This window comes from Lactuca sativa, chromosome 4 (genome assembly GCF_002870075.4).
Source record: "Lactuca sativa cultivar Salinas chromosome 4, Lsat_Salinas_v11, whole genome shotgun sequence".
In the NCBI taxonomy this organism is placed as follows: domain Eukaryota; kingdom Viridiplantae; phylum Streptophyta; class Magnoliopsida; order Asterales; family Asteraceae; genus Lactuca; species Lactuca sativa.
The window spans coordinates 268,155,536-268,227,624 of NC_056626.2; the positions used below are offsets into that span (position 1 = coordinate 268,155,536).

The 72,089-nt window shown below is 39.3% G+C and overlaps 1 pseudogene; it reads left to right on the top strand.

Moving 5' to 3' along the window:
- The first annotated feature begins 16,819 nt into the window (after window positions 1–16,819).
- Window positions 16,820–16,937, top strand: LOC111911759 (5S ribosomal RNA; annotated as a pseudogene).
- Window positions 16,938–72,089: the final 55,152 nt, after the last annotated feature.

A 72,089-nucleotide genomic window follows, 5' to 3' on the forward strand; every position in this document is an offset into this window, starting at 1 on the left:
CTTGACCAAAGTGTTTTCCTCGCATTAGGATGTTTATACATGTTTAATTAGTGTTATAATCACTAATTGTTTATATACATATGCCTTCATATGTAATTAGGATCATTGTGTGTGTCTAAGTCTTCACTTGACACCAACCACTTGTCCGACACTTCCTTCCAATCCGCTCACTGTAGCTGAGTTCATACCCCTTGAATTAACCTTTTAAATGTTTCTAAATGTTTTTAAATGCTTGATGGGGTGGGGGGAATACAAGTTGAAACATTCTAGTTATTATATCAATCACATGTGATTAATAACTAACATGCAAATGGATTTACTATACGTTAACTGTTTTACCAAACCGATTGCTTCAAATGTTTTTCTTAAAAAATTTTATATGTTTAAAACTCTTTATTAAACTGTTTATTATATGTTGTATGTTTCCTTTCAAACTCTTTGACAATTGTGTTTCAAACAAAGGTTTCTTTATACTTAAATTGTTCTATCAAACAAATCCTTTCAAACCGTTTTATAAACTGACAGCAAGTCGATCTTTTCTTAGATATTAATCTTTTTCAAAGGTTTTACAAAACTTCTTTTATGATTTTATATTATCAAATTCATGCCCATATATGTATAGTTATATAAGTAATGTTTAAAGGACTTAGGAAGGCCAACTCACTCTGTTTCCTTTTCCTCATTGGGATGTGGCTATGGGGTATCTGTTATCCATCCGAATGTTGTCTAAATATTAGTTATATATCATGTATACATATGTAGACATAAGAGTTTTCCTTTCAGTCAGTTCAGTACCTTTGGGTAGCAAAGGTATACTTCAGGTTATACACGTACATTATTAGTAACTATTATAGCTATAGTTAGGAGATACTACTTACCATTCGATGTACAAGGAATCATCACAAGAGTCAGTTCATTCATGAGTCTATACTAATATATTACATGTTACATGAGTACGTTTACATAGATTCGCTTACATGAGTACATTTAGATAGATACGTTTACATGAGCACGTTTACATAGATACGCTTACATGAGTTCGTTTAAATAAATACGCTTACATAGATACCTTGTTAGAAGCATGCATGTATATGTATAGTTACATAAGTAATGTTTAAAGGACTTAGGAAGGCTAACCCGCTTTATTTCCTTTTGCTCGTTGGGATGTGGTTTGGTAGGGTATCGGGTATCCATCCGAAGGTCGTCTAAATATTAGTTATATATCATGTGTACATATATGGACATAATAGTTCTGGTTAGTCAGTCCAGTACCTTTGGGTAGCAAAGGTATACGTTCATATATCCCTAGTAAGCTATTATAGGTATAGTTTAGGCTTATATATGATTTGGTAATAAATATGGATTTCGACCTAGCGATTCATTGTAGAAGTCACCTTTAGTTCCAGATGTAGAATATGGACTACCAATCATATTATTACTTACTTACAGCGGCACTCGTGAGAAGACTACTTACTTACTAAGACGGGACTAACAATTCTGGCACCCAACTGTTAGCAAAAGAGGTAATGAACATCTACAGATGTCTACGATTGATACCATTATAGGTATACTTTAAGGGACTAACTATTCCTACACCCAGCTGTTAGCTATAGAGGTAAATGTACATCTACAGATGTCTTCAATTAACACTGTTAGTTATCCTAGTACAAAAGGATAATACTTAAGTTATTTATATTATTATTACCTTTATCTTGTGAGTCATTCACATAACCTATGAGGTGAATTATATTTGAGTATCCTAGTACCTAAGGATACAATGTCTTATATTAATAATAGTAGTAGTACGTTCGGGTCTTGGTAGAAGACTACTTTCAAAACCATCGAGTCTTGGTAGAAGACTACTTTCAAAACAGTCGATTTTTGGTAAAAGGCTACTTTCAAAACAGTTAGGTCTTGGTAGAAGATTTCATCTATACTAATAGGAATCATAGGGATTTCTAGGGTTTTTTAAACGCTTTCAATTACTTACAAACATTTCCACACTTATACGAACTTTCTTTCAAAACAATGTCAAGTCTTTCATTACAAGTTTTACAAATCAAAGACACATTAATACTTATGAATTCACCAGCTTTTTGGCTGATACTCACTTTCAAAATAACTTGTATTCTCAGGTCATAAATAGACACGTACGACAACTACGTGTTGTGAAGACGGAGCAGTCCAGACTCGTCTTATATTCTGATTATTCATTTTGTTGTTGTATATTATGAAAGAACACACTTGTAATTAAAAATTACTATTAATGCAATGGATGATGTTGTTGCTTGTTTACTACTTTGCATTGTTGTGATACTTTACATTACGTCCTCCGCCCCAGAACGTTTCTGCCGTTCTTGGTTTTGGGGTGTGACAGATTGGTATCAGAGCGTTGTTTATAGTGAATTAAGTATATCAACCCATAAAAGATATACTAACTATAAATACAATGGGATTAAAAAAAATACTCTGACCAAGAGTTTATACTTTTAAATAATAAAATATTTAACAAAGTATACGTGCCTGCATTCATACTAAAATCTGTGTCACAACGACAAGAACAAAAGTATTACGATTGTTGAATATCCCAGGTAAGCTCAGGGATGTATGGTCGGTCTTGGGAGTGGCATAGCCTGATCAACTATGCTGTTCTGAGGAGTGATTAGCACATGCCCAATAATGGTTGTGATGTGTCAACAAGTCTCAAAACTTACCAACACTACTACAATGAGAGCATTATAACAGAACCTAGGTCTATAATACCATAGGGGTGTTTTGTGTTACCATAATTACTTACTTGAGAACTAAAAAGGATCTTCATTACTAAGTTGATAGTTGCTAAGTGGATACACTAAGGTTATATGTAACTAGGATGTTATAGACTTAGAATCTGTGAAATTTTTGCTTTACCCCGGTTCCTTGTGAATTTGGAGTTAAGTTCACTTATTCGAAGGCCTATCCTGTTTTAATTGCATATAACTGGTATGCACTTTACAAATAGTGATGTAACTAATGAAGATTTTCTAATAATTATCTAGATAGTCGTCTAATAATTATTTTCCTACCCCAATTCTCGCGTAGATAACATGGCTCGACTCCATCCCCACGGCAACCTGTATCTGCCGAACGAAGTCATTGCTGGATGGTTTGGAGAAGAACCAGAGAATGATCATCTGATCCCTTTGAATGATCACCATGATGAAGACCTTTCAGATGGTGCTAACTCCGAACCTGAAGTTGACGACCTGCCCCAAGTAGCTCCCATTCCAAATCGTAGCCCTCGTCCGACTTTTCATGGTCCGACACCTCCCTGGGTAGAATGCTTGGAAACATGGAGCCAAGGACAGTATCATCCCATGCCATTTTGTCACACCCCAAAACCACGAACGGCGGAAACGTTCAGGGGTGGAGGACGTCATGTACAGTATCACAACAGTGTAATATAATAAACAAGCAACAACATCATCCATTGCATTATAAGTAAAGTTTTAATACATGTGTGTTCTTTAATTGTAGTAAGACACCAAAAATATACAATCAAAATAAAAGACGAGACTTGTCAGCTCCGTCTTCTCAAAACCTGGCCTCCGTACCTGTCTACTGGTGACCTGAAAATACAAGTTATTTTGAAAGCGAGTATCAGCTTTAAAGCTGGTGAATTCATAAGTATATAAGTGTCATTGCCTTGTTTGTGAAAATTCGTTATGAAGGCAATGTAAATCGTTAAATGAAAATGTTGATGTAAGTATGAAATCCCTAGAAAAACCCTTATTTTCTATAAGTATGAAATGAAGTCTTCTACCAAGACCCAAATGTTCTGTACGTAAAATGATAGTTTTTCCTTCGTGTAGACTAGTACTAAAAGTGCTTAGTCTATCTCATCGTTTATGTGAATGTGTCACAAAATAATGTAAACAGGAAAAATATAATATTGTAAGTGTTGTCACTGCGTACTAGGACCAACACAACATCGCATTAAGCGAAATGTACAACCTAATGAACATCCGAAGATTGTCCAATTGTCCTCTGTAGCAGCAGCAGGTGGATGGAAGGGTTAATCCCAAATCGATTTCCTAATATAAGTAGTAACCTTAGACCTCCGGAGATGGTCATCGACCACTGGTGCTAAACAGTGGGGTTCGAAATGGTAAGTCCCGTCTAGTTATTCCCATTGAACCGGCTAAGAAAGACAATTTACACAGTAAGTACTACTAAATCATCCTCATAGTTCTAAGTACAAGTATCCAAGTAAGTGAATACAGGATAATGCACCTATGTAAAAGTGTTACTGTATGGTGTTCAGGTACGTGTGTCCATGTAACAGGTAAGTATATGTAAACATACTCATGTATCAAGTAAACATCTGTTAGTACTCATGTATCAGGTAATGTACTAGTATAGACTCATGAATGAACTGACTCTTGTGTGACTCCTTGTAATAGAAGTAATGTTTGATATCTTCCCATTATCCCTATGATAATCTACTATAATATAACTAGTTGATCATGTAAGTTTACCCACTCTTACTACTCAAGGGTGTGAGAAACTGAATGAAAGATGCAAACTATAACATCAATACATATATAAGAATATAAGTGTATATGCATAGTTTAGTTCAAGAGTGAAAAATGATTTTGTAAGACATCATATGAGTTTTGAACAATAAATAACAATGACTTGATGTCATTTGATTAAACATTTCAAAAGTAAAACATTTGATAACAATGTGCTTTTAGGATGTAAAACCATTTCATGCATCACATTTTGTAGCATGTGAAATCTGTTAAATAACAAACACAGTTATAAAATACATATCAATGATTTAATAACATGTTTGTTTCTACTTGTATTCCCCCCCCCCCATTAAAGCATTTAAAATCATTTAAAACATTGATTAGGGGTATGAACTCACCTGTAGTTAGTGATTGGGATGAATTGGATGGTATCAGATTGCTAGGTGTCAAGCGAGGACTTGTGCACACACTATGATCCTAATTAACATATAATCACACATATATGCACTCAATTAGACACAAAAGACTAATTGATAATGTTTAAGACATTCTAGACATAGTTAACACTCTATATAAGTGTTTTAAGCCGTAAGGACTTCATGTAAGCTATTGTGGGATAGGGTACTTGTGTTTAGGGTTTCCAAAGGACCCTATATGAGAGCTTACTCTCCATAAACCATCACACATGGAGTTTACGGTTGTAAACTCTTGATTTTACGGCCGTAAACTCCCAAACATGTGTGTTTGGTGTGTTTTGAAGTCCCAATTGCTTTCTAGAATTATTCTAACCTAGTGGCTATGTTCTTGGAAGGGTTTAAGGCCTAGAAGTACTCCAAATAGGAGTTTATGGCCTCAAGGCCATTTCCCCTTGGAGTTTACGATCGTAAACTCCCTTGGGGTGTTTCCTTTGTTGCTTTCAAGCCTCATGCACTTGTGGGATGTGTTCTAGACTCTTATTCCTAGTATATGAAGGCATTAGGCACACCTTAGTGCCCTTTATAGGATTTTACGGCTCAAGAACCAAGTCTTGGCCGTAAACTCACTTGGTTAAATGATTTTGGTGTGGTTTGGTCCTTCCATTTAGTGGGTACAATTTCTTGTAAAGGTCTAGGGCCTTAGGTGTCATGAAAACACCCTTTGTGATCATTTACATGGAGTTTACGGCCTAGGAGAGTTCTGGGCCGTAAACTCACTTTCATTTGTATCATTTTATGTGTTTAAGACCTTAAGCTACTTGGGAAAATAACCTAGATGCAAGCCTTAAAGTCCTTAAGTCCTCAAATCACCATTTAGGGCTAGGAAATGGAGTTTACGGCCTAAGAGAGTTCTAGGCCGTAAACTCCCAATATTGGGTGGTTTTGTGTGTGTTTTCATGTCCCTAACATGTATACCTAATGTTCTAAGGCCTTATCCTAGCACCAATGTCAGTTTTGGCTTTGTTTCGGGAGTTTACCGCCCAAGAACACCTTGGGGAGTAAACTCCTAGATCTCATGATTTAGCCATCTAAATCATGTTTTAAGCATCTAATATGTATTCTAACACTACTAGAAAGAGTTACTCATAATCTGGGATAAAAACCCGAAGATCTGTCAGAGAGAAAATGGCTTTTCTCTAGCTGTAATTGTGAATAATGAATTAATTTAATTCAGAAAACTATTTATAGTCCTGAAATATTTTGACAGAAAATATTTTTATTCTCGAACTTGGACTGTAACATTATGAAACTTGAAATGTTCAAATTTCACAAACCCAGGAGCATCCACTCTCCTGATATCTCCTAAAGTGTAAACCCTAATGTACACTAACTTGTTCGGAAAAATCTGAAAATTACTGAAATTGGACTGACTTCTATTGAATAGATATTGTTCGTACAAATGGAAATTTCGGGTTGTCACATCATCCCCCCATTAGAAGGAATTTCTTCCCAAAATTAGAATGTAAGCAAATAAGAAATTACAAATAACTAAGCAAAAAGGTGAGGGTATTTCAGTTTCATCTGATCCTAACATTCCCAAGTGAATTCCGGTCCACGCTTTGCATTCCAGCGCACCTTCACTATCGGGATACGGCTCTGCTTTGTTTGCTTGACCTCTCGGTCCATGATCTCTACTGGTTCCTCCACGAAGTTGAGGCTCTCGTTGATCTCGATCTCGTCGAGTGGAATAACAAGAGTCTCATCAGATAGGCACTTTTTCAAGTTTGACACGTGGAAGGTAGGATGTACGTTACTGAGTTCTTTCGGTAGATTGAGCTTGTAAGCCACAGGGCCGATTCTTGAGAGAATAACGAAAGGCCCTATGTATCTTGGATTGAGCTTCCCACGCTTTCCGAAGCGTATCAAGCCCTTCCAGGGTGAGACTTTCAGTAGGACTCGATCGCCCACCTGGAACTCCAATGGTTTCCTACGCTTGTCGGCGTAGCTTTTCTGTCGGTCTCTAGAGGCTTTTAATCGTTCACGAATTTGAACGATCTTCTCTGTCGTTTCCCGAATGATCTCCGGACCTGTGAGAGTGCTTTCGGGAACTCGTCCCTTAGCTAACTGGGTATCACCCACTTCAGCCCAGCACAGAGGGGATCTGCACTTCCGGCCATAGAGGGCCTCGAATGGAGCTGCTTTTATGCCCGTGTGATAACTGTTGTTGTAGGAGAATTCGACAAGGGGTAAATGAGTATCCCAAGCTTTTCCAAAGTCAATCACACAGGCACGCAACATATCTTCTAGGGTTTGGATAGTTCTCTCACTTTGCCCATCGGTCTGTGGATGGTAGGCTGTACTCATGTCCAGCCTAGTTCCTAGGGAACTTTGTAATGACTGCCAGAACCTCGAAGTGAATCTACTATCTCGGTCTGAGATGATAGATAAAGGAATACCGTGCAGTCTTACAATCTCCCTAATGTAAGTTCTAGTAAGTTTCTCCATCTTGTCTGTTTCTTTGATCGGTAGGAAGTGTGCAGACTTGGTCAGTCTATCGACGATGACCCATATGGAATCAAGTCCACCCGTCGTCTTGGGCAACTTGGTTATGAAGTCCATAGTGATCCGCTCCCACTTCCATTCCGGTATCTCCAGTTGTTGTAGGAGACCGGAGGGTTTCTGGTATTCGACCTTGACCTTTGCGCAAGTAAGGCACTTACTCACAAAGGTAGCAATATCTGCTTTCATGTTAGGCCACCAGTATAACTTTTTAAGATCCAGATACATCTTATCTGAACCCGGGTGGACGGAATAACGAGTGCTGTGAGCTTCAGTCATGACCAAGTCTCTGAAGCCACCGTGGTTCGGTGTCCAGATCCGATCCATGAGGTATAAGGCTCCGCCACCCTTGACTTCCAAGTTCTTATCCATTCCTCTAAGGGATTCACCCGCCACGTTTTCAGGTTTCAAAGCGTCGAGCTGAGCCGCCTTTATTTGCGTGGACAAGTGTGAATGGATTGTTAGAGTCAAAGATTTGACCCTACGACCAATATATTCTTTCCGACTTAGGGCGTCGGCTACTACATTGGCTTTACCCAGATGATAACGAATTTTGCATTCGTAATCACTAAGTAGCTCAACCTACCGTCGTTGTCTCATGTTGAGCTCTTTCTGGTCGTAAATGGGCTGTAGACTCTTATGGTCTGTAAAGATCGTGCTTTTGGTACCGTATAGGTAATGTCGCCAGATCTTCAGAGCAAACACAACTGCTCCTAGTTCAAGATCGTGGGTTGTGTAGTTAACCTCATGTGTCTTCAGCTGTCTCGAGGCATAGGCGATGACCTTACCTCGCCGCATCAGAACACATCCGAGTCCTTGATTGGATGCATCGCAATAGACAATGAAGTCTTCTATTCCTTCGGGAAGGGATAGTACCGGGGCAGTGCACAAGGCTCGTTTGAGCGTTTGGAACGCTCTCTCCTGTTTCTCCTCCCAGTCGAAGGCCACGCCTTTCTGGGTCAGGGTTGTAAGAGGTTTCGCTATGCTGGAGAAGTTCTGAATGAACCTGCGATAGTAGCCAGCTAGACCTAGAAATTGACGAATTTCAGTAGGTGTCTTTGGTGCTGACCAGTTCTCGATGGCCTTAATTTTGGAAGGGTCCACGTGGATACCTTCTTCGCTAACCACATGGCCCAAAAATTCCACTCGTCGAATCCAAAATTCGCACTTCGAGAACTTTGCGTAGAGCTTCTTCGTTCGCAATGTTTCTAAGATTTTATGGAGATGTTGACCATGCTCCTCCTTACTTCGAGAGTAGATGAGTATGTCATCAATGAAGACGATGACGAACTGATCCAAGTAAGGACGACACACCCTATTCATCAGATCCATGAATACCGCGGGCGCGTTAGTTAATCCGAATGGCATCACTACAAACTCGTAGTGCCCATAACGAGTTCGGAAGGCTGTCTTGGGAACATCTTCCTCTAACACTCGTAGTTGGTGATATCCGGATCGCAGATCTATCTTCGAGAAGTAGTTGGCTCCTTGAAGTTGATCAAACAAATCGTCAATGCGGGGCAAGGGATAACGATTTTTAATGGTAAGTTTGTTGAGTTCTCTATAGTCGATGCACATGCGAAACGATCCATCTTTCTTCTTGACGAACAAGACCGGTGCTCCCCATGGTGAGAAGCTTGATCAAATGAATCCCTTCTTGAGAAGTTCGTTAAGTTGACTGGAAAGTTCCTGCATTTCAGCCGGTGCCAGACGATAAGGAGATTTGGCTACGAGGGTAGCCCCTGGTACTAAGTCGATTCTGAACTCGACTTGGTGTTGTGGTGGTAAACCGGGAAGTTCTTCTGGGAATATGTCGGGAAAGTCGCGTACTTCTGGGATTTTCTGGATGTCCTTCAGTTCTTGACTGGTATCGACGACGTGGGCTAGGAATGCATGATACTTCGTTCGCAAGAACTTCTGGGCTTGAATGCACGAAATGATGTGAAGGCTCGCACTAGGTTTGTCGCCGTAGATAGTTAAAGTTTCGTTGTTAGGAAGGTTAAGACGAACTGCTTTTTTGAAGCACATAATGTCGGCACGCAGAAGACTCAACCAATCCATACCGATGATAACGTCGAAACATTTAATGGTAACTGGCATAAGATCTATCTTGAAAGTATGGCTATCTAAAGTTAAGGTACAACCTACGTATATGCAGTTTGTACTCTCTGTTTTCCCGTTAGCCATTTCTACCGTGAACGAACTATCTAATGCACATGGTTTTTGTTTAAGCAGGTGTGCAAATTTGTGACTTACAAAACTTTTCTCGGTTCCACTATCGAAAAGTATGCAAGCATAAGAGTTATCGAGGAGGAACATACCAGTAACTATCGTAGGATCAGCTACTGCTTCCTCGTGGCCTAGGGCCATAACTCTTCCCACTCCTCCAGCCATCCCTGCTTTAGGGCAGTTCCTTTTGTAGTGGCCCACCTCGCCACATCCATAGCAGGCTTGGCCCATACCGGCGTTAGGAATCTGGGCAGCTTGAGCTGTTGGAGCTTTACAGAAGCGGACTGTGTGTCCCTTCTTGTTGCAGTTAGAGCACTGCATCTCCCTGCAAGGTCCGTGGTGATGGAAGTTGCACTTGGTGCACTTCGGGAGGGTCCCAGCATATGTTTTTGCTGGTAAGAGGTTGGCAGGGGCAACGGGAGTAACTGTGGCAGCATTTATCGCCACAAGTTGTTGCTTATTTGAGGATCCTTGCGGAGCCCCTCTTTTCCTTTTATTCCACCCCTTCTTGTGGTAGTCGAGGTTGGTCTTCTATGGTACAGGTGTAGGGATTGTTATGTTCTGAGGTTTTCGGTGATCGATGAGGGATTGTGCTAGTTCCTTGGCGCTATCAAAGGTAATAGGCCTGGAAGCGATCACACTTGACTGGATCTGGGGCGACAGTCCCCAGATATACCTCTCGATCTTTTTGCTCTGGAGAGCAACCATGTCGGGGGATAAGTTTGCCAAATCACAAAACCTATTTGTGTAGGTAGTGATTTCGGATCCAACCATTTGTAGACCCCAGAACTCTTGCTCGAGCTTTTGTATTTCGCCTCGAGGACAGTATTCCTTCATCAGCATTTCTTTCAACTTCTCCCAGCCGATGGAATACGCTACCACCAAAGTTAGATAATTAACATGGCTGTTCCACCATGTTAGTGCTCGGTCAGAGAAGGTACAAGCTGCGAACTTGACCTTGCTGCCCTCCTGGCAAGCACAGATCTCAAAGACAGATTCCATCTTTTCAATCCATTGTCTCAACACCATTACACCCCAGTTCCGTTGAAGCTACGGGGTTTGGCGTTAGTAAAGTCCTTGTAGGTGCATTCCCGAGGGTGTCCATGGCTTTCGCCGTGGTTCGAGGGTGGTGCACCTGTTCCTGATCCACTAGGGGCAGGAGCGTTGATTGCTGACACAGCAGCGGCAACTGCTGCTGTGAAAGCTGCCTGGAACATAGTGGCATCAAAATGATTTGGTGTTTGAAGAGGTACAGGTGGTGGTGGAGGTGGTGGTATTGGTGCTTCGTTGTTTGGGTTCCTCCTTGGATTCCTGCGTGGCGGCATATTTAACTATACGTTTAAAAGATGACGACATGGATAAGAATAAATGATAAATGAATGTGTCTCATGGACTAAATCACCATAGTCCAACAACAGAAAGAATAGCATGACTAGATGAAGAGGATAGCATTTGGATAATAATTTCCATAAGATTCGATATCTGTCAATAATACTGGAATTACAGATGTAACAAGTTCGGGAAAAATGGCCTAGGAGTAGGCCTTACATCAACCAAGATGGAAAATTTTGACAGAATTAAGATTAGATAAAGACCTAACAGGTCTAAGATTTATATAGACAGGAAAATTTGACCAAAGTTTTACATAAACTAGGTTATATCCAAAAGATGAGATGACGATATTCTATCGGCGACGAGAACTACTAGCATGAGTCCTCAATCCCGACAATAGACGTTCGATGTCCCTTATACGCCTGTCCGACATTGCTTGTTGAGCTTGAAGTTCTCTAACTTCAGTTCGGGTTTCAGCAAGTTCCCTTTGCAGATTTGCATTACGGACTAGAGTCCTTTCATGAGCAGACTCTAGTTGGCGAATGTGGACAGTGTTAACACCAGAGTTGGCGTCAACTTCCAAGACTTGATTGATAGTCACCTGAGCCATTATCGTGTTCCGAGAAATCCTACGCACCATGATTGGTAGGACTCTATCAGCAGAACCTCCTTCAGTGAGGTTGTAGAAACTTCGGTCGCCATTGTAGGGAATGGGCTGACCTTGTTCCTGACTCCATTCAGTCAAGTTAATGGCCCACAAGGGTGTGGGTCCTTGAAACACAGGGCGAGGGTTCAGGTTTGGGTTTTGAGCGGCTGGGGGTAGGTTGTTGACTTCTGGCTCCGAGTCAGAACTATCGGAAAAGCCCTCAGCATGGTGATCATCCAAAGGGATTGGGTGATCATCTTCTGGCTCTGCCTCTAGCCAACCCGCATTGCCTTGGTTCGGGAAGTACGGATCGCCATGGTGAAATCCAGCCATCTTAATCTACGCGAGAAAAGGGATATAAGAAATAGCTAAAATAGACGAACTAACTAAGATAATTACAGTAAGATCAAACACCCATATGGTATTTCATTATGGTTGTGTTGGTAAGTTTTTAGACTTGTTGCCACATCACAACCATTCTTGGGCATATGCTAATCACTCCTTGGGCCAGCATAGTTGATTAGGCTATGCTATTCCCAAGACTGACTATACATCCCCAGGCTCACTTGTGATGTTCAACAATCGTAATACTTTTGTTCTTGTCATTGTGACACTGGTTTTAGTATGAATGCAGGCACGTATACTTTGTTAAATATTTTATTATTTAAAAGTATGACTCTTAGATAGAGTGTTTTAATCCCATGTATTTATAGTTAGTATATCTTTTATGGGTTTATATACTAGATTCACTATAAACAATGCTCTGATACCAATCTGTCACACCCCAAAACCACGAACGGCGGAAACGTTCAGGGGTGGAGGACGTCATGTACAATATCACAACAGTGTAATATAATAAACAAGCAACAACATCATCCATTGCATTATAAGTAAAGTTTTAATACATGTGTGTTCTTTAATTGTAGTAAGACACCAAAAATATACAATCAAAATAAAAGACGAGACTTGTCTGCTCCGTCTTCTCAAAACCTGGCCTCCGTACCTGTCTACTGGTGACCTGAGAATACAAGTTATTTTGAAAGCGAGTATCAGCTTTAAAGCTGGTGAATTCATAAGTATATAAGTGTCATTGCCTTGTTTGTGAAAATCTGTTATGAAGGCAATGTAAATCGTTAAATGAAAATGTTGATGTAAGTATGAAATCCCTAGAAAAACCCTTATTTTCTATAAGTATGAAATGAAGTCTTCTACCAAGACCCAAATGTTATGTACGTAAAATGATAGTTTTTCCTTCGTGTAGACTAGTACTAAAAGTGCTTATTCTATCTCATCGTTTATGTGAATGTGTCACAAAATAATGTAAACAGGAAAAATATAATATTGTAAGTGTTGTCACTAGGTACTAGGACCAACACAACATCGCATTAAGCGAAATGTACAACCAAATGAACATCTGAAGATTGTCCAATTGTCATCTGTAGCAGCAGCAGGTGGGTGGAAGGGTTAGTCCCAAATCGATTTCCTAATATAAGTAGTAACCTTAGACCTCCGGAGATGGTCATCGACCACTGGTGCTAAACAGTGGGGTTCGGAATGGTAAGTCCCGTCTAGTTATTCCCATTGAACCGGGATAAGAAAGACAATTTACACAGTAAGTACTACTAAATCATCCTCATAGTTCTAAGTACAAGTATCCAGGTAAGTGAATACAGGATAATGCACCTATGTAAAAGTGTTACTGTATGGTGTTCAGGTACGTGTGTCCATGTAACAAGTAAGTATATGTAAACATATTCATGTATCAAGTAAACATCTGTTAGTACTCATGTATCAGGTAATGTACTAGTATAGACTCATGAATGAACTGACTCTTGTGTGACTCCTTGTAATAGAAGTAATGTTTGATGTCTTCCCATTATCCCTATGATAATCTACTGTAATATAACTAGTTGATCATGTAAGTTTACCCACTCTTACTACTCAAGGGTGTGAGAAACTGAATGAAAGATGCAAACTATAACATCAATACATATATAAGAATATAAGTGTATATGCATAGTTTAGTTCAAGAGTGAAAAATGATTTTGTAAGACATCGTATGGGTTTTGAACAATAAATAACAATGACTTGATGTCATTTGATTAAACATTTCAAAAGTAAAACATTTGATAACAATGTGCTTTTAGGATGTAAAACCATTTCATGCATCACATTTTGTAGCATGTGAAATCTGTTAACTGACAAACACAGTTATAAAATACATATCAATGATTTAATAACATGTTTGTTTCTACTTGTATTCCCCCCCCCCCCATTAAAGCATTTAAAATCATTTAAAACATTGATTAGGGGTATGAACTCACCTGTAGTTGGTGATTGGGATGAATTGGACGGTATCGGATTGCTAGGTGTCAAGCGAGGACTTGTGCACACACTATGATCCTAATGAACATATAATCACACATATATGCACTCAATTAGACACAAAAGACTAATTGATAATGTTTAAGACATTCTAGACATAGTTAACACTCAATATAAGGACTTCATGTAAGCTATTGTGGGACAGGGTACTTGTGTTTAGGGTTTCCAAAGGACCCTATATGAGAGCTTACTCTCCATAAACCATCACACATGGAGTTTACGGTTGTAAACTCTTGAGTTTACGGTCGTAAACTCCCAAACATGTGTGTTTGGTGTGTTTTGAAGTCCTAATTGCTTTCTAGAATTATTCTAACCTAGTGGCTATGTTCTTGGAAGGGTTTAAGGCGTAGAAGTACTCCAAATAGGAGTTTACGGCCTCAAGGCCATTTCCCCTTGGAGTTTATGGTCGTAAACTCCCTTGGGGTGTTTCCTTTGTTGCTTTCAAGCCTCATGCACTTGTGGGATGTGTTCTAGACTCTTATTCCTAGTATATGAATGCATTAGGCACACCTTAGTGCCCTTTATAGGAGTTTACGGCCCAAGAACCAAGTCTTGGCCGTAAACTCACTTGGTTAAGTGATTTTGGTGTGGTTTGGTCCTTCCATTTAGTGGGTACAATTTCTTGTAAAGGTCTAGGGCCTTAGGTGTCATGAAAACACCCTTTGTGATCATTTACATGGAGTTTACGGCCTAGGAGAGTTCTGGGCCGTAAACTCACTTTCATTTGTGTCATTTGATGTGTTTAAGACCTTAAGCTACTTGGGAAAATAACCTAGATGCAAGCCTTAAAGTCCTTAAGTCCTCAAATCACCATTTAGGGCTAGGAAATGGAGTTTACGGCCTAAGAGAGTTCTGGGCCGTAAACTCCCAATATTGGGTGATTTTGTGTGTGTTTTCATGTCCCTAACATGTATACCTAATGTTCTAAGGCCTTATCCTAGCACCAATGTCAGTTTTGGCTTTGTTTCGGGAGTTTACCGCCCAAGAACACCTTGGGGAGTAAACTCCTAGATCTCATGATTTAGCCATCTAAATCATGTTTTAAACATCTAATATGTATTCTAACACTACTAGAAAGAGTTACTCACAATCTGGGATAAAAACCCGAAGATCTGTCAGAGAGAAAATGGCTTTTCTCTAGCTGTAATTGTGAATAATGAATTAATTTAATTCAGAAAACTATTTATAGTCCTGAAATATTTTGACAGAAAATATTTTTATTCTCGAACTTGGACTGTAACATTATGAAACTTGAAATGTTCAAATTTCACAAACCCATGAGCATCCACTCTCCTGATATCTCCTAAAGTGTAAACCCTAATGTACACTAACTTGTTCGGAAAAATCTGAAAATTACTGAAATTGGACTGACTTCTATTGAATAGATATTGTTCGTACAAATGGAAATCTTGGGTTGTCACACATTTAATGGAGACCGAAGATTTTATGACCTGAGCAATGGGGACTCAGCAGACAGAGTCTTGCCAATCCTGGTCCGCAGAGTGGCCCGAAATGAGGTTCAAGGCAGGATAGCCCTACATCAAATCACAGAAGTTGTCGCCAATGCAAGAATGCATACCCTCCACACCATTCGTCTATAAGATGCTCGTGAGAGATCTGAGAGAGACCATGAAACCCTGCTTCAATCACTGGCTAAATCACGAGCCTAAGTCATAGAACTCCGAATACACCAGAGGGTGTACGAAAGACACTTACTTGATGTGGAACGTCAACTGGCTGACTTAAGGGTTCACCAGAGGGATGACTGTCACCAGTAGTAGATGCCCTACTTTCTTTCCCTATTGAAAGGAATCGTTTTTCCTATCTATGTCCTATGTGGCATTTTTCTATGAAACAGCCTTGTACTGTAGGTACTTTTAGTTAGGCCTTTATGCGGCCAAATCTTTGCTACTCCGGATATGATGTAAGACCTTCTACAAGGTCAAATTTTTTCCCAAACTTGTTACATCTTAAACATCGATGATATTGGCAGTCGGCTAACTTTCGTGTCAGTTGTTGTTCAATTACCCTTCATCGTACCTTCATTGGAGTCGGTCAGAAACTTGATATAGTCAAGTCATTGGACTATAGTAATTTATGTCCGGAGACATTTCCATGTCTCTTTCAGTGGTTGGATCATATTATCCACCAACCTATAGTACCTCGGCGCGAACGAAAAACGTCTTGAGGCCATTCTACAAACTAACTTCTACTCCTTACTAAGGACTGAATCATAGGGATGTAGGTCAGACCTTCGTAAACATACTTCCATTCCGTACTAGGACTGCATCATAGGGATGTAGGTCAAACCTTCGAGATCATACTCTTACATTTTCACTGAACGATCGACGTACATCCAGGGTCAATAGTAGCCTTTACTAGGAAATCTTAGTTCATCGAAAAAGATTTGTAAGAAGATTATTATTATGACTTTCCTCGCGTTATATATAACGAAGACCCGGTAGACAATAGAATGTGGGATTTCTAACTTAGTTTCTTTTCCTCGTTGGGATGTGGGACTAGAGTAGAATCACACATTTTATTATCCGCCCCGTCTTGGTTATATCATAACGTGTATAAGCTAAGTTTTCATGTATAATAACTCCTCTCTTGGCCTGAATCAAAATGATACAAGAACCATCCGGACAGTTTAACGACTACTCAGCAACAAAATGAAAAGACCAAGCTTCTCACATTGGGGAGCTCTGGTCTTATTCTTCAAGAAGACAGAATTCAGGGGGTGCGATCATACCTGCACTAATGCACCGGATCCCATCAGAACTCCGCAGTTAAGCGTGCATGGGCAAGAGTAGTACTAGTATGGGTAACATTTGGGAAGTCCTCGTGGTGCAGACCTCAACAGGACTTCCAATGAAAATCATCACTCTCTGTCTCGCATAGATGAATCAGGTGACCAACCGCAAGGAACGATGTACCTTTCAGAAATGAACCTAAGATCTGAATATCACCAGTTACAAGTGTTAGTGAAGGGTGTCCTAAGGACAATCTTCCAAACTCGATGCGGACACTGCGAGTCCGTAATGATACCCCTCAGATACGACGAATACGCCCATAGTATTCATGAACGTAATGAATAGGGTACGCCATTCTTGCTTGGATCAGTTCGTCATTGTCCTTGTAAATGACTTATTTATCTACTCTCGTAGTAAGAAAGGGCAAGGAAACATCTGCAACTTAACCTACCCCGCGAACTTAGTAACGTACATTTCTCCCTTCACGTCTCAAACTTAAAAATGTACCTTTCCATCAGGACTCTCGTAATCCCACTTGACGAGATCGAGATCAACGAGAGCCTCGCCTTCATGGAAGAACCGTAGTGACCATCGACCAAGAGGTCAAACGGATGAAGCAACGCCGCCTCCCATTGGTGAGGGTTCGTTGGGATACCAACCGAGGACCCGAATTCACTTATGAGCACGAGAACCAATCGATTAGGAAGTTTCCCCACCTCTTTGCTCGATTATTCATGCCTACTCTTTTACCTAAATTCTAATTTCAGGACGAAATTCCCTCTAACAGGGGGATGATGTGACAACCCGAAATTTCCCATCCAGTACAGTCAAACACTTCAATAAAAGTCAAACTCAGTGCTATGATCTTTAGCACAATTAGGGGTTTATTTGCGCGTTCTGAGCCTTGTACACTTAAGGAATAAGTGTCGGGGTTTGTCTGCTAAATCGATAGCTCAAAGATCAAGTCTGGAACACCTTGACCAGGAGTTCACGACCACCACATAGGAGTTTACGGACGTAAACTCCATGTGGGCCGTAAACTCCTCCTATAAGGTCATGTTCTGGCCACTTTGTTCATTCCTTTCCTCCTCTTGGCCCAAATCCTCTCAACTAGCATCCCGATCTTCGTCCCCGATCTTCAAAACTCGTAAGCATATATTCTCTTAACTAGTTGTTATCTTGCTTAAGCTAGTAATCTTACATGATTTCATCCATGAAATCATTCCATTTTGTAGATCTTCGAGTTCCACCAAAAACACCAAGAACACACACTTGTGTTCTTGGCCAAAACCGACCATTCAAGCTCCTAGATCGTAAGTACTATTGATCCATCTCATTGTACACTAGGTTTATCATACTTAGAGATTAGAAAACATAAGAAATCATGGGATTCAAGGAGTTTATGGCCAAGGCATGTTCTTGGGCCATAAACCCCTTTTAAGGGTGCAAATGACACCCTAACACTTTAGTGAGCCTTGGATATTAGCATAGGACCTTACACCATTGAGTTAAGGACTTCATTTCATGAAATGGTACTCTTTACCATGAGTTTACGGCCGTAAACTCATGGGGGAGTTGTCCCAGGGCCGTAAACACCATACAAGGTCATTTTAAGACCTTAAACCCACCCAAAAACTTGTTTAAAGCTTTGGAGCACTTAACCACTTAAGCCCTTAGAGTTTTAAGCCCCTTTTGGTGACCAATTGAGAGTTTACGGCCAGGAGTAAACTCCCCTGGGCCGTAAACTCCAACAAACATGGTCATAGGATCATAAACTCCCGTATGAGGATTTTCACTCCTTTGTTGCAACCCGATAGCCTCCTAACACTTGACCAAAGTGTTTTCCTCGCATTAGGATGTTTATACATGTTTAATTAGTGTTATAATCACTAATTGTTTATATACATATGCCTTCATATGTAATTAGGATCATTGTGTGTGTCTAAGTCTTCACTTGACACCAAGCACTTGTCCGACACTTCCTTCCGATCCGCTCACTGCAGGTGAGTTCATACCCCTTGAATTAACCTTTTAAATGTTTCTAAATGTTTTTAAATGCTTTATGGGGGGGATACAAGTTGAAACATGCTAGTTATTATATTAATCACATGTGATTAATAACTAACATGCAAATGGATTTACTATACGTTAACTGTTTTACCAAACCGATTGCTTCAAATGTTTTTCTTAAACATTTTTATATGTTTAAAACTCTTTATTAAACTATTTATTATACGTTGTATGTTTCCTTTCAAACTCTTTTACAATTGTGTTTCAAACAAAGGTTTCTTTATACTTAAACTATTCTATCAAACAAATACTTTCAAACACTTTTATAAACTGACAGCAAGTCGATCTTTTCTTAGATATTAATCTTTTTCAAAGGTTTTACAAAACTTCTTTTATGATTTTATATTATCAAATGCATGCCCATATACGTATAGTTATATAAGTAATGTTTAAAGGACTTAGGAAGGGTAACTCACTCTGTTTCCTTTTCCTCGTTGGGATGTGGCTACGGGGTATCGGTTATCCGTCCGAATGTCGTCTAAATATTTGATATATATCATGTATTCATATGTAGACATAAAAGTTTTCCTTTCAGTCAGTTCAGTACCTTTGGGTAGCAAAGGTATACTTCAGGTTATACACATACATTATTAGTAACTATTATAGCTATAGTTAGGAGATACTACTTACCATTCCAAGTACAAGGAATCATCACAAGAGTCAGTTCATTCATGAGTCTATACTAATATATTACATGTTACATGAGTACGTTTACAAAGATTCGCTTACATGAGTACGTTTACATAGATACGTTTACATGAGCACGTTTACATAGATACACTTACATGAGTTCGTTTACATAAATACGCTTACATAGATACCTTGTTAAAAGCATGCCTATATATATAGTTACATATGTAATGTTTAAAGGACTTAGAAAGGTTAGTCCGCTTTATTTCCTTTTCCTTGTTGGGATGTGTTCTGGTAGGATATCGGGTGTCCGTCCGAAGGTCATCTAAATATTAGTTATATATCATGTGTATATATACGGACATAATAGTTTTGATCATTCAGTCCAGTACCCTTGTGTAGCAAAGGTATATGTACATAGATCCCTAGTAAGCTATAATAGGTATAGTTTGTGCTTATTGTAACATACACATTTTGAAATTGTGTATTGTTATTATTAAAAGTGAATAAAACTGAGTGTTGAGTTCTAACAGATAGTTTTTACTAGAAATGAAGTAAAACTATGTTTAGAATCACTCATAAAATGTTGGAAGTCTTATGAGATTCCAATTAAAAGTCAAATAGTGAAATTTAGCGAAATATAAAATTTGAAATAAGTGAAATTTTATTATTTAATGTTGCAGAGAATCTCGTTAGAAACATTTAGGCGAAAACCTCGTCGAAATCCGGGTTATAACGAATAAGTTATGACCAAACGAAGATTCGTGATAAATCCGGAAAATACTTTGTCACGTAAAAATTTAGTTTTCGATAAACTAATTTTTAGCCTTAGTGATGTAAATGAAAATTGTAGAACTCATGAAAATAATCAACTTTCATATAAAGAACGCCAAAATCTGACTTCGTATAACGAAGTTATGATTTTTCGAAGTTTCAGCTTAGCAGTAGACAACTTAAAACTCGAATTTTAGATCGAGTGATTTTTAGCCGACACAACCTAAACGAGAATTGAAGGTCTCGTCATTTGTAGTACAACGGTAAAAAGCCTGACGAAAACGGATGTCGGATGAAGAAGTTATGAATTTTTAACGCATTATCCTGTCCCGGTCTGTTAAAAATAATAATATAAAAATTAAGTTCAAAATTAGCCAACGAAGTCTAAACGAAAGTTGTAGAGCGTAATTTTAGCTACGCGTGCATATAAAGAATGTCAAAAACGGAGTCCGTATGAGAAAGTTATGGATTTTAGAATATTTGGGTGCATTTCTCGAGAAATTTGCATGGATAAGAAGCGGCCACGTCACCTCGCACGAAGCAGGTGCGTCACCGAAGTTGTGGCAGAGTCCGGATCCGACGCGTGTACTCCAGCTGTCTCAGTCTCGCATGGCTAGCCTCGTGGTCTCGCCTCGCAGCACCACCTGCCCCTTCGCATGTCCGAGTTTCGGAGGAGCCACGTCCGAGCCACACAGCAGCCTCGTGTCCCTTGCTGCTGATGCCACCGAGCTGCTTCGCTGCCTGGTTCCGTCTCAGTCGACCTTCGGACCTCGCCTATAAATAAGGAGGCTGCGAGATCTTCCGGCTAGAATCCCAAATTTGGCATTTTTGGCCCTTTTTTCAATATTTTCACTATTTTAAATTGCCCCGAAGCCCCGGTAACATTTTTAAAGCCCGGTATACGCCCCGAAGTGCCCGGAGAGCCCGAGAAATTATTCTTTTCGGTTTGAAGCTCTACCCTCGCAAGGCCTATTTTTCAATATATTTCCCGGTTTTCAACAACGAAAACTATTTATCGAGTTGAAGTGCTATTCAAATTACTATTTTAACCCCCGATTATTTTAAGGTGAGTTCAATATATAGGAACAATTGTATGTTATGTGTTATAAGTGCTATGTGCTTTTCAGTGTTATTATTATGAGTTATTTTCCCGTGTTATTTTTATTCGCTATTTTTAATAGCAAAGTTATACCTTTGACCATGTGATCAGTGAAAGGACTTAGATCCACGGTGGTAGTGGTATGTAGCCTCTGGCCATGTAGAACATGTCTCGTAAGAGAATGACTTCTATTCTATGGCATTGGCAGAAGGTTAGATAGGAATGGTATGTAGCCTCTGACCATGTAGAGCATGACTCCGTAAGAGAATGAACTCTATTCTATGGTATTGGCAAATTGTTAGAGAGGGCTATAAGCCTGAAATCTACCAAAATGTTAATTAGAAATTATATGTCTTCTGTGCCATTTGGGCCAAAGCTTTATTGATGCATATCAAGTATTGAAATCATTATGTCTCATTGATTGTAAATCATTGAATCGAATCTTGAGTTGATATTGAAAGCCTGACATATGATACGCATATGCTATTGTTGTTCTTGTTCCCTATTGCTTCTGTCATATTGGTATATATAAGGCATAAGATTATATTGTATCTATTTATTGAATTCACTAAGCGTTATCTCTTATCCCTCTCAATGTTTAACAATTGCATGTGATGAGTATCCAATTTAGTTTTATACTGTTGAAAGATTTAGAATAGTTAATACTATTTCTCTGTATTCTAATGTTCTAGTATGTATATGAATAATAGATTCCTAGGTAGATATGAAATGTAATAAAACTTAGTTGGTTTGTATCTAATCCTTTGTAATCACTTTACCAATATAAAATATTGTTTTATAAATATGTATGTAGCATGTTTTGAGGAAGTAACTTAAGAATAATGTTGGAATAGTATGAAAGTTTGGGTCTTTCATAAATACAAAAGTTGGGGTCTTTCAATCATGGTATCAGAGCAATGGTTTAAGTGAACTAAATATCACGGATTGGTATTTAGACTTAAACTGTTGGAAGCTCAATATATGAGCTGATTCATAATAAGCATATGGATACAAACCATAGGAAATATTTAAGTGGGGGATTGGGTAGTGATAAACCCTAATATTCTAAGATATTAAGTTACTTTAGAATTTTAAGAAAATTAGTTTAAGTGAACTAGGAGTTTTGAGAATTTCTAAGCTTAAACAAGAATTGTTAAGTGAAGATGATACGATATGTATCTGGTATATTTTAGGTTCAATACCTAATGGAGTCAAGCACTAGAATATTAAGAGGAGATATGCCTTATATTCTAATACGTGCTAAATGATAAATGAATATAGCATGCCTTAAGGTGCTTATCTATAATTGCTATTATTTGAGAAAGCTTAAGGTCTGTTACTGACCTTGGTTTAGAAACTTTTATGTTCAGAATTCTAAGAATTTTCGTAATAGAATTTTTCGAAGTGATAAAGAGACTTATGATAGTTGACATCGATAAGTTTATAAATAAACGATCGCGAGATATCGTAAAATAATAAATATGAATTGTTATCGTAATAAGTGTATTAATTCCAATAGAGTGGTAATATACCTTTAAAGTATGTTTGATATATAATAACATCTTTGGAAGAAAGATGTGCGTTTGAAACACGTTTGGGCGAGACAAATGTGTTGGTGCAAATCCACGAAGTTGTTCCCACCGCTGTTTAGATTGAAGCAGTGATTGTTTAGAGAGTCAGAAGAATCGAAGATGGCGGTCAATACTTCGATAGTATCTTAATCAATGTTGTACAAGATTTAGAAGAATTAAAGGAAGGACTAATGAAGTTTTCAGACTCAATAGGCCAAGACTTCGTCAAAAACATTGTAATGTAGTATGAAGTTCGAGTAGTAACCCTATACAAGATGTTCAGACTTAGTATTTAATAATACTAAATGATGATTGACTTCTATCCCATCCTTATATAAGTTCCATTGTGTGTTAAGCCGACTTTAACGTTCAAGATTGGGATGGTGAATTGAATCATTTAGTGGTAAGTGGTTAAGCAACTTACTGTTTAAGTAAGGTAGAATGCTTAATTAAAGAAGACATACACCCATAGTATCGTATGAGAAGAGATGTTGTAGTCAGGAATGACAGAGAACCAAGTTAAAGCTAGTAGAGCTTGCTGAGATGCAGCTAAGATGCAGACTTCTTAGGATAGACTCCTATGAAGTAGAATTAGACTTACTCAGATACAAGAATAACGATGTCAAGGAAGAATAATGAAATGAACAAATGTGCATGATGGATTGCATGAGTTAGAAGATGATGCAGGTAGTAGAAGACTGTTTGTCTCCATGCTTCTAGAGTTAATTTTGGAATAGTGTGTCTTGTAGAGTAGACACTGCTTGAGAAATAATTTTATATGAAGAAATGGAAGTAAAATTTTTATCGACCTATGGAAAAGTATTAGGATATATTAAAACGAGCATATGCATGAGAAGAATCCTAGAAGGCGAGTATAGGTAATCCAATATATGTTTGATAGAAATGTGAAAACCCTAGTTGAGTCTAGGAGAAAGTGTTGTATGTATTTGTTTAAACACATTCATGTGTGATAAGTTGCTTTATGAAAACTTTTGAATGGTGACTTGGGAACTGCGAGACAATACTTGGGACGAGTATGAGTAGGTGTGAATAATAGTAGAGGCCTATACTATTGGAAGCACAGGACTCACACTTGGATCAGGAAAAAGTCACAAGGTTACCAAGAAGCTAGTAAATGATTTCGTTTTATTCATGTGTGTCGTTACCTTCATTTCGGTAATGACTAAGAAGATAATTATCGTTCAAATCTTAATGTCATAAAGAATCGAGTCCGATTAGTATAAATCCGCGAAAGGAGTTGATTGGTTCAGAGAACCATGTCTTATATAGTGATAAAACTTCAGTAGGAATACTGAAGAAGTAAATGGTCGAGGTAGTCGATAGAAATATAACGATCTTCATTAAAGAATTGAGCAATCATTAGCCAGGGATGTGACTTGCTATGTGGTGTTACTGGCCACAAGAAATGTTTCTGCCCTACTCTTACTAGTCAAATGGCGAGGAGTCAAGTTTCCGTTCAACAATCAAAGAGTACTCCAACTAAAAAGGAGGATGTGCCAAAAGCTAAAAGATATGTAGGTCCGAAAACACGAATTAGAGATGCGTGGTGCTATTCTTTCTGTTCCAAAGCATCTACGTGTTGATCAAACTCTTTTCATTTTCTTTATTCCATCAGCTTAATTTATTTGATCTGATTCTAATACAAGAGTTTGGTTCGTTATGTGTCTTGTGTGTTATAAATACAAATGTCATTAGAATAAAACCATTCGAGTTGCTGTTATAGCAAAAGTAAAGACCTTATCGTGGGTTTAGTTTATAAACCAAGAAGGATCAGGAGTCTGCAATGAGAATTGAGTTTTAACTCAAAGATTAGGATCGAAAGCCCAATAGAGAATGATGAGCGGGTGCAGGTTTGAGCACCGTTAGTAATTAATAAGTTTGAAGAGTTTGACAATCATTTGGCAAACTAAAAGTTAAAATATCGTACATTTTAGATTACCACAAAGGAAGTAAGCTAAAACTGAAATGTTGTGACTACTAATTTTCTCGTAAACTCTAGATTTACTCACATCTTATTTGATTTCAATGCCTCAGATTCTTTCGTGCCTTATAAATTCGCATATTCTTTTCGAATTTCTTATTACGCAATTGTCCAATCATTTCATATAAATAACATAGGAAATATATGATTACTTGCTGATAAAGCCTATAGAGTTAGTGTTATAGGAATTGAAAGTTATAATCTTCTTGCTAACCTAATTCCTATCTTTGATATTATTCTCGACATGGATTGGTCGTTAAAGAACCACGCAGAGCTCTGGTGCTACAAAGAGATGATATGCATCCCTATCGAAAGGGAAGATTCTATTTATGTCTACGGTGAAAATAATAAATTTCTTTCTTAAAAACTCATAAATTATGTCGAAGGGATATTCTACTTATCCGGCTTATATAGTTAATACCTTGAAAGAAGAGAAGAAAACTGTGAATGATAACCTTTGGATAGTTATCGACCGGATGATGAAGAGTGCATATATTCTTGCCACACGTGAAGCGACTCCATTGGAGAAATACGCGTGAGTTACTTAGACGAAATCATCGCGAGACATGGTGCGCCACTAAAGATTATTTCCGATTGTGATACTCGTTTCACTTCTCACTTTTGGGTGAGAATGAAGCATGAATTACAATTTCGAGTTGCTCTTAGTACAACTTATCATCCTCAGATAAATAGTCAGAAGAAGAGAGCAATCCAAACAGTTGAAAATATACTGAAGGTATATAAAGTACTGTATAAGCGTAAATGTCATACTCAAATATGTTGGTGTGACATATGACAAAAGATATTTGGAGGATCTGAAATGATTCAAGACATCACTGACAAGATACAAATTTTCCGAGAAAGAATGAAAGCGGAACAGGATCGACAAATGTCCTATGCAGAAAAGAGGAGATGACCCGTAGAATTACGGGTGGATGATTTAGTAATATTGAAGGTATTTCATGACAAGGCGTTATACTACTTTGGAAGAAAGAACGGTTGGTAAGCAAGCATACTGTTTGGAATTGCCTAAATATTTGACAGATATTCATGAAGTGTTTCATGTGAGCTATCTGTGTAAAGGTTTAAGCATATATGATGAAATGGTTCTATTATCAGAGGTGAAACTGGATAATAAGTTAAGTAGAAGAGATCGTAAATGAAAGAACGACTAATCTACATAATAAAGATGTAGAGTTGGTGATTTTCATGTAGAAACACCGTCGAGGCTCAAATTATACTTCGGAAAAATAAGAATGAAATAAGAGTGAAGTAACCCTAATTGTTTTAATCGTTATGATTTCGGGGATGAAATCCTCAAATGGAGGAGGTATTTGTAACATACACATTTTGAAAATGTGTATTGTTATTATTAAAAGTGAATAAAATTGAGTGTTGAGTTCTAACAGATAGTTTTTACTAGAAATGAAGTAAAACTATGTTTAGAATTACTCATAAAATGTTGGAAGTCTTATGAGATTCCAATTAAAAGCCAAATAGTGAAATTTAGCGAAAATATAAAATTTGAAATAAGTGAAATTTTATTATTTAATGTTGCAGAGAATCTCGTTAGAAACATTTAGGCGAAAACCTCGTCGAAATCCGGGATATAACGAAAAAGTTATGACCAAACGAAGATCAGTGATAAATCCGGAAAATACTTTGTCGCGTAAAAATTTAGTTTTCGATAAACTAATTTTTAGCCTTAGTGATGTAAATGAAAATTGTAGAACTCGTGAAAATAATCAACTTTCATATAAAGAAAGCCAAAATCTGACTTCGTACGAAGTTATGATTTTTCGAAGTTTCAGCTTAGCAGTAGACAACTTAAAACTCGAATTTTAGATCGAGTGATTTTTAGCCGACACAACCTAAACGAGAATTGAAGGTCTCGTCATTTATAGTACAACGGTAAAAAGTCTGACGAAAACGGATGTCGGATGAAGAAGTTATGAATTTTTAACGCATTATCTTGTCCCGGTCTGTTAAAAATAATAATATAAAAATTAAGTTCAAAATTAGCCAACGAAGTCTAAACGAAAGTTGTAGAGCGTAATTTTAGCTACGTGTGCATATAAAGAACGTCAAAAACGGAGTCCGTATGAGAAAGTTATGGATTTTAGAAGATTTGGGTGCATTTCTCGAGAAATTTGCATGGATAAGAAGCGGCCACGTCACCTCACACGAAGCAGGTGTGTCACCGAAGTCGTGGCAGAGTCCGGATCCGATGCGTGTTCTCCAGCTTTCTCGGTATCGCATGGCTAGCCTCGTGGCCTCGCCTCGCAGCGCCACCTGCCCCTTCGTGTGTCCGAGTTTCGCAGGAGCCACGTCCGAGCCACGCAGCAGCCTCGTGTCCCTCGCTGCTGATGCCACCGAGCTGCTTCGCTGCCTAGTTCCTTCTCAGCCGACCTTCGGACCTCGCCTATAAATAAGGAGGCTGCGAGATCTTCCGACTAGAAGCCTAAATTTGGCATTTTTTGCCCTATTTTCAATATTTTCACTATTTTAAATTGCCCCGAAGCCCCGGTAACATTTTTAAAGCCCGGAATTCGCCCCGAAGTGCCCGGAGAGCCCGAGAAATTATTCTTTTCGGTTTGAAGCTCTACCCTCGCAAGGCCTATTTTTCAATATATTTCCCGGTTTTAAAGGACGAAAACTATTTATTGAGTTGAAGTGTTACTCAAATTACTATTTTAACCCCCGATTATTTTAAGGTGAGTTTAATATATAGGAACAATTGTATGTTATGTGTTATTTGTGCTATGTGCTTTTCTGTGTTATTATTATGAGTTATTTTCCCGTGTTATTTTTATTTGCTATTTTTAATAGCAAAGTTATACCTTTGACGATGTGATCAGTGAAAGGACTTAGATTCACGGTGGTACTGGTATGTAGCCTCTGGCCATGTAGAACTTGTTTCGTAAGAGAATGACTTCTATTCTATGGCATTGGCAGAAGGTTAGATAGGAATGGTATGTAGCCTCTGACCATGTAGAGCATGACTCTGTAAGAGAATGAACTCTATTCTATGGTATGGCAAATGGTTAGACAGGGCTATAAGCCTGAAATCTACCAAAATGTTAATCAGAAATTATATGTCTTCTGTGCCATTTGGGCCAAAGCTTTATTGATGCATATCAAGTATTGAAATCATTGTGTCTCATTGATCGTAAATCATTTAATCGAATCTTGAGTTGATATTGAAAGCCTGACATATGATACGCATATGCTATTGTTGTTTTTGTTCCCTTTTGCTTCTGTCATATTGGTATATATAAGGCATAAGATTATATTGTATTTAGTTATTGAATTCACTAAGCATTATTGCTTATCCCTCTTAATGTTTAACGATTGCAGGTGATGAATATCCAATTTAGTTTTATACTGCTGAAAGATTTAGAATAGTTAATACTATTTCTCTGTATTCTAAAGTTCAAGTATGTATATGAATAACAGATTCCTGGGTAGATATGAAATGTAATAAAACTTAGTCGGTTTGTATCTAATCCTTTGTAATCACTTTATCAATATAAAATATTATTTTATAAATATGCATGTAGCATGTTTTGAGGAAGTAACTTAAGAATAATGTTAGGATAGTATGAAAGTTTGGGTCTTTCATAAATACGAAGGTTGGGGTCTTTCACTTATATATGATTTGGTAATAAATATGGATTTCGACCTAGCGATTCGTTGCGGAAGTCACCTTTAGTTCCAAATGTAGAATAGGGACTACCAATCATATTATTACTTACTTACAGCGGGTCTCGTGAGAAGACTACTTACTTACTAAGACGGGACAAACCATTCCGGCACCCAACTGTTAGCTACAGAGGTAATGAACATCTACGGACGTCTACGGTTGATACCATTATAGGTATACTTTAAGGGACTAACTATTACTACACCCAGCTGTTAGCTACAGAGGTAAATGTACATCTACGGATGTCTTCAGTTAACACTGTTAGTTATCGTAGTACGATCGGGTCTTGGTAGAAGACTACTTTCAAAACAGTCGAGTCTTGGTAGAAGACTACTTTCAAAACAGTCGAGTCTTGGTAGAAGGCTACTTTCAAAACAGTTAGGTCTTGGAAGAAGATTTCATCTATACTAATAGGAATCATAGGGATTTCTAGGGTTTTTCAAACGCTTTCAATCACTTACAAACATTTCCACACTTATACGAACTTTCTTTCAAAACAATGTCAAGTCTTTCATTACAAGTTTTACAAATCAAAGACACAGTAATACTTATGAATTCACCAGCTTTTTGGCTGATACTCGCTTTCAAAATAACTTGTATTCTCAGGTCACAAACAGACAGATACGACGACCAGGTTTTGGGAAGACGGAGCAGTCCAGACTTGTCTTATATTCTGATTAATCATTTTATTGTTGTATATTATGAAGGAACACACTTGTAATTAAAAATTACTATTAATGCAATGGATGATGTTGTTGCTTGTTTACTACTTTGCATTGTTGTGATACTTTACATGACGTCCTCTGCCCCAGAACGTTTCCGCCGTTCTTGGTTTTGGGGTGTGACACAGCACCACCCCTTTCTCGGTTCATCTTCTCTATCTGTGGCTCGATTTTCACTGTCACCGAAAAACCCACCCCAACCACACCCTCCAGTACCACGGTAAATCTTCAACATATTGTCTATAGACCACAATCAACCACCAAACGCAATCAACGACCACCACATCTGGTACTACTGTTGAAGTTCGCTTAGGGCACGCTGTTACAAGAGCATGCCGATTCTTGGACTCAAGATAACAAACCACTGATTGCCAATGCCGAAGTTGTGAAATCCCTAATTTATTTTGTAAAAATTGCGACTGTTAATCGGAGCTATTCATACAATGGAATTTCAGATCGAAGCTCCCGCAACAAAAACCTAACCCTAAAGTTTCAGGCGGCGACACATAGATCGAAGCTAGGGTTTAAGATTAATTGAAAAAGATGTGCAACGTATTTCATTTTGATTTTGGAGATTTTGCTTCAATTGAATGTGGACTCATGGATTTGGTTTAATCCTTTTTCACTTCTATCACCGACCCTTTCATTTTTTGTGTATCATCTGGTTTAGATGTCGATAAATGGAACAATCTTGGAATTTGGTGCCTGAACAAGACGAGTGTGAGGATTGAAAGCAAAGTTTCACCGGGGGAACTAGGTAGCCTAAATGATAACAGCCTTTGAGGTAGAGTTTTTGGAGTTATAGTCTCAACAGGTAGTGATGGTGATTGCAGTGTTGGGGCAGCGGTGGTGCCATTGAAATGGTGAAGACGTCTATTGTGGTGGGGCTCTCCTCATGGTCGAAATGGCTGCTTTGGAGCAGAGATTTTCATGGAGGTAGAGGTATTCACGATTGTGCGTGGTGGTAGTTGTAGGTTTGAAGGGTTCTTGAGAGCCATGAAGAACAAATGAGAGAGAGAGAGAGAGAGAGAGAGATTTATTTTTTATTTTTTTAAATCTGAAAATCAGAAAAAACAGTTAAGAAAAAAAAATCATATTAACAGGGGAAAATCCATCATTTTGAAAAAAATCAAAAAAGATTGAATTAAACAAGCAACAAAAATAAAATAAAAAAAATAAAAATTTTAGACCTCTGATGCTAGTCCAAATCTTTTTGAATCAAAATGACAATTTTGAACAAACCACATTGATATTTTTATAGTTTATTCTATAAAAAAATATGTGAAGGACGGCAAGACATATATAGTTGAATAAAAGCCCATGTTTTGACCCAAATTGTAAGTAACTTCCAAATTCCCAAATTACAAAAACATAGAGCCAAACAAAGGGACAAATGACTACGAAAGTAGATCGATCTCGACATCTCGTTTATAAAAAGACGTATCCAAATATAAGAAAAATGATAATGGAATAAACAATCATTGAAGATGGAAGAATGAATTAGATGTATATGATAATAAAACAATCGAGATAATGAAATAATTGTTAGAATATCTCCAAGTTACTACTTTTTTTACACCAAATTTAATGTTGGGTCTATTTAGACCAACACAATTTGACGTATACAAAATATGTTTCTTGCTTTAATAATTTTATTGGTTGGAAATGAATGGTTATTTATATTAAATCTTCATCTTCATATTTTAATAAAAAAATAGATTTATTTTTTTTGTTGTCATGTGTAACCCTATCAGATCTCTTACTTAATATCATGTTACTTGTCAATCTATTGATTTTTTATTTTAAATTTTGAATTTTGAATTCTCCATTCTAATTACATTAAGTTAATAATATTAAAATAAAAATTAAAATATAGTTAATACAAATTATAAGGAGGTATAATTTTATGTATTTATTAAAAGCAATAATTATAATTTTATATAACTAAAAAAATATCTTTTAATTAATAATTTATTTAAAATAATTGATTAACAATTTTGAGTTTTAAATATAAAAGTTTAATTAATTTTGTAACCGTGGTTCTCACGGGTTATATAACTAGTATGTCATTATATATAATATTAATAGTCGTGAGGCTTATTAAGAGTAATGTTCATAAGCTGGCTAAACTTCGTTGGCTTCGGTTTCAGCTTCGGCTTCATGACACCGGCTATGAGTAAAACTATAAGTCATTGGACTCCTACTCCACAAAGTTGCTCCATTTCCTGCTATGAGAAAAGGGTAAGGTCTTTCTTACATGCATAATTGATACAATAAACAAATGAAAAAACAATCCTATGTCATCACCTAGTAAATTTTGGCCATGATGGCAAGTATACAAAAAAATGTCTCTTTTACTTTACCAATAAATAACTAGTTAGAAGTTAACTAAATTGTTACTCTAAGTGCCCAAAAAAAGTTGTTGGAAACTATTATTTTCATAAAATAATGTTTTCCAATAAAATACAATTGTTGATATTTCTTAATAATCAAAATTATCTAATAAATAATCAATTACTAGTAACTTTCTATAAGGTGTGACCCTATAGGATCATATGTTATTAGCAATACAATTCTATAATGACTCTTGGACATACACGATATTTCATAACATTGAACTAATTTTTGTTCATTCACATGAAAAAATAGTCGATGTTTTACCAAAGCACTTGATTCTACAAAACTTAAATAGATTTTTAGAGATGTTAGATATGATGAATCTAGAACCTCGATTCTTCTTGAACAGATAACTGCGGTGATGATTTTCAAAAAGTCATCGCAACTAACATATATATATATATATATATATATATATATATATATATATATATATATATATATATATATATATTGTAACATCCTGAATTTCCAGGTATATTAATTTATTTATTATTTTGGAATTTGTGGAGGAACTCGGCGAGTTGGAGCCTAGACTCGCCGAGTAGAGTCGCGGATGTTCATCCGGGTTCGCGTCCGGACTCGGCGAGTCCATTAGTGGACTCGACGATTTCACGCTGTTTAATAAAACCCTAATTCCCCGGGTTTGGAGCCTATTTAAGGGCACTTATAGCGTCCCATTGCGGCTACCAGTCCCTTGAGAGAACCCTAAGAGAGCTAAACCGATGTGAGAGAGAAGAAGTTACTTTTTGATCCTTGTATCCTTGGTTTAGCAAGAAGAAGGTGACAAGAGCAAGGAGGAGGTGCGATTCAAGCAGATCCAGAGTTCATAGACTTCATTTTGAGGTAATAGTTCTAACCTCCTTCAGTTTTAGTGTTGATCTTTAGAGTTAGGATTTTCTAACCCCTTTGGTGAGTGATTATGTGGAGCAAATGGTCCCTCTTCGATTTTGTGCCTTGGATCTGGACTCAAAGAGGTCCAGAGACCTTAACCCTTGGAGCTTTATGGGTTAGTATGGGGTTATTGGACTTAGGTTGTCATTTTGGGACCAAATCTCCTTTTGATGCCATGTTGTGGTTATACAAGCATCAAGTTTCGAACTTTACGTGACATTCATGCTTGGGGAGGCCAGATCTATGGTTTGGGGAAACAGATCTGACCTCAGGAGGTCAATAGAGTTTGTGCATGGCATGACCTCGCCGACTTGTTCTTGAGACTCGGCGAGTAGGGTTAGGGTTTCACGTAAATTGTTCAGCGAGTAGACTCCCCGGGTTGCAGGATTACTCAGTGAGTCAGGAGGGAGTTAGAGGACTGGAGTTCAAGACGGTACTCGCCGAGTTGTTCTTGAGACTCGGCGAGTTGAGTCGGGATGGCCCCGCGATTCATGGCTCGTTTGGCTCGTCGAGTATAGGGAGGGACTCGGCGTGTCAAGTGGGACAAAGGGTTAAAGGACATATGAGAACTCGCCAATTCACCGGGGTGCACTCGGCGAGTAGGGTCAAAGTGGGACCGTTGACTTTTGTTGACTTTTAGGGTTTGGTTGTCAATAGAGTCCTTCTGACAAGAGGGGAGGGTAAAATAGTCTTTTACCTTTCTAAGGGTGCCAATGGCAGGTTGAGTCTAGTCTCGAGAATTATATTTATAAGAGTATTTATTTTGTGAATAGGCGGAGGCTAGGCAATATTTTCCATCGAGTTAGAGATTTACCGAGACGCCTGAGGTGATTCTTCTCATTATACTTTACCTAGTGTGGTAACAGAGTTATGTGACAGAGTACTATAGAGATATATGCCAGTGTATTTGCATGTTGTTTATGTGTTGTGATTTATTGTGATATGTGTTATGCATGATTCAAAGTTACAGAGTTGGGACTTTCGGGTCCCTAGAGTTAGGGCCAGAGGGCCCACAGAGAGTTGGGGCTGGAGGGCCCCACTGAGACACATTGACCAGAGGGTCAACAGAGTTATAGCCTCGAGTGGCTATTATGTATTAGAGTGGTATTTTGGGGAACTCACTAAGCTTATGCTTACAGTGTTTAGTGTTATGTGTTTCAGGTACCAGTGATGACCGCGAGAAGGCGCCGACTTGATTCGTACACACACATGGGATTTATGTATTTTGATCTTGGGGAATATTTTGTGAAACAAAGACATGATGTTATGGCATTATATGAATAAAGGAGTTTGTAAAAATGTGTTTGAAAATGCGAAAAATTGTTTAATTTTTACGGTGTTACAATTTGGTATTAGAGCCTTGGTTTGAGGGATTCGAGTGCACCTTCGGGCGTATCTGAACCCAAACCAAGGATTTGAGGAAATTTTTATAATAAAACATGTTTTCAAAAGAAGAACTTACGAGACAAAAAGAGCAGAGTCGTGTGTACGAACAGCCAGCGCCTGAACGGTGATTTCCCAAATTACCATTACTATAAGTGTTATAAGATATGATGTGATATACTATATGATGAGCCATGTTATGCATGCTAGAGTAGAATAGGTATTCTTATTAGGAATAGAGTGGCCTGATATGTGATGCCTGAGTCTAGGAGTCTTGCTGCTAGGAATATTTCAGAGTGTTCAGGTAGCGGCGAGGAGGTTGTGAGAGATCTGCTTGCGAGTATAATATGATTAGAGAGAGTAGAGTGCTTGGGACTTGGGACTCTGGGAGGAGGACTTCGGGTGAATACTGATGCGGTGTGGACGGTAGTATTGGGCCCGTACTACTGAAGACACCGGGTCAGTGCACAGCCCAAGTAAGAATCCTCGGAGTACAAAGGGACAAGTAGGATGGAGTATTCGAGTGTAAGTATACTCCAGTGAGTCCCTGATATTTATTCTTATGTTGTATTTTCAGAGAGAGAGATCATGGTTGGGACTCACCACACACCAGGGACCAGCGATACGAGGGATGAGGAGATCCGTAGGATCATCCAGGAGGAGGTGGCTGCGGCCATCAGGGCAGAGATACCAGAGATGTTCGGGTCTATCAAGACCATGTTGATAGAGACATTAGATGAGAAGTACGCCGCTCTTTCTGCGGCTGCTGTTGCTGCGGCCACTGCAGCTATAGCTGCGACGAGGCCGCAGGGTGGTGATGCGTTGCTGTTCTGAGAGTTCAGCAACATAAAACCACCGGAGTTTGACGGGACCCAGGACCCGATTGCGGCGATGAGATGGATTTCAGACATAGATGGGTATTTCTTTACTTGCTCATCTCCTGAGCATTTGAGAGTCCGGTTCGCGCTGAACCAACTTTGCTTGGGAGCGAAGGACTGGTGGAAGTTTGTGACGACGCACTATACGCCTACTGAGCTTGCGGAAGTGACCTGGGAGAGGTTCACTGCCATGTTCCGAGATGAGTACGTTCCCCGGGTGGAGAGGGAGCATTTGGCACATGAGTTTTTGACCCTCAAGCAGGGTACTGAGTTTGTTACGGTGATTACGAGGATGTTTCATGAGCACGCGATATTCTGCCCAGAGCACGTGTCCTCCGAGCAGGCACGTATGAGTCGATATTTGACCATTCTGAGGAGGGATATACGTAAGTTCATGGTGAAATCGACGTACTGGACATTTTCCGAGCTTCAGGCGAATTCCCGGAAAAGGGAGATAGAGCTGGAGACTCAGGCTAGGGAAGAGGCTGAGTCTCAGGGTAGGGATCGGTGACCAGTGCAGTCTCAGCCGGTAGCCAAGCGGGCCAAGCCCGCCGATTCGAGATTAGGGAGCCAGAGGGGCCGCACTTGTGGCAAGTGCGGAAAGAGCCACGGCGGGGTGTGCAGAGCAGGGTCTTGCTACAAATGTGGCAAGGAGGGGCATATGGCCAAGGACTGCCCCAAGGGGTTTGCAGTATGTTTTCACTGCAACCAGATCGGGCACCAGAAGGCAGAGTGTCCGCAGTTGCGGGTATCAGCACAGGGAGCACCTCAGGGATCTGCCCATGTCGCCATCAGAGCTACCGAGAGTCGGCCAGTGAAGGCCGAGGCACCGAGGGCACGAGGGGAGCCTTCCAGTTGACCGCGAAGGAGGTCCGTGCAGCACCCGATGTCGTGGCTGGTATGTATTCTTTCATATATTTATTTTGATGTTGAGATTTTGTGCTTATATTATGTTATGCGTAGGTACTTTTCCTGTGATTTCTGTACCTGCCTTGGTGTTATTTGACTCGGGTGCGAGTCGGTCTTTTGTATCTTTGGCTTTTAGTCAGCATATCAGTGTTAGTCGTGAGGTGTTGAGTCGACCTCTGAGGGTTTCCATAGCTAACGAGAGGGTGATATATGCCACAGAGGTGATCCGAGGGTGCGTGTTCGAGATTTTCGGTGTTGAGTTCCCGATTGATTTGATTCCTATTGCGATGGGTGATGTCTGTGTCATTGTGGGCATGGACTGGTTGAGCAGATTCAGAGCGGTTATTGACTGCGAGCGACATTTGCTGACCATACGCGATCCTAGTGGGGGAGTCCTTACGGTGTACGGCGAGGGTACACGTTCTGGGTCAGCATTTTGTTCGGCCGCTAGAGTGAGGCAGTGACCACAGCAGGGCTGTAAGGGCTTTGTGGCATATGTGATGGATACGCGAGTTGATTCAAAGAGACCGAAGTCAGTTGAGAAGGTCCCGATAGTGCGTGAGTTCCCGGACATATTTCCAGAGGAGTTGCCGGGTGTGCCTCCCGTGAGGCAAGTGGAGTTCAGTATCGATTTGGTTCCGGGGGCCGCGCCTATCGCCAAGTTGCCCTATCGCCTTGCACCTCCAGAGATGCAAGAGTTATCCTTCCAGCTTCAGGAGCTGCTGGGAAAGGGGTTTATTCGGCCGAGTAGCTCGCCGTGGGGAGCGCCTATCATTTTTGTCAAGAAGAAGAATGGTTCACACCGGATGTGCATTGATTACCTGGAGTTGAACAAGCTGACGGTCAAGAACCGTTACACGTTGCCGAGGATCGACTATTTGTTCAATCACTTGCAGGGAGCATCTTGGTTCTCCAAGATCGATTTGAGCTCTGGATATCATCAGGTAAGGGTGCGAGATGGGGACATCCAGAAGACAGCGTTCAGGACGCGTTATGGGCATTACGAGTTTGTGGTGATGCCTTTCGAACTCACCAATGCCCCGGCAGTGTTCATGGACCTCATGAACAAAGTGTGCAGGCCGATGTTGGATCGGTCGGTGATTGTATTCATCGACGTCATTTTGGTCTATTCGAGATCTAGAGAGCAGCATGAGGAGCATTTGAGGGAGATCCTCGGAGTTCTAAGATCGGAGAGGCTTTATGCCAAATTCTCCAAGTGTGATTTCTGGTTACGAGAGGTCCAGATCCTAGGGCACCTCGTTAACCAGAAAGGGATATTGGTCGACCCGGCCAAAGTGGAGGCAGTGATGAGTTGGGAGGTGCTGAGGTCACCCTCCGAGATCAGGAGTTTCTTAGGGTTGGCAGGCTATTATCGGAGATTTATCAGGGATTTCTCCAAGATGGCAGTGCCACTCACCAGGTTTACCCGGAAGGGCGTCGCTTTTTCATGGGGCCCCGAGCAGCAGGCCTCCTTTGAGACACTTCGCCAAAGGTTATGCGAAGCCCTGGTGTTAGCCCTCCCGGAGGGAATGGAGGACTTTGTGGTATATTGTGATGCGTCGATCTTGGGGTTGGGAGTGGTGCTGATGCAGAGAGGGTATGTGATAGCATACGCATCGAGGCAGCTGAAGCCTCATGAGTCGATGTATCCCACCCACGATCTAGAGTTGGGGGCAGTGGTGTTCGCCCTCAAGATTTGCCGTCACTATCTGTATGGGGTTCGGTGTACGATATACATGGACCATAAGAGCCTGAAGTATTTGATGGATCAGCCTAACCTAAATATGCGACAGAGGAGGTGGTTGGACGTGGTCAAGGATTATGATTGTGAGATCCTGTACCACCCGGGCAAGGCTAATGTTGTAGCCGATGCATTGAGCCACAGGGCGGAGAGCGCCCCACTGCGAGATGTATGTTTGCGATTGACCGTGATGGCTCTGGTGTTGGACACCATTCGTGGGGCACAGGCTGAGGCCATGAGATCAGAGAACCAGAAGAGAGAACGAGTTGTCAGGATGGTATCGGAGTTCGTTACCGACAGCCGGGGGCTTATGAAATTTCAGGGTCGTATATGGGTACCGTTTGTGGGCGGGACGCGTACCATTTTGATGGAAGAGGCTCATCGATCAAAGTTCTCGATCCATCCTGGGGCCACTAAGATGTATTTAGATCTGAAGAGAGAGTATTAGTGGCCCTGTATGAAGAGAGATGTAATGTGGTTTGTTGAGAGGTGCTTGACCGGTCATAGGGTTAAGGCCGAGCACCAGAGACCGCATGGTAAGTTGCAGCCGTTGGAGGTTCCCGAATGGAAATGGGAACAGATTACCGTGGATTTTATCACCAAATTGCCAAGGACGGCTAGGGGAGTCGATGCAATTTGGGTGATTGTGGACAGGTTGACAAAGAGCGCCCACTTCCTTGCTATCAGCGAGAGCTCTTCCGCTAAGAAGTTGGCCGAGATGTACGTGAGGGAGGTGGTATCACGGCATGGAGTGCCGATCTCGATTGTCTCAGACCGAGATGTGCGTTTCACTTTCAGATTCTGGAAGAAATTTCATGAGGAATTGGGTACTAGGTTGCATTTTAGTACCGCATACCACCCCCAGACTGACGGACAGAGCGAGCGGACGATTCAGACGCTCGAGGATATGCTTCGGGCATGTGTGTTGGATTTCGGTGGGAATTGGTGTCACACCCCAAAACCAAGAACGGCGGAAACGTTCTGGGGCAGAGGACGTCATGTAAAGTATCACAACACAATATAACAGTAAATAAGCAAACAACATCATCCATTGCATTAAATATATAATTTTAATACAAGTGTGTTTTGTACAGTTATAGACACCAAAAAGTAAATCAAAATAATTAGATGAGTCTTGAATGGGCTCCATCTTCTCATAAGCTGGCCTCAGTACCTGTCTACTGTCGACCTGAGAATACAAGTTATTTTGAAAGAGTTTATCAGCATAAAGCTGGTGAGCTCATAAGTATTTTAGTGTCGGTGTTTGTTATCAAAACGTTGGAACACGGTTTTGAGTATGAGTTTGTAAAAGGTATGTAAATGTTTGTAAGTGTTTGTAAACGGTATGTAAATGTTTGTAAGAGTTTGAATCTCCTAGAAAAACCTATATTTTCTATTAAAGTAGCCTTCTACCCAGGCTTAACTGTTTTGTATGTCTTTTGTTGTAAAAGTGTGTAATTTCCCAAGTGTAACTATCATTAACAAAATATAGTTTGTACATTAATGTTTAAGTGAAATGATCACTAAACGTATATAAAGGGTAAATTACTGTAGTACTGTAGTGTTGTATTATAGGAACTACTGCTGTACTAACTACCTTAAACCGGATTTATATTAAGGTATCATGTGATTAATTGTACCATACTATCGACTGGATAAACAACGACAAATGTAGGTCGTAAAAAGAAATGATGTTTGGCACCCGCAGACCTGCAGGTCCGGCTGTAGCTAGCAACAAGGTGTAGGATAGTCAATCCAGTATAGATCTATACGCAAACTCACGCTCTCCCTCCAAGAGACTCTGGCTACAACTCGGGCCAGGACATTTATGGCATGCTCTGATACAGTGGATCACAATTTTTTCAATGTATATATGTATATGTAATGTATTGTTACTTGTTCTAGTATCGTTATATATGTTCTCTTTCTAGTATAGTTGTATATGTTCTTTCTCTAGTATAATTGTATATGTTCTTTCTCTAGTATAATTGTATATGTTCTTCTTCTAGTATAGTTGTATATGTTCTTATAGTAGTAATGTATATGATCTCATAGTAATGTAATGTATATGTTCTCATAGTACTAAGTATTGACTCATGAATGAACAGACTCATTGATCTAGCAATAGTATAAGTATGATCCTGTGTTACCCCGATGGTAACTTACTAATGATGTAACTGATACGTATGAATATGGAAGCACTTTATGTCTATATATGCACATATGATATATAATTAATATTGAAATGACCCTCAGACGGCTACCCGGCATCCCACCAGACCACATCCAAATCGAGGAAAAGGAAATAGGGCGGATGGCCTTCCTAAGCCCTTTAAATATTGCTTATATATCTATACATATATGGGCATGCAATTTATAAGGTGTACAACAAAGTTTAAATAAAAGTATTTGATAAGTAAAAGAGTTTGTAAAGCAGTTTGAAGTAAAACAATTTGATAAACAGTTTGAACAGTTATAAAATCATTGGTTTTATAGTTATTAATCACATGTGATTCATGTAATAACTATAAGTATTTAACTTGTATTCCCCCCCCCATAAAATCATTTAAAACATTTAAAAGTAATTCAAAGGTTAATTAAAGGGGTATGAACTCACTTGTGGTGAGTGGATTGGGTTGAAGTGTCGGTTACGATGCTAGGTGACAAATGAAGACTTGTACACACGCACGAGCCTAGTTATCATATAATGAACATATATATAACTAATTAGCCTTATTATAACTAATAAAATGAGTTGGAACACTCTGGAACATGAAAACACTTTGTTTCAAGTGTTAAAGATCACAAGGATTGCATCCAGGTGTTAGTAGGGCAGAACTAGGGTGTTTGGGGTCCAAGGGTAAACTCCTTGGGAGTTTACGGTCTAAATGACCTTTACCCTAGGAGTTTACGGTAGTAAACTCAAGGTTTTACGGTCTAAACTCCACTCCTTGCAACCATGTGTTGTTTGGAGGTTTAACAAGTCCTTTGAAGCAATCGTACTAAGTGGTTTAGCCTTTGGAATGGACTAGGGCAACAAAACACCCTCTTTGAGGAGTTTACGGCCTAAGGGCATTTTCCTTTGGGTTTACTACCGTAAAACCTTATGGGAAAGGATATTGCCATGATTTCAAGTCCTTAACACAACTAGGTAAATGTCTATGTTAGCTTTTAGGTCTAAGGAAGGAAAATGACCCATTTCAACACCTTTTAGGGTGTTTACGGTTTTGGGAGATCCTTAGATCGTAAACACCTATGAATGTTAGCATTTGGTGTTTTTCAAGGCTTAAACACATCAATGGAAGGTTTAAACATGTTAAGGTAAGTCTTAAACATCAAACTAGGGCTAAACATGGGACTTAGGTTCATTTTGGGGGACTTTATGGTGTTTACGGCCCAAGCATCTCCTTGGACCATGAACACCTCAATCCTTGTGTTCTTGACTGATTTTCTTGGTGTTTACATGTAATACTAGCTTACAATCACTCAAGGATGGAAGTACTTACTATAATGAAGCTTGATTTGAGCTAAAAGGCCAAGAACACTTAGTGTGTGTTCTTGGTGTTCTTGGTGTTTTGGAAAATCTAAACAAAATACATAAATGAATGGATGAATAGATGCGATTAAGTGTTTTACTAACTTGAAATGGTTAGAATACTTACAAGATTGAAGATTTGGAATTAAATCTTGGATGATACTTGAGAGAGTTTTTGGAGTTTACTCTTTTGACTATTGGGGAGTAAACACAAATGACTAGTTTCTTGGAGAGTAAACTCATACATAGACATGAGTTTACGGTTTTTGGCTGATTCCTAAACCCAAAACATAAAAGTTTGGTCGGGTGATTCTAATACGCGAAGTGTTTGCGGTTTTCAAAAATAAAAACCCGAGACGACACTTTCTTTCACCCGTTCATTTAAAAATAATATTAAAATAATCAAACGAACTTTATATTTCTTAAAAACAAGAAATAATGATATCAATTCACTATACGAAGCGGTTGACTTTTAAGATTTGACCGAATGAAAATTTCGGGTTGTCACAGTTGGGACACGTATTTGCCCTTAGCAGAGTTTTCTTACAACAACAGCCATCATTCGAGCATTGGTATGCCACCCTTTGAGCTGTTGTATGGGAGAAGGTGTCGGACCCCCATTTGCTGGGGAGAGGTCGGGCAGCATGTTCTGGGTAGTACCGAGATCGTGCTTCAGACGACTGAGCAGATACAGCAGGTCAGGCAGAGGTTATTGACTGCTCAGAGTCGTCAGAAGAGTTATGCGGACAGGCGCCGGTCCGAGCTCGAGTTCCAGGTCGGCGACTTTGTACTCCTGAAGGTCTCTCCTTGGAAAGGAGTGATCCGATTCAGGAAGAGGGGCAAGTTGGGGCCTCGACATATTGGTCCTTTTCGGGTGATCGCAAGGGTAGGCAGGGTAGCCTACCGGTTGGAGCTACCTGCAGAGTTGGGACAGATCCATGACACTTTCCACGTGTCGCAGTTACAAAAGTGTATAGCCGATGACTCGGCAGTGGTACCATTGGAGGATATTTAGGTGGATACGAGCCTGAATTATGCTGAGAGACCGGTGGCAATCAGAGATCGAAAGATCAAGGTTCTGAGGAACAAAGAAGTGCCTCTGGTGCAGGTCCAGTGGCAACACCGGAAAGGGTCAGAGCTTACTTGGGAGTCGGAGCGCGAGATGTGTGAGCAGCATCCAGAGTTGTTTTCAGATTGAGACTTCGAGGGCGAAGTCTGATTCTAGTGGGGGAGAATTGTAACATCCTGAATTTCCAGGTATATTAATTTATTTATTATTTTGGAATTTGTGGAGGAACTCGGCGAGTTGGAGCCTAGACTCGCCGAGTAGAGTCGCGGATGTTCATCCGGGTTCGCGTCCGGACTCGGCGAGTCCATTAGTGGACTCGGCGAGTCCACGCTGTTTAATGAAACCCTAATTCACCGGGTTTGGAGCCTATTTAAGGGGACTTATAGCCTCCCATTTGCGGCTACCAGTCCCTTGAGAGAACCCTAAGAGAGCTAAACCGATGTGAGAGAGAAGAAGTCACTTTTTGATCCTTGTATCCTTGGTTTAGCAAGAAGAAGGTGACAAGAGCAAGGAGGAGGTGCGATTCAAGCAGATCCAGAGTTCAGAGACTTCATTTTGAGGTAATAGTTCGAACCTCCTTCAGTTTTAGTGTTGATCTTTAGAGTTAGGGTTTTCTAACCCCTTTGGAGAGTGATTATGTGGAGCAAATGGTCCCTCTTCGATTTTGTGCCTTGGATCTGGACTCAAAGAGGTCCAGAGACCTTAACCCTTGGAGCTTTATGGGTTAGTATGGGGTTATTGGACTTAGGTTGTCATTTTGGGACCAAATCTCCTTTTGATGCCTTGTTATGGTTATAAAAGCATCAAGTTTCAAACTTTACGTGACATTCATGCTTGGGGAGGCCAGATCTATGGTTTGGGGAAACAGATCTGACCTAAGGAGATCAATAGAATTTGTGCATGGCATGAACTCGCCGACTTGTTCTTGAGACTCGGCGAGTAGAGATAGGGTTTCACGTAAATTGTTCAGTGAGTAGACTCGCCGGGTTGCAGGATGACTCAGTGAGTCAGGAGGGAGTTAGAGGACTGGAGTTCAAGACGGTACTCGCCGAGTTGTTCTTGAGACTCGGCGAGTTGAGTCGGGATGGCCCCGCGATTCATGGCTGGTTTGGCTCGTCGAGTATAAAGAGGGACTCGGCGTGTCAAGCGGGACAAAGGGTTAAAGGACATATGAGAACTCGCGAGTCACCAGGGTGCACTCAGCGAGTAGGGTCAAAGTGGGACCATTGACCTTTGTTGACTTTTAGGGTTTGGTTGTCAATAGAGTCCTTGTGACAAGAGGGGAGGGTAAAATAGTCTTTTACCTTTCTGAGGGTGCCAATGGCAGGTTGAGTCTAGTCTCGAGAATTATATTTATAAGAGTATTTATTTTGTAAATAGGCGGAGGCTGGGCAATATTTTCCATCGAGTCAAAGATTTACCGAGACGCCTGAGGTGAGTCTTCTCATTATACTTTACTTAGTGTGGTAATAGAGTTATGTGACAGAGTACTATAGAGATATATGCCAGTGTGTTTGCATGTTGTTTATGTGTTGTGATTTATTGTGATATGTGTTATACATGATTCAGAGTTATAGAGTTGGGACTTTCGGGTCCCTAGAGTTAGGGCTAGAGGGCCCACAGAGGGTTGGGGCTGGAGGGCCCCACTGAGACACATTGACAAGAGGGTCAACAGAGTTACAGCCTCGAGTGGCTATTATGTGTTAGAGTGGTATTTTGGGGAACTCACTAAGCTTATGCTTATAGTGTTTAGTGTTATGTGTTTCAGGTACCAGTGATGACCGCGGGAAGGCGCCGGCTTGATTCGTACACACACACATGGGATTTATGTATTTTGATCTTGGGGGATATTTTGTGAAACAAAGACATGAGTTTATGGCATTTTATGAATAAAGGAGTTTGTAAAAATGTGTTTGAAAATGCGAAAAATTGTTTTAATTTTTACGGTGTTACATATATATATATATATATATATATATATATATATATATATATATATATATATATATATATACATACACACACACACTTCAGTTGTCTTGACTAATTTATTTAAACACTTTTGTTTTTATCATGAATTAGATGACTCTTTGGTTCGCCATAGGATATTTTCAAAAAAATTGAAGTACTTATATTTGTCCAAGTTCTTTAGCTTATCCCTTTAAATGTTTAACTATTGAGCACATTTTTCATATGTTATATCTCAGTAAATTCTCATTCCCTGAAGTTTATTTATATTTTTTGTACTCTCGGCGTTATTTTATTATATCCAACCTTTCATCTAAGTGAAGCTCATCATAAAATGCATTTTCTCTGGATATTTTCCCAAGGATGATTTGAATGGAATTAGGTTTCTACTGGTTAACAACTCAACCACAATTCTTACTAAAGAAAATTTCATCAATGTAATTTGTCTTCAAGCACCTGCGGTTACTGAATTCAAAAACCCCTCCAACAATGAAGTTTTTAGTGTTCTTTACAAAATAGGGTAATAATCCAAACTCAAAGGAGTTGTTGATTTCCACAAAAGTAAGTTACCTACAGTGTGGAATTTCGTATGCCATCACATCATTTAATACTTGTCTGGTAGAACAGGCTAAACCGATGAAATAAGCAAACTATTTCTGGATACTCTTTGGAGCATGTTCTCCAAATAACAAGTGGCTTAAGGACAATCCTATGGAAGAATTTCTATAGTATGTTCGAAAAGGGACTCCTTACAAAAGTCTTACAAAAGTCACATCTGTGATGTTATGAACAGTCTACGTAAGCTACTCCACAATGAAGTTGGAGTATCTGTTGGTAACAATCTTGATATCTTCTCTCCTTGCACGATGAAAATTTATAATCTTCCCAAAGATCAAACTTATTCTAGACCTATTAGACAAACTTCCCTAAGCTATGTTACAAGACATAGAAATGACTGACATTGTCATAGCTCAACCATGGGCTACGAACGATGTGGAGATATATCGTTCTTCCCTGACAATCCCTACTTATAAGACAACAAACAAATATAATTTTGAGAGAAGACCAAAAAGATAGAAAACCATTGTGAAAAAGATAAACCAACATTTAAGAAAGCAAAGAGTTCACCCCCAAAAATGTCTAGTGATTTTGAATCACAAACTATGTTTAAGAAAAGGAAGTTGAAGCTCTTATCCCAACAAGGTAAAAAGAGATCCACACTAGGCACTAGAGCTTCTCAAAAAGCTATGAACGACATTGGATCAGATGTTAGATCATTCGAAAGAACCCCAACCGACCACTCAGGTGCTGGAGGTGCACTTGTTTCACTGTCTAATGGAAATGAAGCCCAATCAAGGTTTAAAATGAACCTTGATGTCGGTAAAAGTCCTAAGGTCTCAGGGAGAAATCATGTACAATTTGTTTCCCCTTGAGGCCATGTGCTCCTTCTTTCATACCAAAACACTTAATGCACCGCAAAGTTCTTTTTTAATGATCTTTTACAAAAGAGAACTGAGGCCAAATTTGGTTTTAGACCAAGGAGATTAATGAAGTCCTGGAATCCTACTCTATCTGCATTACGGGAAAATGATTTAGGCATAGGGAGTACTTTGGTGTGAGGATCTATGAACCTGGGGTACAACTTGATGGTTGCTGGTTCTAAAAATCTTTCAAGTGACAGTTGGTCCAGGTACAAACCCAAGTCTGCATAAGAGGCTGCAAAGTTAAAAAAAAAAAAACATGTGTGGGAGAAAACCAAAGCTACATCCATTCAAAAATTTCTTGAAAAGTTAAAATAAGAGAAAGACAAAGTTGCAAAGTACTTAGCAAGTATTTTCCTGACTGTGCATATAGTTCACACCATTCAAAGAAATTAAGAATGATGGATATGGAGGAAAATTTAATGAGAAGAGCCAATGAAGGTCAAGATGCTCAAGATGGAGGTGTCAATGAACCAAGCAACAACGGTTCAAATAGAGAAGAAGTAGAGATAAGCAAAGAGCTAGTTTTTGGCTTTGATTATAGTGATTGTGAAGACAAAAAGGTAAACGATGTACACGTGTACCTTTCAGAAGAATACTCTAGTGATTCTCATCATTCTACCAACAGATCAAAAGTTCCTCTACCGTAAAAGAAAAAAACAAAGCCATTGGTATCAAGGGTAGAAATCATGGCTCTGATTAGTTTTTTTTCAAGAAACCCCTCCCAAATCCCCTCCAAAAACAAAGACTCCTCCCAATTCCCCTCCATAAAATGAAGCTCATTGTCCTTATCCAGTAAAAACAAAAAACGAAGATGAAGAAAGCTTTTATTCTTCAATAAAAGTAGAAAATTCTCCAACTACAAAATATAAGAAAAGAGCTTGGAGAGATGCAAAGCATCAAGAGGATATATTTGGAAGGTTTGGTGTATATATTTTCATGTATGAAACCCCTATTCAATCAAATTTTTGACTGGTTAACAAAGATTATGTCCCACATTTTTCTTATGCAAATCCAAATGAAAAAACTTATTGGGGCATTCCTCTTTCTCCAAATGACAAATTCTTCAAAGTTTTCGATGATCTTGATCATTCACTTATTGAGGCCAGAAGACTTCCTCTCGAAGTTGATCATCTGTGTAAGTTTCATAGCAAACACGAAATTTATGTAAATGAGAGTTGCTCAAGTGAAAGGTCCCATTATGCAAAAACCTACAAACCAAGATCCTTCATGAGAGCACTTTTTATCAGTACAATCTTATGCACAAAGGTGTAGAGTATGATCGTACCCAAGCATACTTTTCTTACATGAACCCATAAGTAGTATTTTTCATTATGAGAGTATTTAGTTTAAATATTGAGAAACACCACAACTTCAAACTAGCATATTCCAGTGTATGTGATTTTCTTAAATCACCTGATTCTAACTTCGCATCCATTGATGCTGAAATTCAACTAATATTATCCAATCATGTGGATTTACCCCTACTCAAGCCTGACATGCTCACAAACAAAGGAATTCAAGAGCTTAAGTGTGGACTCACAAACTTCAAAGAATTTGATATTATCGTTCTCCTAGGAAAGTGTGTTGAAAAGAACTTCCTGCATCCTCAATCCATAGATGCTCAGACATGCAACTACAAGGAGTTTTAAGTGTTATGGGTCAATCAAACTATACTAAAAATGAAGTGAAGGATGCTGTGTGGCAAAGAACTGAATGGATCTGAGGAAGTTTTGGAAATTTATGATCAAGTTCCTCACACATGTGAAATGAAGAGTTAGATGCGAGGTCCCTTAGGGGAAATTGTGGAAACATGAAGTGAACCTAAGCAACTAAGGAAAATATATACTTGTTTTTTGGATGTTATGTGAAGAACGAGGTCTGGGTGATGCAAAGATCAAATGTGAAGATGATACAAAGTTCACAAGCCCTTTGTCGTTTTTTTACCAAAGAAGAATGTACTTTTTGTTACTTTTCAAAACATATATTTTAAGTAGATTATCTTTGTCAAGAATGACTGGTATGGCCGTCTATATGCCATACCTTAACATGGTTTGATCTGTATGTTGTACTTTAATTTTATATAAATAGAGGGATTTTGTGATGTTCAAAAGTGTGTATGGTATATCTATTGGGTTAGGTGTCTAAGCATATAAGTATAATTTGTATATACTTGAACTGATAGTAACATAGTCCTTTTTGGTTACCCTCAAAACTAGCAACTGGACATGATGACTTTTGGAGAGAGAGATAGTTTATTATTTGATTAATAGATTGAAATTGATAATTTTTTAATATATTATGGAAATAATATATTAATTAGAAATAGTAATATTTAGTTAATATTGAATCAGAAATTAACTAGAATTAATTTGGTGATTAAAAGAATTAATTAGAAGTGTAGGGACTGAAGTGTAATTGTTTAATAGTTGAGCAAGAGGCATTCTAGAGCCATCATATAGGCATGGGCGGTTTCAAGGAGCCTTAGGGTTTCTATAATTCTCCATGTGGATAATTAGGAAACTGCATAATTACTAGGTTCAAGATAATATTGGATTTGGGCTTATCTAGGGTTTCTTGACTGCACTATAAATTGACCCTTAGGGTTATGATTTTCAGCCACTCATTCCTTTGAAGAGATAGCTGAAAATTATAAGCTCCCGTATCCTCTCTCCATCTTCATCCTCTTTCTAATTTTGGGTGTGAACCACTAGAGGCACGACATTTGTGGTGCTTTGTAACGACCGAAAAATACAACCAATTTTAAATTTTTCAAAAACAACACGATTCCATTAAATCCTTACAAAAAGGTTTTCAATACAAAACATTTAACGTATTCCTAGAATCACATTACTACAAAATCATGACGAGCGGTACGATCACGCCTTCGCCTTGCCACGGTCTCCTGAAGAACCTGAAAAACATAAAAACCACAACTGTAAGCCCGAAAGCTTAGTGAGATATCCCCAAAATACCAACCACATACACCATACACACATAACATGTCACAACATATCAGATCACAGAACAACCATGCACTTCGGGTCTACTGTGTGACTGGTCTGCCGCACCGGCCTACAGTCCACCTGGTCCACCCTCTTAGTATACCCACATACATCGAGTCTGCAGTGTGATTGGTCCGCCTGCACCGGGCCTTCAATCCACCTGGTCCACTCTCTGAGTCTATAGTATGACTGGTCCGCCCACACCGGGCCTTCAGTCTGCCTGGTCCACTCTCCGAGCCTCGGCACGTCTGGTCCGCCCTCTTGGGGCCTATAGCCTATCCGGACCGCTCGCTGGGCCTTCGGAACAACCGGTCCGCCCTGGGTATCTTGGCCTACAGCACAAAGCAGGACCCGCCTCAACCCAACTCCAATCCAAACAACCATGTGCACATATACATACAATCATATAGAAATTCACAGTCAACAAGCATATCAAACAGATCACATAACATATCATCATCCTAACCAGGATACCGACCTAAAAGGTCACTAGCATAGCATCTCCCTATCTCTCAGGATACCGATCTCAATCAGGTCTCTAACATATACCATATTAGCTCTCAGGATGCAAACATATCACAGCAACACCATAACAACAACTACCCGGATCTCAATCCGATAAGGGCCGACCTTGGTGCCTTAGACCCTGTTGATATAGTGAGGATAACTCACCTCGCGAATGCCGATACTCTAAACTGAAGAAGCAGACTCTCGAACCACCAACTCACCGCAAATCCCGAACTAACCATCATAACAAATAACATCCACATATCGGACCAACACCAAAATCCAAATCTCATACAAAGTTCAACATTGGCCCAGTTTACCAAATTGGGCCCACTTCACCAAATGGGCCTAGAACCAAAGTCCATAACAATAATTGGGCCCAACATACTCTATCCATAAATTCCCAAACTTGGCCCAATAACCAATTACCCACCAACGGCCCAAACTCAAAGCCCAAAAATGAAAGTCTAACAGGAGGAGTACGCTGGGCGTACTGCATTGACTCGCAAAGGGAATCGGGGCACTGGCCCGCTACGCGGGGCGTACTCTAAGGCTACGCGAGGCGTAACCCTGATGCTCAACAAATTCACATAATGACTTAATGGTTTAAGCTCTTAAGCCCAAACTTCAGATCCTTAAGCCAAAAATGATTAGAACTCATAAAGTCTCAGACTTTAACACTTGGGACGTCCTTAAGCTCTTAATCCAAGGTCTTAATCCATTAGGACCTATATATCTCACACATGGAACAACTACAGCCCTTGGGACCTCATTTTTCTCGCTCAAGCCCCAAAGGTCTGAAAGGACAGATAATCTTGACCAAATCGAAATATGCAACAAGGTGAGGACTTTTGGGACAAGAATGGGGACAAAGCTTCAAAATACATAGATCTAGACAATATGAAGGTCAAGAAAGAAGCTTTATACCTCAAACAAGCTCCAAAGGATGGTATCTCTTCAGATCTACAAGCTCCAATCTTCCCTCTTCTTCCTTGACAACTTCTCTTTTCTCCTTCAAGCCTTTCTTTTGCCAAAATAAGCTTTCCAAGGTCAAACACACCCAAATAATGGAGGGAATACGAGATCTAGGGTTTTTTGAGGTTAAGGATGAGCATAAGGAGGCTAATGGGTGAACCAACATGTTCCTTATATAGTAGCTGACCCAAAATTAGGGTTTGGAGTTTCTGAGAGTACGCTGGGCGTACTCACCCGGCCACCCCGCCATCTTTCTCTCTATTACGCTGGGCGTACGTCCAGCTTACGCTGGGCGTACCCAGCCAAACTTCAAAATACAAACATGCATGCCATGCATGCATTGGACCTTTTCCCACTTACTCCACAAAGAACCATAAACAATAATCATCTTCGAAACATCACAACTCCTCTAATCTAAACCCGCTCCCAAATAACTTTACATTCATACAGGGTGACAAGAAGCCCAATGCTTCTAACACATACGCCAGCCCGAAACCTTCTCGGATGAAACTCATAATTACACTCTTGAAGAACGGGGTGTTACAATTCTCCCCCACTTAAATTAGGCTTCGTCCTCGAAGCGTGCAGCAACTCTACTTCAAAATAATCCCACGATGCGCCACCTGGCCCTAACCGAACCAGGTTGCTTAAGGCATAACCATCAAAACTCGAACTCATTTCCTCTTCCTTGCGGTGTCCTTACCACCGTCTCAAACCGGCACTAGTTGTACCCTCTGATAATCACCCTCAACAACCGAGAATTACCCATGATGCGTCACTGCTCCAAATCTCAACAATCACTCGACCCATATGGCTAGAAAACCATGAACCATCGGATCCCCGATCCGAAACCCACTCTATCCATTCCATGATGACGGAAAGACCCATTCTTCAATCTCTGAGCAACTCCCCACGAGTTCTCCTCTTGCAATCACATACACATGCTGAACTAGCTCTAGTACCCTCAGGTTGGGAAAACCCGATACACTGATGATATCCTCAAACATCCCCCAGGATGAACCACTAACACATACCCAATACCCTGATCAGAATCACACCGAGAGCCCACGACTCTCTCCCTGCATCCCTTCCGAGCCTCTTGGCTCTACACCTGCAGAATTCCTTCCGCAACCTCAGCAAACATCCCAAACCGGATGAGCTTCAATTCCACTACCGCAAACACGCTGCTCAATAACCATACTCGAAATACTTTAATCATAACTCTGCTCTACCGCTTTCACTTCCGTGAACTTGCACTCCCTCTCGGAGTTACACACCTCTCTCTTTTCCTTTACCAAGGAAACCACTTGGCCACATTGTCACTCCGACAAGTGTCACGGTGCTCGCCCAACGCTACACCACCCTTTTTATAGCGTATCCGCTATCCATCCAACACCCATACTCTGACTCTCATCGCAGGGACTCTCAAGCCCATGCACTATCTCAACTAATCAAGATCACTACCCGGGGCCAGACCTTCTAATGCAATCACACTGCAACATACACAATACATATCCTCGAACCGCTCCAATAATACCTGCAGAGTCTTCAGCATGACTGGACCGCCTCACCAGGCCTTCAGCCAATCTGGACCACTCTCAGAACCTTCAGCCAATCTGGACCGCTCCTAGTGCCTTCAGTTTGGCTGGACCGTTCTCCGAGCCTTCAGCCTGACTGGTACGCCCACCGGCCTTCAGTCTATCCGGACCGCTCAACTAGCATTCCTGATTCCGAGCTATCACTCCCGGAAATCCTCCTATGCGCACTGTTCTAGCCCTTTAAGGGTTCCGAACTCTGTCTCAATCACAAATGCTCGATCCCGGCCTGCTCCCAGGCCCTCCACAATCAAATGCCCTAGGTTCCTATCCCACCCCGCATGCCCGACACTTGCTCCTATCAGCCTATACTCTGGGCTGACAGAACACTGCTGAATCCCAACAGCTAAGCACCCTCAAATACTCATCGATCTCCCGGAGAATTCTCCAATTCTCCCCCACTTGTAGCACTGATTAACAACCATCGTTCGCCATCACTGACCTCCCAGAACAACTATGCACAAAGAAAACACTTACACGCGGACTACTTCCCACAAGCATAAACATCCTCAATGAGATCTCACATCAACACTGATTAACCCGCTCGAAAGAAACTCAATCAGCATCTAACCACTCCTCAGAGAGCAGATGCTACCCGGCCTTCAATCCAATGCCAGGTTCCCACTAATAGCTCTCATGGATGATAACCAACGAAATTCCCAAAACAATAACCCATAACCAAACCGCAACCCTCAAAACGACGAATACCACATCGAAAACCAAACAAAATACCAGCACATAAACAATACACCACAACAATCACAAGATAACAATATGACAAGAAAGAAACATACCCGCAGCTGCATCCGGCACTGCTCTGACCTCCTCTGCCGCAAGCTGATAAGCACGACCCTGAGCCCTTGGGGGCTCCGCTCCACCCTGACCTCCACCTGTGATCCTCAAAGTGGCCGCTGCTGGAGCCTGCACCGGTCCTGCAGCAAGCTGTGGACAGTTGACCCTCAAATGTCCAATCTGATGACAAAGATAACAAATCCTCAAATCCCGAACCGGAGCTGACTGCCGAAAATCCCTCGCATAGTGCCCCTCCTTTCCGTACTTGCGGCATGCACCACCGGACCTAGAAACTCCGGTGTGACCCCTCCCACACTTCCCACAAGTGTGGCTGCTCAGATCCCCCACTCTAACATCAATGGTCTTGGACCGTTTCGGCGCCGGCTGCGACTGCATCGGAGCCTGCCTCAGCTCACGCAACTACAACTCAATCTCTAACTCACGCCGCCAAGCGGCCTCCTGTAACTCCAACAAGGTCTCGCACCTCTGGGCAGACACAAACTGTCTGATGTCCCTCTTGAGCATGCTCAAATATCAAGACATCTGAGCCTGCTCCGAAGAGAACTCCGGGCAAAACATCGCCCTCTAAGTGAACATCCTAGTGATCTCAGTCACCGACTCCGAACCCTGCTTCAGCTCAAGGAACTCCTGAGCCAATCTCTCCCTCTCAACTTGCGGAACATAATGAGTACTGAACATCTCCTTGAACTGATCCCATGAAACCGCAACCCTCTGCGCATCCAAATATGACCCCGTGGTCAATCTCCACCAATCCTTCGCCGCGAGCCTCAACAGGTTCAGAGCACACCTCACCCTCTGATCAGCAAGGCATGAACACGTGAAGAAACACCCCTCCACGTCTGATAACCATCTCATAGCGACGATCGGGTCCTGAACTCCATCGAAGGTGGGAGGCTTCGTATTATCGAAGTCCTGATACTGAAAGCCCCGACCAGCTCCTCCCCCTGCCGCCACTACAGCCGCTGCAGCTACCGCGGCGGCCGTCTCTGCGAGAACCGGATAGTGCTCATCAAAATACTCAACCATGGCGGTCTTGATCGACCAAAACAGCTCCAGCAACTCAGCCCGGAACAACTCAGCAATCTCATCACGCAGGATCTCACGAATCCTCGCATCCAACTCACACGTTCTCATCTGACCTATAACCTCAGGCGGTACCGATCCGCCCGGAACTCTCTCTCCTGTTCCTGATCCTGATCCGGATCCACTCTCATCATGCCTCGGAATCTCCATACTGAAAAACACCATACAAAATCTCAGACTCTTCCCACTAACCTAGGATCCAACTCTCTCAACCCAACCCTAGAGATCATGGTTTCCCTGATACGCATATGGGTCCTGTGCTTTCAGTAGTACGGGCCCATACTACCTTCCACACCTACCCATATTTGTATGAAGTACTACCACAACACCCTAGAGAAACATGCATAACAACGCTCAACCCTCACCACTAGAGGAACACTGAAAATTTCCCATAAGGAACCCTAGGCTACAGGCATCACAAATCAGGCAACATTATCATGAAATCCTGAAGATCCCTGGCCTATCACTAGCATGCTGTTCTACCAAAGCTCAAAAACAAATAACATGCATGGTATTTTGGGGTTAGTTACTGGCTCCGGCTGATCCTACCTTCGCGTCCTCCCTTACTCATTTTGAAAACCCTTTTTAAATACTCTTTTGAAAACTCTCCTCGATTTGAGACTGGAGTCACACGAATGTTCCTCCAATTCACTCAAACCAAGGCTCTGATACCAACTTGTAACGACCGAAAAATACAACCAATTTTAATTTTTTCAAAAACAGCTCGATTCCATTAAATCTTTACAAAAAGGTTTTCAATACAAAACATTTAACGTATTCCCAGAATCACAATACTATAAAATCATGAGGAGCGGTACGATCACGCCTTCGCCTTGCCACAGTCTCCCGAAGAACCTGAAAAACATAAAAACCACAACTGTAAGCCCGAAAGCTTAGTGAGATATCCCCAAAATACCAACCACATACACCATACACGCATAACATGCCACAACATATCAGATCACAGAACAGCCATGCACTTCGGGTCTACTGTGTGACTGGTCCGCCGCACCGGCCTACAGTCCGCCTGGTCCACCCTCTTAGTCTATCCACATACATCGAGTCTGCAATGTGATTGGTCTGCCCGCACCGGGCCTTCAATCCACCTGGTCCACTCTCTGAGTCTACAGTATGACTGGTCCGCCCACACCGGGCCTTCAGTCTGCCTGGTCCACTGTCCGAGCCTCGGTACGTCTAGTCCGCCCTCTTGGGGCCTACAGCCTATCCGGACCGCTAGCTGGGCCTTCGGAACAACCGGTCCGCCCTGGGTATCTTCGCCTACAGCACAAACTAGGACCCGCCTCAACCCAACTCCAATCCAAACAACCATGTGCACATATACATACAATCATATAGAAATTCACAGTCAACAAGCAGATCAAACAGATCACATAACATATCATCATCCTAACCAGGATACCGACCTAACAGGTCACTAGCATAGCATCTCCCTATCTCTCAGGATACCGATCTCAATCAGGTCTCTAACATATACCATCCTAGCTCTCAGGATGCAAACATATCATAGCAACAACATAACAACAACTACCCGGATCTCAATCCGATAAGGGTCGGCCTTGGTGCCTTAGACCCTGTTGATATAGTGAGGATAACTCACCTCGCGAATGCTGATACTCTAAACTGAAGAAGCAGACTCTTGAACCACCAACTCACCGCAAATCCTGAACTAACCATCATAACAAATAAACATTAGGTCAAACATACATCCATATATTGGACCAAGACCAAAATCCAAATCTCATACAAAGTCCAACATTGGCCCAATTTACCAAATTGGGCCCACTTCACCAAATGGGCCTAGAACCAAAGTCCATAACAATAATTGGGCCCAACATACTCTATCCATAAATTCCAAGACTTGGCCCAATAACCAGTTGCCCACCAACGGCCCAAACTCAAAGCCCAAAAATGAAAGTCCAACAGGAGGAGTACGCTGGGCGTACCCTCCTTGGTACGCAGGGCGTACTGCATTGACTCGCAAAGGGAATCGGGGGCACTGGCCCGCTACGCGGTGCGTACTCTAAGGCTACGCGGGGCATAACCCTGATGCTCAACAAATTCACATAATGACTTAATGGTTTAAGCTCTTAAGCCCAAACTTCAGATCCTTAAGCCAAAAATGATTAGAACTCATAAAGTCTCAGACTTTATCACTTGGGACGTCCTTAAGCTCTTAATCCATTAAGACCTATATATCTCACACATGGAACAACTACAGCCCTTGGGACCTAATTTTTCTCACTCAAGACCTCCCCAAAGGTCTGAAAGGACAGATAATCTTGACAAAATCAAAATATGCAACAAGGTGAGGACTTTTGGGACAAGAATGGGGACAAAGCTTCAAAATTCATAGATCTATACAATATGAATGTCAAGCAAGAAGCTTTATACCTCAAACAAGCTCCAAAGGATGGTATCTCTTCAGATCTACAAGCTCCAATCGTCCCTCTTCTTCCTTGACAGCTTCTCTTTTCTCCTTTAAACCTTTCTTTTGCCAAAATAAGCTTTCCAAGGTCAAACACACCCACATAATGGAGGGAATACGAGATCTAGGGTTTTCTGAGGTTAAGGATGAGCATAAGGAGGCTAAGGGGTGAACCAACATGTTCCTTATATAGTGGCTGACCCAAAATTAGGGTTTGGAGTTTCTGAGAGTACGTTGGGCGTACTCACCCGGCCACCCCGCCATCTTTCTCTCTATTAAGTTGGGTGTACGTCCAGCTTACGCTGGGCGTACCCAGCCAAACTTCAAAATACAAACATGCATGCCATGCATGCATGGGACCTTTTCCCACTTACTCCACAAAGAACCATAAACAATAATCATCTTCGAAACACCGCAACTCCTCTAATCTAAACCCACTCCCAAATAACTTTACATTCATACGGGGTGACGAGAAGCCCAATGCTTCTAACACATATGCCAGCCTGAAACCTTCTCGGATGAAACTCATAATTACACACTTAAAGAACGGGGTGTTACATGCTTGCTCTCAAGGCTTCACCCAAAGGGAGATATATGAGTTGCGGTTTACAAATCAGTTGTGGATTGATAATATGTAAACTCATTAGTAACTTGATGTTATAAAATGTATTGTTGTGCATGATTGGGTGAGTAGATATTACAAGCATATAAGTTAAAGTTTATCTGTTCCTTTTCCCTAATGGAAAAAAGCAATATCATTGGGCCCCCGATGATTTGGAATTGACTTATAGCGTCGGGCCCGACCATGACTTGATTGATGTGTTCGATTTGAAGTTCTATGTCATTACAAATCAGAAATCGGGAACAAAGTATTAGAAAATGAGATTGATTATGTTCCATATCTCATGTCTGAATGATATCTTGCAGAACAAAGGATTATATGATCGCTTATCTTAGAATACATGCCTCACTAGGTCAGAGCTCGACATCGGTTTTTGAGAGCTACAATTTGCTGATCAGTTTAGAAGTTATACTGACAATTATAGTTATTAGACTTATCCAAGTGAGTGACTGTTGGATTACGTGTCTAATCCGATAACTATAATCAATATATACTTGAATTGATAGTAGCATAGTCCCTTTGGGTTGCCATCAAAACTAGCAACTGGACAGGATGACTTTTGGAGAGAGAGATAGATTTATTATTTTATTAATAAAATGAAATAAATAATTTGTTAATACATTATGGAAATAGTATATTAACTATAAATAGTAATATTTAGTTAATATTTAATCAGAAACTAATTGGAATTGATATGGTGATTAAAAGAATTAATTAGAAGTGTAAGGACTTAAGTGCAATTGTTCAATAGTTGAGCAAGGCATTCTAGAACCATCCTATAGGCATGGACGGTTTAAAGGAGCCTTAGGGTTTCTAGAATTATCCATGTGGATAATTAGGAAACTAGATAATTACCCCACTCAAGATAATATTGGATTTGGGCTTATTTAGTGTTTCTTGAGTGCATTATAAATAGACCCTTAGGGTTATGATTTTCGGCTACTCATTCTTTTGAAGAGATAGCCAAAAATTCTAAGCTCCCCTCTCCTCTCTCCATATTCATCTTCTTACTAGTGTTGGGTGTGAACCACTAAAGACACACCATTTGTGGTGCTTTCTCTCAAGGCTTCAACAATACAAGGATCTTTGTTAATTGTCAATAACAATCAAGGAATGTTTCTTCAACCCTTGTTAGTATTTTCAAAAATATACTAGGTAACTTAGGGTTTCATATTTTTTTTCACGCTTATATATTCAATATTGAAAAAATAGATCTTTATTAGGGTTGCATGCACACTTAGGGTTTAAGTAAGTTGTTATACTCAAAATGCATCAATATCTTGTAATAGAAAACATATGTGAAGTACAAGTCTTATTTTTCCATCTCTTACTTATGTTGTTCATCATTTATTACCTTCAATCTTCATCAAGATTCAACTAAGTATTCCTTTACTTTCTTTATGTTTATTTCGTAACTGTTTTTCTTATATTTTCGTAGAACTATTACAACATTGTTCATATAGAATTATCACCAAGCTAATCAATATCCATTAAGATTAACTTTTATTCTGGAACATAATCTTATATCGCTAAGTTCTTCTCTTAATAGTTGGATTTATTAATCTTGTCTAAATTCATAATTTGAGAATAGTTCTCATTTATGAAAATAAAGATTGCGCGTTTGATAAATATCTTCCTTAGTCTCCTCCATTTACTACATCATTAGCTATAGGAATGAGAAAATGTCAAGTGTAATTTGTACATTGAGAATTTTAAGCAACATGGAATTCTGTTAAGTTGGGAGTTAACTATGGTAACATAGTGAACTAGTTGACTTGTACATGTAATTAGTTCTTATTGATTTTGATATGAACAACTTGAAATATCCATCATGGAATTGCATGGCTTATTGAGGACTTCTAATCCTAACATGACCTTGTATTGATATTATAAGTTGAATGCTCTTATATTTGCTATCAAGAATGAAAGTGTGAGGAAGAAGAAATCCAATTTGCCATGTTAAAAGGCGGCTGGAGTTGGTACACCTAACTTCGTCCCCAAAAGCCAAGGAAAAAAGGAAGGATTTTTCTGATACATATTATTATAGGTTATTTGTTTCCAAAAAAGAAAAAGACTATGAAAGCATAGATGCCCAATGTATTTGACAGAGCTGAAAAGTTAAAATCCAGAGTATATGCACAGTCAAATATAAAAAATTCATAATGCCATTGGAATATTACATCCAACCCTTGAATATAGTACTCAAGAAAAGTACTTACATGTTCAAGAATATGTTACTATCCTTAGGATCATAAACACAACTCATTCTCCTAAATGTTTAGTCTATGGCCTTATGATTGAAATTGTTTACACAATGATTCATGAGATGGTTTTAACTTATTTAAATGTAAAACATTTTATATGTATTCTATTTAGAAGCAAGTCACAAAATCTATGAAACTATTGTTGTAACAATAATTCAACGTTGTTTCAAATACATCTAAAAGTTTGGATGAAATGTATTTGGAGAATCATCTTGTTGGTCATATAAATGAAAAGTGGATTACTAAATATGAGTTGGATAGGATTTTTGAAATCATTTGACACAAGTCTTATAGTAAATGCAAATCTTATTTATTAAGATAGATGATGAATACAACACTTTTGATGTGAATATCTGTTGGAATTAGTTCCAACTAATGGACCGTTCAGATTAACCACTATACATGGTGTAACGACCCGAAAATCTTTCTGTTGTCGACATTAGCTTTCCGTTACTCAAATAGCTATTGTTGCCTTTGATTTTAGTTTTATGATGTTAAAATGAAATATATTAAGTAAAAATAATATTATTTAGTATCTAAAAGAACTAATCAATAATTAAGAGAAATAGAATTTAATTAAATTGATTTATCAAATAATTAGGGTAAATAAAAGTGTTTAAAAAGGTATTAATAGAATTGAGGGATGGAAAGTCATCAATAGAAACTTGAAATGTCATGTATTTAGGGTTAGGGTGTGTGATGACAAAGGATCTGATTGTGCAGGGACAAGGTTCGAAAACTCAAACCTTGAATTAATTCTTAAGATCAATGTTTGCTACTAAATGAAAGTTCCAATCAAGTGTGGTAAACCAGTCAAGTCTGAAGTAAGAGATTCAACAAAGTGTTCAAGCCATAAACGAAGAATGAAGATAATGATCAGAGTAAGGACAATAAATAAACACGAAGAACGTTTTAAGAATTGATTTGGAAGAGAGGTGTAAGAGAAATAACTTCAAACAATACTATTTTTGGAGAACAGCTACGTTGTGTCCCTAAGGAAGGGTTCAGTGGACTGTAAAGAAGATGATCCCTTGGAGGATTTCTTTTTGGCGACGGTTTTGGGGATTTTGGAAACACTTTGAGCAATTTCGAGGGCGGTTTGAGTGATTTTTAAGGGACATGAGGATGCCATTGTTACAGGAGGTTGAAAGCTTCAAGAACACTGATGAGAGAAAGAAGAAGAATACTTTTGGCTCTTTTATCCGCATAAAGGGTAAAAGGAGGTATGAGAGGGGTTTATATAGGTTAGGAAAACAGTTCGAGTTGAAAGGTAATGATGATATCCGGATGAGGGAACAGATCGCATTAATTATGTTGTCGTTTTCGTCTAAGTTGACCTGTAATGGAAAAAGATCTTATTGGCTCAAAGCAAAAAATAGAAACCATCGTTTGGGTGATGTGATGTTCACTTTTTAGGGGTACGTGCAATGAGGTGCAAGTTTCAAGGGTGAGAGGATAGGTGTCATCAAAAAGTAACCATTAGGAAAACATTTCACCTTAGAAACTTTTGGACTTCATTTGATTTCAGAACCATAGGGTTCCAGAGTGATTCAAAAATAATTTTCAAGCATGACGAGTTAAAAATTCAGAGTATGATAAGGTTCCGAGATTGATTCCGGAATGAAGTGTTTAGACAAAAGGATCCGGAATAAGTTTTTGAAAATTCCGAAGTCAACAGTCTGGAGATGTGGAGTGAGTTTTTAAAATATTTTTGGAGTGAAGTTTTGAAAAACTTCCAGGATGGAATTTGTAAAAACTTCCGGAGTGAAATTTGAAAATTCCGAGATCGAATTCGAAAAACTTTTGGGATGAAATTTTAAGGAGCGTCCATAGTGAGTTTTGAAAAGAGTTCAATATCATTCCAGACTTGAATTCCAGGATGATCTTATGAAGTAAGTTCCGAGGTGAGATTGATACCAATGTGACTAAATTGGTATTGGACTTCATGTGATGAGATGAGTTGTAAAATCTTAAAACTACAAAAGATGATCAGACAAAAAGACACGTAAAATGATCCTATTTATTCCGAGAGGTGATAGTTCCGCGATGAAATGAAATTTGACTTTGAAATCTTTTACTATTTAGTGTTTCCATCAGAGAGTGCATACCTCTTGAAAGAACTGAGGATCAGGCCTCATCATACCCATTTTGTTCAGAAAACCATTAAATTTGGTCTCGTCTAATGCCTTCGTAAAGACATCAGCAATTTCATCATTAGATGGAACAAAAATAAGTTCAATGTCACCATTTAAAACATGATCTTTAATAAAATGGTACCGTATATCGATGTGCTTCATCATAGAGTGCTAAATTGGATTGTGCAAGATTGAAATAGCACTTTGAGAATCACAATAGATTAGAATTTGTTGAAACCGGTAACCATAATCCAAAAGTTGAGATTTGATCCAAAGAACTTGAGATATGTAGCTAGCAGCAGCAATGTATTCCGCTTCGGCTGTTGAAATTGCAATGTAGTTCTGTTTCTTGGATGACCGGCTGACCAATCTACCTTCAAAAAATTGACAGCCACCTGATGTGCTTTTTCTGTCCAATTAAAGACCGCCATAGTTCGAATCAGAATATGCTTGAAAGAGGAAACTCTCATTTAGTGGGCACCAGATTCCGAGATTCTTTGTACCTTTGTGGTATCAAAATATTTGCTTAACAACCAATAAATGAGACATCATTGGACTGACTTGAAATCTGGCACATAAACATGTTGAAAACATGATGTCCGGACGACATGCTGTGAGATAGAGTAGGGATCCGATCATTCCTCTATACTTCTTGCCATCAACTGCTACACCTGGAAGGTCCGAAAAGATCTTCTGTCCAAAACCCATAGGTACCATGGTTGAGGCACATGTGTCTATTGAGTATTTTTTGAGGAGTTCCAAAATGTACTTCTCTTGGTGAATGAAAATTTCTTTGTTATTCTGTTTGACTTAGAGACCTAGGAAGAAGCTGAGTTCCCGATTCATACTCATTTGAAATCTATTGACGATTAACTTAGCACAGTCAGCAACCATTGATGAATCTGTGTATCTAAAAATCATGTCATCAATATAACTTTGGACAAGCATGAGATGTTTTCCATTTGTCCTTCAGAACAGAGTAGGATCGAGAATATCTCTTTGAAAATCTGAACTTTTGAGAAAGTCGGTGAGAGTCTCGTACCATGCGCGAGGAGCTTGTTTGAGGCCATAAACTGTTTTCCGGAGTTTGTAGCGGTAGTTCGGATATGAGAGATTAACAAAACCAGGAGGTTGTTGAAGATACACTTCATTATCAAGTTCACCATTTAGAAAAGAACTTTTAACATCCATCCGATAAACCTTAAAGCCTTTGTGAGCAGCATAAGCAAGAAAGATTCTGATGCCTTCAAGACGTGCAACAGGAGCAAAGGTTTCATCGTAGTCAATCCCTTCGATCAGTGTGAATCCTTTAACCACTAATCTTGCTTTATTTCGAATAATGACTCCTGCATCGTCTAGTTTGTTCCAAATACCCATCTAGTACCAACAATGGGATGATTCTGAGGAGGTGGGACGAGAGTCCAAACTTCATTTTTATCGAATTCTGCCAATTCTTCTTGCATGATTGTAATCCAATCGGCATGTTCTAGTGATTCTTTGATAGATTTGGGTTCAAACTTTGAGATAAATTCTGAAAAATGACATTCATTTTGAATACTTGTGGCATAACGAGTTTGTACACCAACATTTGGGTTTCTAGTAACTTTCTTCGGAGGATGATCCTTAGTCCAAATATGTAGTCTTGCAAGCTCTTGTGCAACAGATGACCCAATATCAACAATGGGGTTGTGTTTCTCCCCGTGAATAGTTTGAACTTGTGGATAATGCTCCCTTGAACTTCTGAATCGGATAGGTTAATGTCATCATCAAGTGGGAAATCGAAGAAATTTTCATCATCATCGTTGTTGATAGGATTAGAGTTGAATTTAGCAGTTGCATCTTGGAATCCATCCACATTTGATTCAAAGGAAGGTTGACCATTCTCCCCCTCAACTTGAGAAGGTTGAAACGGTTTAGAATCAAATGGTGGAAGACTGGGTGTCGGACCGAAAACATTTTGGGAGACCGGAGCTTCAATTGAGGAGGTGTGTCTTGTTTGAGATTCGAATCAAGCGTTGTTTCTGAGGGTCTGAACAAGGTTTCAAATTCAACTTCATGGATTGTCTGGTGGTTCGGACATCCTGGCGCTAGTGCATTGGAATCCATGATGTGAGTTGTAACATGGGTTGGGCCAGAATTCCGAACGAAATTTTCATCAAAGGTAACGTCAAAACTTTCTTCCAGAACATGAGTTCATCGATTAAGAACTCGATAAGCCTTTGATTTAGCAGAGTATCCAAGAAAGATGGCTTCATCATCTTTGGGTTCGAACTTGGCTTCCGACCGTTCATGGCTTCACTTGGTGTTTTGTTGAGGTGTCAATTGATGATACTTCTATAGTAGAAATAGCTTCAGCCCAAAGATAGAGTGGAATGAAAAGTTAAGCATGGATCGAGTAGCTTCAACAAGTGTTCTGTTGTGACGTTCGACTACACTGTTTTGTTGTGGAGTGTATGGAGCTGAAAAGTTGTGGTCAATACCTTTCTTGGTGAGGAAGTTCTCAATGGTGGAATTAGTGAATTCCAAACCATTGTCACTTCGAATTCGCCTTACTGGTAGTTTGATAAGAACTTCAATTCCTTTGACAAAGTTTATGAATTTGGAGGCTATTTCTCATTTGAGCCTTAGGAAGAAGACCCATGTGAACCTAGTAAAGTCATCCACAATCAAAAGAATGTATTTTTTGTGATGCAAACTCTCTACTATTGAGGGTCCACACAGATCAATGTGTAGAAGTTCTAGCGGTTCAGAGATGGATTTTTCAATAATGACTGGATGACCCTTCTTCGATTGCTTTCCACACTCACACACATCACATAAATTATTGTTTTCGAACTTGAGGAGTGCCAGGCCTCTTACTATCTCACCAGAAATAAGATCATTCATATATCTAAAGTTTAGGTGAGCAAGCCTCCTGTGCCATAGCCAACTGACGTCAGGAACTGCTTTTGAAAGTAAGCAAAGTTGGGGCTTGCTGATGATCATGTTGATGTCAAGAGGATACATGTTCTTGTTGCGATTTGACTTGATAAAACATTCCTTCTGGTCTTCTGACATGGCATAGTTGTGTTTCTTGCAGAATTCAACTCGTCGATTTGCATCAGTGAGCTGAGCCACACTTATTAAATTATGCTTCAAGTCAGCTACATATGCCACGTTTGAAATGGAGAAGTTTCCATTTGTAAGGATGCCATAACCTCTAATTTGAGAATTGGAGTTGTTGCCATACGTCATGTAGCCAGCATTTGGTGAATGTTTGAGATCTCGCAAAAAGTCCATCTGCCCCATCATGTGCATGGAGCAAGCATTATCAATATACCATATTGTTTCTTACTCCAAAGCATAGAGTGCCTGCAAAATTAGTGACTTGTGGAGTTTTTAGGCTCTGAGTTAGGTTTTGGGACAAAGGCACGAGTCTTAGGTTTCGGTTGTGATTTTTGAGAAACAAATGGTTTAGAAGGTTTGTTATGAGATACTTTAGGAAACATATTATAGGTCATTGTTCTTTCATCTATCCAATAATCATACTCAATAATATTAGGGTTCCGAACAACGTTTCTCAAACAAGGAACTTCCGGAGCAGTGGTGCCTTCTGGAGTCACAGTTTCATCAATAGGATTTTTTATTTTCCAAACACTTTTTTGTTTTGAGGATTTTTGTGAAATTTTTTTCTTGGAAATTCTTATTTTTTCAATGGTACACTTGACTATGAAAGCGATTCAGGTTGAAAAATTGTACCATCTGCTTTTGCTATAAAAATGGATGAAACAGTCCGAGGAGAGTTGGTTCGAGTGGATTGAGTATTTGCAATGAAATTTTTCGAGGTATGACTATCCACATTCTTTTGTTCTACTGAATTAGGAGGGTTGGATGTTCTTTTGATATCTTAGTGGGTGCGAAGGTGTTGTGACTCTTCTTTGGTGAATAGACAGTCCGAGATACACTCTTTTTGGAGTTTTCAAGAAATCTGGAATTTTGTCTTGATCTAACTTCCTTTTGTGAGCATTCTAGGCTTCTACCTTAGGATCAACAACATCTTTCCTATTCGGCAATGGTTTCTTTTTGGAATGAGGTGAAGATTTGGAAGTTTGACCAACAGTGGGGGTTGTCAAACACATGTTTTATTGGCACAAGTTTAGTTTTGGAGACCACTTGTAAGTTAGATTCACATGAATCAGATGAGTTATCAACATCACTTTCTAAAGATGCCCAAACAAACTCAGAGAATTCAGGTCTAGTTGTCTCCATAATTTTCTCCTCAACAACACAGTTATTGGGAGGACAGTGGTTCGGAATTTGAAATATTGCAAATGGATTACTAGAGTGAGGTTCTGAGGTTCGATTCAGGTCTTGGTTTGTCAGAGGCAAAAGAGGCATGGAATCGGGACATTCGACAACTATGGGCTTAAACTTAGGAATTAGAGATGCAAATTGTTCAGAAGTCTCAGGAAGGGGTAACAATGGCGACACAGGGGTATCTGAATGTTTATTGTTCGGAACGTCTCCCATAAAACTTAGATTTTGTAACTCCCTCAAGGGACTGACAATTGGTTTTGGAAAGTCGCTTCCGAGGTCAGGAGCTTTTAACCAAGGATGACAAAAATTGTGAGTCATCCGTTCAGTTGCCTCAAGAATGTCAATGGAATTATGCAAAGCATCTATTTTAGCATTAAAAAGTTTGTTGTCAGAAATCAAAACATTTCTTTCAGAATAAGTCATTTCACATTTGTCTTTAAGAATTATACATTCATCTTTTGACAATACAAGTTCTCATTCTAAAGACTCTATTTTCAACTTCTTATCCTCAAAACGTAATCTAAGACGACTCAGTTCACAATCCTTCTTCTCACTAGCTTCTATGGCTTACTCATAGGCTTTGTAAATGATGCGCATGTCTGATTGGATCTGGGTTAGATATGGTTCACAAAGAGATAAATCAAAATTGTTATCAGTAATCATAGATTTTACCTATTGAGCGATTCTTCTGCCAGGAGGATCGTGGGTAGCCATATAGCAGTAGTTTGGTTTTGCATCTTCATCATCTCTTTCTGACACAGATGACCAATAGCCTTCATCACATTCAATTTCTTGTCAAGGCATAAGACATAGGTTTCTACCAGTGGTTATGTCATCATCATCTCCAGATGACCAATACCATTCTACATCCGTTGATACAGTGGTGACAAAAGCCTTTTCACTTTCTGCCATTTCTTGAGCTCGTCGTGCATAGTAAGAAGAGTCCTTGACCAATTTCTATGGGAATTCAGCTAAGCAATCTTTGGCAAAATGGTTTGCATGTCCACATTTATGACATACAATCTTGGGTTTTTTGGACTTGGGAGTCTATGAATATTCTAAAGTAAGAGTTGGTTAGGGATGGTTGGGTTTGTAGGAAGGAGGATTCTCTGCAGGTTTGTTGAACGGTTGAGGATTATTTTAGTGAGGTTCCTAAAAACGGTTGTTTTGGTGACAAGCTTGGAAACGATTGTTGTATGGCTTGTTGAAAGGACAATTGTATTTCTTGGAAAGTAAGGCAAACTCCTGTTGGAAACGAGGGTTGAGCAGGAGGGTTATATGGAAGAATAGCTGAGAAAGGGTCTGAAACAGCAGGGTTTGGAGTTTGTGGATCGAGGAACTGACTAGAGATAGAGGGCCTCCAGTAAGTTCATGCAGGGTTTGTGCAACATTTGATTCATGACCTTGAAGTTCGTCAAAGAGTTGGTAGAGTTTGAAATGAACATGGTTTCTAGCATGGCGTCCTTGGGCCTAATCTCCAAAGGAAAGAATGTTCTAAAGAAGAAGAAGATTTAGATCTTTCTGAATATGATCTAACAACTGAAGATTATGCTTTGATGGTGTCAAATCCCAAGAAGTTCATCAGAAGAAGGTTCCTAGCTAATAAGAACCAAAAGTGGCAGGGAAGCTACAGTGCCGAGAAAGCGAAGGAGGAACCGAAGAGTGCTTCTCAGACCGAACAACCAAAGAAGGAAGTAAAACTTGGTGGTGACTCAGGTTTTAATTGTCATTACTGTGGAGGCAAAAATCACTTTGCCAAAGATTGTATGTTGAGAAAGATGTTAGAAAAGAATGAAGATGATGATGAGGAAGCGAACTCCATACGACGATTGGAGGAACTCAAGAAGAAGAAAGCTGGATCTAATAACACTATGAAGATGAGTTTAGCGGTGTTGAAGTTTGGTCCACAGATCCTGAAGATGAAGAAGTGAGGAAGCCCACTCATGGCAAGGCTTTGTTGGTGAAAGAAGAGGACGTTGCAGGAAAGTGTCTAATGGTGACCTCTGGGGTGTCACAAATGAGAGGCTATACCACTGATGGGGGACTAGACAAAGCGAAAGAGCGAGAAGATAGGTGTTTTGCAGCGAAACATGTTAGTGAGCAGATCAACGAATGCGATGAGTTGATCAAGAAGGTACAATCTACTCTTGTTTTCTTTACAAATCCCCATCACAAACTATGAAAAAGAACTAAATGGATTAAAATCTAAATTTTCTAGTATAATTGGTACTTTAATTCAAACCCGCGTCACAAACTCTAACCTAACCGATCAAATCAGCAGGCTATCATCGAAGAGTGAGGAGAGGCGTATGTGGATTGAGCAAAAGGAGAATGAGTTAATTAGGTCTAGGGATGAAACAATTTATTTGCAAAGAGATAATTTAAAGCTTTTAAAATAACAGAATGTTTTTTGTTTGATTGCTAAACAATTATATTCCAACATTACTCAATTGCATCTTGATTGTGATATAGGGAAGAAGATACATCATATGATTTTACCCTTCCTTGAGTTAAAGGAGGATGAAACTGATGCCGACGCATATAACTGTGAAACCGTTGTTTCTTCCGATGATATATCTCTCGCTTACAAAATTGTTCTTGACAAAATAGAGTCCTTCATAAAGTCAAAATATCATAAGGACATGCTCTGTCACACCCCCAAAACAAGGATGGCAGAAACGTCCGGGGGTGGAGGACTTCATGTATAGCATCATAACAACAATTGCAATAGTGATTTAAGCAAACAAAACAAACATATATATATATATATATATATATATATATATATATATATATATATATATATATATATATATATATATATATATATATATATAATTGAAAGAGTTACATCATTGTATGAATTACATGTTTCCAAATCAATTACAATATGTTGACAAAATGTGAAATGTTTGATGCCTTAACATCCCATCCTCAAAAGCACTTGGTTACCTGTTTAGTGATTTCCTGAGAATACGAGTTGATTGAAAAAGTGCCAACACAAAGGTTGGTAAGTTCATAAGTTTTAGTTTTGAACTGATAAAAGCCTCGTTCCTTGTAAAAGTATTGTTTGATCCAGAAAAATCCAATATTTTCCTTAAAATGTGAAATGTAGTCTTACATCCAAAGACCGAAATGTATAACTAACTTTCCTTACATATAGTAAATAATGCAAGTTTAAATCGACATAAACTCGGTTGATTTCAAGTAAATCCCCGTAAATCCTATGTTTGTTAATACTTAATGTGAGTTATTATAACTATGCTATGACCTAGATGGCCTGAAACGACGTTCTTCAGGGGTCAGAAATGTTATGACATTTGTCACCCCAGACCTGCCGGTCTAGCTGTTGCATGCAGCTAAGGTGTGGGTTTGTCAAACCCAATATAGATCTATATACAACTATCATGCTCTCCCTCCAGGAGACTCTGGTTACAATGCATGTCTTATTGGTAAAGTGAAGCGAATGTCTCACAAAAGTCATTAACGAATTTATGTGTAATGTAATAAAAATCCCGTTTGTATAAATGTAACCTTTTTGTAATGAGTGGGCTATGTAATGTATCATAAACTATACCTATTATAGCTTGTCAAAACATGGGTAGTAGTAATAATGTACATAAACTATACTTAACATAGTTTATCCAAATGTTTGTATGTAATGGATGTACTTCTATTATAACAATTTGTTATTTTCTATGCTTTATATAGTAAAGATTCATTTGTTAACTGATGTATGTCTATATACTAAGACAAAATGTCATATGTTGCAATAACAATTAATCACATAAAGGTATACACCTTGCTTAACATGTAACAAGGTGAAATGAAACTGATAGCATTTTTCTGTTGTTAACATTTTCTATTGCTGTTCTTAGAAAATTTGTAGAAAAATCATCAAAAGTACAAATCAGACTTTGTAAATTCTAAGAGTTTGCAAAATGAGTGTAGTTTGTTCATAAATTTTCTCATGATTTATATTGACCTCCAACTTAGGTGAAAAAGCCCATGTTCACAGACTGGTCCGGATTGGCCCTTGAAATGATCGGCAGTTTTGTAAAAATCACCATAAATTGTAGAAACATCGTATGGTGATGTGCAAGTAGCAATTTTAAAGCTAAGAACTTGATCTACTTGAACCTAATACAGTTTTGAAAAATAAAATTTTTAGGGTAACCAAAACAATCCGTGAATGGAGTTAAACTTTTCTAATGAAAGCTGTTGGATAAGTTTAGTTATGTTCTTGGTGTTTTAAGTCATATCCCCCCCCCCCACCTTAAAAACTTAAGGAAACATGATAATTTAGGGGTATGAACTCACCTTAAATGGTTTCAGTAGATGAGTGTTGGAGATGAGAAGTGTTCAACTCAAGAACACTTGAAGATGCCTTGAAGATTTTCAAGAATCTAACACCAAAGTGATGGAATTTGTGTAAGAAATCTATGATTGGAGTAGAATGAAGTGTAATTATCACAAGGAGGATGAATTACACTTACCAAGAGTGTAAGAAAGCTTGATGATCATGTTGGGTTTTCTCTATTATACATGCAAATATGAACATCCAAGGTATTATCCTAATCTAGCATAAAAAACTATGAATATAACAAGATAGAATACATACCTCCTTGATTTAGAATGTCCTCAAGAAGCTTGAGTGCCTAGTGCCCCAAGTGTGACACCTCAAATGGTTCACAAAACATCGATTGCTTTTGGAATAACCTTTAGAGAAATGTAGAACACTTCTAAAATCGGCTAGACCTTCTCTTCCTAACTTGTTGGCCGATTTTGTCAAAGAATATCATCTTATATAGTTGTTACAATTAGGGTAAACCCTAATTGTCATGACTTTCCATTTCCTTGGATCCATGGGTTCAAATACACCATGGAGCATCCTATGGGTTTTAGCCCAACTTGATAAGCCATGGAGCATTAGCCCACTATACAAGTATGGATGATTTACACAATCAACCCATATATTTAATTAGTCTTCTTTTGATCACTTAATTAATTCTAGATTAATTCTTGATCAATACTAACTAAATAATCTTATTAATATATATTATAACTTATAATATATTAACAAACCTTAAGTGTTATTTCTCTCATTATAGTCTATCCAAATGCATGATGTCATGCAACCCAAATGGACCATGTCGGGTCGGGTCAAGTCTTACCAATTATAGTTATGGACTTAGACATTAATCCAACAGTCTCCCACTTGGATAAGTCTAAAACTATTATTGCATATGATTTCAAGAACCAACTAGCAATCGTAGCTCTCAAAAGCTTCCATCGAACTCTGACCTTGCCGATGATCTCTGACCTTTGTCAATGACTTTTCCATTAGGTAAGGGATCATATATTCCTCCATTCTAGATATCATATGGACTAAGACATGGATTATAAATCATTCTCTCTGTCAATTTGTTGTTTCCCGATTTCTGATTTATGACGGCTGACTGATTGAACAAATCAAATCAGTCCTGGCTTAGCCAAGCACTCACATGTATCATCATTAAATCATCGAGGGGCCCACAGATATCACTTTTATCCCGAAGGTAAAAGGAATGGGTAAACTTCGACTCATATGGCTTGTTCTACTACTTGTTGAATCATACACAAAGACACGTTTTATAACATCGAGTTACCAATGCGGTTTCGCGCAATCAATGTATAACCAACTCATAGTAACAACTCATATCACTAGGTTTGAAGAATATAAGATATTATCGTCTCATGATCACTCGTGATAAAACCCATGAAGTGATTCTAATGAGCGCGGGTTGAATCCAATACTCAGAACTTATGAGCACTCATGAGCGTTGTAGCACAACTTTGTCCACCAACTTGGACCTCTACAAGCCAACTTATGACAATCTTGATTCATATCTACTTCCAACTTATGACCGACTGTGGATGGTTTAAATAACTTAGTCATTCTGGAAGAATAACCTAGTTATTATGGAAGTCAAAACATGCAACGTAAAACACAAGAATAAATCAATCAAATATGGTATCAAACCCTATGAATATAAATAGACCACTTCTATTTATCACCATACTGATTACTAATTATTCATTGTTTCGGTTTTATCAACTTTATACTTTAATTAAAACACTAGGTATCCCATGCTCCGAGCATGTACACTATGTTTTCCTAAACAATAACTTTGCCATACACCAAGTATGCACTCTATGTTTATCTATGATCCTTACTTTTATGAAATAAACCAATTGACCAAACTTTCAATGATTCTAATTTCAAACTCCCAAATTGAAATCTTGTTAGGATTTAAACTTAAATGCACTACCCTCTTGCAATGAGTGTGTACAAAGTCACAAAGACTTGTCAAAAACCATTACAGGGTATTCCAATGAAGACCTACTCCATGGACACAAAGCCTTAAGTTCAAAGTATGCATTGGTTTGAACATGCTTCTTGCACTAAGTTCTTTCTAATCTTACATAGATTGCTTCTATCTATAGAGACAACTCTATTTCCCATTTTGACTACTACTTCTGAACAAAAGTTGCCTCTTTTCAGACTATGTCAATATGGTCCTTCCAATATTAACAGTATACTTCCAACTGTCCTTGAGCAACCAATCTTTGGTAAACCTTAGATTGTCCTCGACAATTGCTTAATCACTTTAGTCATATCCAATTCTAGACATTTTCCTCCTTAATG